At 39.1% G+C, this 72,089-nt stretch overlaps 4 protein-coding genes across 6 annotated transcripts in view; 1 reads left to right on the top strand and 3 right to left on the bottom strand.

The window, feature by feature from the left end:
• The window catches only part of LOC119732031 (retinol dehydrogenase 12-like), a 3,998-nt gene extending 1,047 nt beyond the window's left edge, over positions 1-2,951 (bottom strand). The window contains exons 1-5 of the mRNA XM_038205397.1: positions 2,787-2,951; positions 2,093-2,239; positions 1,460-1,651; positions 904-1,188; positions 286-505 (exon numbers count right to left, since the gene is read on the bottom strand). Of these exons, the coding sequence (XP_038061325.1) occupies positions 286-505; positions 904-1,188; positions 1,460-1,651; positions 2,093-2,239; positions 2,787-2,850 (908 nt within the window). The 5' untranslated portion in view covers positions 2,851-2,951. The remainder of the gene's footprint in view (positions 1-285; positions 506-903; positions 1,189-1,459; positions 1,652-2,092; positions 2,240-2,786) is intronic.
• Positions 2,952-5,578: 2,627 nt separating this feature from the next.
• Positions 5,579-12,744, bottom strand: LOC119732028 (core histone macro-H2A.1-like). The gene is made up of 8 exons (XM_038205396.1): positions 12,413-12,744; positions 11,787-11,976; positions 10,970-11,135; positions 10,812-10,862; positions 9,684-9,774; positions 9,404-9,493; positions 8,787-8,961; positions 5,579-8,212 (listed from the first exon to the last, which is right to left on the bottom strand). Exons 1-8 carry the CDS (start codon positions 12,582-12,584, stop codon positions 8,041-8,043), a joined length of 1,107 nt encoding a protein of 368 aa, XP_038061324.1. The 5' UTR covers positions 12,585-12,744; the 3' UTR covers positions 5,579-8,040.
• Positions 12,745-15,171: 2,427 nt separating this feature from the next.
• LOC119732241 (bolA-like protein 1) lies at positions 15,172-23,384 on the top strand. 2 transcript variants are annotated; one of them, XR_005271528.1, is made up of 5 exons: positions 15,172-15,314; positions 17,986-18,122; positions 19,422-19,607; positions 20,365-20,519; positions 22,588-23,384. XR_005271528.1 is itself a non-coding variant. In XM_038205681.1 (4 exons), the coding sequence occupies exons 1-4, from the start codon at positions 15,305-15,307 to the stop codon at positions 20,467-20,469; spliced, it is 438 nt and encodes a 145-aa protein (XP_038061609.1). In that variant the 5' UTR covers positions 15,172-15,304; the 3' UTR covers positions 20,470-20,646. The 2 variants fall into 2 exon arrangements, 1 of the variants encoding a protein (XP_038061609.1); XM_038205681.1 differs by lacking the exon at positions 22,588-23,384 and having other exon boundaries at positions 20,365-20,646.
• A 5,006-nt stretch (positions 23,385-28,390) lies between these two features.
• LOC119731527 (ras-GEF domain-containing family member 1B-like) lies at positions 28,391-71,157 on the bottom strand. 2 transcript variants are annotated; one of them, XM_038204699.1, is made up of 12 exons: positions 70,158-71,157; positions 44,500-44,589; positions 36,997-37,163; positions 36,728-36,869; positions 36,020-36,184; positions 35,382-35,453; positions 34,712-34,910; positions 33,704-33,783; positions 33,179-33,373; positions 32,264-32,387; positions 31,911-31,983; positions 28,391-31,215 (listed from the first exon to the last, which is right to left on the bottom strand). In XM_038204699.1, exons 1-12 carry the CDS (start codon positions 70,272-70,274, stop codon positions 31,188-31,190), a joined length of 1,452 nt encoding a protein of 483 aa, XP_038060627.1. In that variant the 5' UTR covers positions 70,275-71,157; the 3' UTR covers positions 28,391-31,187. The 2 variants fall into 2 exon arrangements, with proteins under 2 accessions (XP_038060627.1, XP_038060628.1); XM_038204700.1 differs by lacking the exon at positions 70,158-71,157 and adding an exon at positions 45,112-45,301.
• Positions 71,158-72,089: the final 932 nt, after the last annotated feature.

The following is a 72,089-nucleotide window of genomic DNA, read 5'->3' as shown; positions in this document are numbered from 1 at the left end:
AAGTTTAGCACGCACATTATCCATTTGATGTCCACAAAATAATATCGAAGTAGTAATGTTCTGCAAAGTCGCAACTTTCAAGGCTCATGGACCATTGCACAACAGTGAGTCCTTTTGCGAGCTCGATACACGTGCATCCTCCGCAAGCCCGATGGATATCGTGGCAACGACCATAATCAAATAAGATAATCCAGGCTAAAAGCATACCGCGTGCCTCTGAATACTTTGAAAAATAAAGGCATTTTTTTCATAGTAGGCCTACTCTATCATCATCGTGTCACCAACCTGTAGTACTGGCCAGTAGTGTTCTTCAGTTCCTCAGACACGGCCAAGTGGATGGTGGTCTGCGCGCCCTGCACAGCCGTCTTACGGAAGAAATTACCGATGGGAGAGCACATGATCCTGAAGAAGATTCTCCATGGAAGACTCATGGCCTGCTGCGTGTGGCGCGTGAGCTCAGTCTCGATAGTTCCTGGATGCAAGGAGTTGGCTGTCACCTGAGTACCTATGAAGTCAATTAAGAGATCAAATATTGCGCAAATAAACAATCGTTAACTTTGGGGTTTGAATTTATATTTGAATGTCCAACCTCTCCCTGTTTTATGACCTCGATTTTGAAACTTACTTGAGTGCCAAATCTATACTGTAAATTATTTTGATCCATCATAGTTGGTTTGTTTTGAGCTATCTCAAAGGCCATCGGAAGATTTAAGTATATATTCTTAAAATCGACTGCCTAGAGACGTTTCTGTAGGTCAGTATTTGGCCGTGGGTGGACTTGGGGCTCAGCTTTAGGTACTGGATGGTCAAAGGGGAGAGGAGTAAAGTTTATCTCAACCCGTACATCTATGTCTTTAAAACCCTGCATTAATGAGGAAACAATACATCTGCACGCTACTTTACCTTTGAGACGTTTCGCTAGCTCAACGGTGAAGAGAACGTTGGCCAGTTTGCTTTGCCCGTAGGCCGCCACCGGGTCGTAGTTCTTCTCCAGGTTGATGTCATCCCAGAACATCTTGGCGTTATTGAAGTCGTGGGCGAGGGAGGATACGTTGACGATGCGAGCAGGGGCGGAGGATTTGATGATATCCAGCAGGAGATTGGTCAGAAGGAAGTGGCCCAGATGATTGACACCAAGCTGCATCTCGAACCCATCTTCTGTCTTCAGCGGTGGGCACATCATGATTCCTGTACACGGATTCATGACAAAGAAAGTGAATAAAGTCATGGTTTTTGATCAACAGACTCAGAGGGAATATAGAAAAACATAATGTAAATTTACGTGAAGGTTACATCAAAAACTGTCATTAGAATTTATTCTAATGAAACACAGAAGTTAACGTATACGTGTTGAAAAAAAATGTATAGCTCACTAACAGTTATGGAGGGTAATCATTTCTATTTCATTGCCTTTGACTTACTTTGTTGCATGTCAAAAGGCCATTGAAGTATTCTTTACCTGCATTGTTGATGAGTATATCCAGCTTTTTCACCTCTGCCTTGATCTTCTTGGCGCACTCTCTCACCGAGGCAAGAGAAGCCAGGTCTAGTTTCCGTACCGTCACCTTGTTGTTACCCGTGGCAGTACGAATCTCAGAGGCGGCTGCTTCGGCTTTGGGCAGATCACGGCAGGCTATGATCACACGAGCACCTGGAAAAGTCAAAACAAGACTAGGAATCGCGAATTTTGTATTTCAGCAAGACCTTAATTCATCTGCGGTAGCAGAAAAGCAGACAGCAGTTTTGACTACTGCAGGTTGCGACATAATATCATGCTGCTGGGGCTACCTTACTGTTATTTTTGCTATTGCTGCTGCTTGTGTTTCTTTGCATTGTGCATAATGTTGCTGATGGGGATACGATGGTGATACTTTGCAGTCGCAACTGCTACTGTTGCCGTTAGCTACTTATTGGCGAATCGCAATTTTCTTGTCCTGTTGCTGCTCTTGTTGCTACTGCTGTGTTTTGTCTTCTCCCTACGCGGCATGCCAATCAGCGTTGTTGCTACTGTTTTGTGCTTGCTAGTTGGTTGGCTTTCTTGCTTATTACTTGATTGTTTGATTGATGTCCTTAAACAGAAGAATATATCTACCTCGTCTGGCCATGTCCTTTGCTGTCTCCTTGCCAATGCCAGTGTTGGCTCCTGTGATGACAACCGTCTTGCCGTCCAGGCGAGCATTGCTGTAGCACCATCCACCTGCCACCCATCTCCGCACAAGCCACAAGACCACAACGACACCTGTAAAGACATTCAAACGAAGATCCACAGAAAGAAAGGTAGCAAGTCAATGGTCAAGACAAGTTTTGTCCAGTTAATTTCACCGCCAAGAAAGAATTATTATAGAGAAACTATAATGACAATCAATTGGCTTACGTATATGCCCATCCATCAACCAACCCAATAGACCATTATCATGTAGGGGCATCTTGATTTTTCCCATTCAAATCAACGTGACCAAAGCGAGGCTGGAAGGGGAAAATAGTCTGGTTCCTTTTTTTGCACAAAATAAATTATCATTCAGTACTGTTATTGGATAATTATTCTTACAGGTAACATGACTGAAATGGTGGCAGCCATGATAAAGGTCTATAGGAGAAAGAACATGACAAGCATAGATCTGCCTTGTCGAGCTGCAGGCCAGATCTGCATGAAAGCCTCATTTTAGGACGTTTTAGTCGGTCAGTTGTCAGTCACTGTCAGTGACTCAGTCAGTTAGTCAAAGGACAGTAGGCTGGTCATTGGGTCCGACATTCTAATGTACCATTAAAACAAACTATTAACTCACCGACAACCACCGACGCAGCAATTGCAGGGTCCACGCTCCAACCGAAGATATCCAGCTTGTTCATGGTTTGGTTAGGTTGTAACGCTATTACGCCACTCAGGAATATTCCTATCTGCCTAATCAGCTAGGTGTTTTATTCTGAGGTCAGTGGCTCCGTTCTCTTGAAGTCAAAGTAACCTATACATAGATGAGAAAATAAAGTAAACGTTCGGTTGAAACCAAGAGAAAATAGATTTTCATTCACCAATTTACACAAAACGCTCAACAATTATTGAAGCATAATTTCTATACTATTACTAATGGTGGTGGAATATACCTCCTGAAAATTAAACACATTTACGAATTGGTTTCTTCCCATAGCCATTAGACCGTCTTCTTCCTATTGGGGCAAGCAACAGCCTTTATAAAGTGCTGGTAAAACGTTCAATGAACGGGCGGGGCAAGAGCATTTCCTGAGCGTTTTAACGCTTGTGTTGAAATCTGTACTTTCGAAGAAGCATATTCGTTGAAATTTAGTGCTGTGGTGGTACGGTACAGATAAAATATACCTACCTTGAAAATATCACCAAATGTGTCGGTGCGTATTCAGAATTGAATGCATCAGCTGTATGTGTGCAACAGGAAAAATCTGCCTTTATATAGACTCCCCAGACAAAAAAAATGCGCTTGGTCATTCCGCGTGTCTGACCTATCAACCTTTAGACTCACATCGACGAATCGAAAGCGTCCAGACTCAATTATAACGATGGCAGTATGCTATCCGAATAAGTTCAATGTTAATCATTCATTACACTCAAGCACGCAAACGAAGATAATGTCTCGAACAAAGTGCGAAACTGGTGTCGGGGTAGACCTAAGGTTTACATAACCTGTGGCCTCTTTGCAGGGTCGGAAGCGGGCCCCGAACCCCACGCCGTAATTTTTTTGACCCGCTTTTTGGGGGGACCAAAAAAATTTTGGCCCCCCAAAAAATTGTGTTCTGGATCCGCCCTTGTGCGCCACTGCCTAGTGCTTGCAGCATTCGGTCGGCGCCAAGTTAAAGTTGCCTCTGAAAATTATCTCATGTGACTTGGCCTTTAGTAGACCCATGTGGATGCAAGGATGTCATTATCGCTTTACAGAAGCCGTATACACGTTAATGGTCGCAATGATTATTTTTTACAAATGACTGTAGATTCTCAGCATTGTCGGCTGACTGAAAAGCAGAAACAATCCAAACTTCGCATAATGAATAGACAGAGTTGAAAACATTAAAGGTGATGATGCCTGTGACGTGATGGTGAAGAACCTTTCTCAGGAACTGTCCAACAAGGTTCCATGACCTTTTGTTTGACGTGGAATAGAAGTAGATAGACTGCACCTAAAAGTCTATGACATTGCAAAAATGGCTGAGGCATGTATACATAACAAATGACTGAATGGCCAAATCATGATGCAGGACCAAGTCCGTGTGTGCGGGTCGGGGACCTTTTTTTCGGTCGGTGGAGTTTGAACTCAGTGAACTGAATGGCTTCTTACATTTGGCATTTTTGTGAGGTAGGCAGACCTTTTCAAGTAGATTTTGAACATGGTGGTGAAACTGCAAAATCACTATTACTCTCAAGGGTTGTTCACAGTCCGGCTTATCTTTGAAAAAAAAATAGCGATGCCATGAAAGAAGTTGACAACGAACTTGAAATGGTAGTAAATGTTTTTCTTCGTTGCCGACATTTTAAATTCTGAGCATTATTTTATTGGTCTACTGTTTATGACTCGTACTATTTTCATGTCCCTGTAAATATGATCTTCAGTTTTCTTTGTTGCTTGTTAATCCACGTATTGCACAATAATCGTATAAGAAATTTGCGTCTCAAATGTCCCTTCGCGGCCACCATAACATAGGCACATGGACGCAAAACTTTTCTCAAGAATTAAGACGTGAGAAATGCGCGGCACCACCCTACACCTCTCACCAAAAATCTGGGGTTTTGTTCACTAGCCAATCAGCGGCGTGCTTTCAAACTTGTTCAGCACTGTCGACATCTTCGTTTTTGAGTCGTGTACCTTGTGGTCATCGTTGTGTTTTACTTCGAATTTCTCTCTTATTATTAATTAACTCTGCCCTCTTTCCATTTAAAAAAAATCTTGTTGATATTCAATATGGTATCACTGTCAGGTGTCAAGACGAGTCCGAAAACAACAGTACATGTACACAAGGGCGGATCCAGAACACAATTTTTTTGGGGGGGGCCAACAAAAAATTTGGTCCCCCCAAAAAGTGGGTCAAAAAAATTACGGCGTGGGGTTCGGGGCCCGCTAGGGCCCCAAAAAATTTTTGGATTCAAGATGCTCTGTGGTGCGATCTGAGGCAATTTCTGACCACTTCAGCCAATGTTTTTTGAGGAAAAGATGGTGGTGTACTCATTGCTTGCCTTTATTGCGATGTCACATAAAAAAAAAAAAATTGGTTTCGTTTTTGGGGGGGGCCATGGCCCCCTTTGGCCCCCCCCCCCCCCCCGGATTCGCCCTTGCATGTACATGGTTAAGGTGAGTTAAACATACTGGTTTTCGTTCTAGCATGGGAGCTCCATGGTTCTAGTTCTTAGTAGGCCTACGGGGCCTAGGAACGACTTCCTAAAGCCTATCAAATTTTGATGTTCTATTTTCCATTTTGTCAATTTTTTGGGGGGGGGGATCAGATTTATGTGATATTTCCGTCAAAGGATATTCACCTCATAAATGTTCTTGCCATTTTGAAAATACACAATTTCCCGAGACAAACTATCACAAAATTGAGATGACAAGAAGAAAAGTCCATACGAAATTCTCATTCAGAACATAATTTTTTTTTTGTAATAGTAGCGTAATTGCCTACTAAAGAGCCAGTGGCTAGTAGTGAGCTCTAAACAATAAACAGTTTGTGACTAACAAAACATGGTAATATTTCAGCAAAATTTATAAAATCTAACAAACAAAAATTATAGCTTTTGTCTCCAAGCATTTGATACTGCTGCCTATATCACTGCGTTTAAAAACTATCTTTGCAAGCATAATAAAATTTCAATAAATCGAATTTCTCTCTTGTTTACTCTTGTAAATGTATCTTATTTACAAGAATGTCTAAAACACAATATGCTGTGTTATTGAAATATTTCCTGATCCACAAAACTGTAGTTGTCCTTTATTTAAAAATGGTTTACTTATTTTTAAACAATCTTTGTAATACCTCAAAGGGAAACATGATTTGTATTGGGACCAGAAGTTTGTCTTGCATCCACTTTGAATGACCTTTTCCAATATAGTAGAGGTCAAACTACATTGTATTTGGTTTTCCTTTTTTTTGTATAACAAACTACATTAATTCATCAGGTTTTCCAAAGTTACCTAACCTCCACAATACAGCGCAAGATTATAAATCGTATTAGGATAAAATTTATTAAAATATGAAAAATAATTTCCATGTTATGATTTCATTTTATTTTTGGTAAAATAGATTTTGTCACATGACAACAAAATATGATGCCATCCATGAATTAAGGAATTGTTTTAATAATAAAAGGGAATTATTTTACATGATCTGTGATTTTCTTCCCATTTTATTTCATCGAACAGGAGAATTTAATTTCTATCTCAAATCTACTGACTAATCTAATCTTGAAGCAAAAACAAAAAAATTCCAAGTAACATCTTATTGAAAATACACATCTTCGGAATCCACCACGAGAACAGACTCAAATATCACCATACACAATTCCCTACCTAGGTTGATTTCAAACCACCACATCCACAAGGTACTTACACAAAAAGTGTTGATAAAAAGGAGAAATTAAGTCCCAATGTTTTACTTGAGATTTATGTTTTTGTTATCAGGCCTATCTTATACCAGCTAGAAAACTGGTTAAAGAAGAGTTGCCAAGGTACTAGTTAGTACAAATATAAATTGGTAACCATAGGAATGAGTTGGCAAAGGTACAAGTTTAAATGTTTATGTTACGCCTAAACTATGGCATCATCCCAATTACAGTTAGGATCGTCCCAACTACAGTTTGGAATTTCCGTACTATTGTTGGGACTGTACAAACAGTAGCTGGGACAGTCAAAACTATAGTTGAGACACTTGATTTAGTTTGGGCGTAACAACTCCGATCAACTACATAATATGAAGAGAACGTTTTGCAATTGATGTGAGAATTCTTGTTGGCACACTTGAGCCTAATCACAGAACAGATCAGAGTGTGTGACAAACTGCCAAGTTGATTTTCTAGAAAAGTAGAATCTATTTACGCAGTGGCTTAAACCAGTTTGTGCAAAAATTCCACATTGATCTTTTATAATTATGTACAATGTGATAAAAATGGAAATTATTGAGAAAAGTACAATTCCCCTTGACTTCTCTGCCATTCCTTATTTCTCTGAAATAGTCAGAGCAATTTCAAACTCATTGGGTTACAATCACCGGATGCACAACCCAAAATTATCCAATAAGATTCCCAATTCGATTCAATTCACTAATTCTATCATGAAGTCCTACAAAGTGTGCTAAAAGACTACGACAGGCAACCAAACTAAGAAACTATATAAACTAATACAGAAGTATAATCACCACGGTCCTACAACGGTACAACCACAGACTATCGCAAGCATTTTTTTCACCCACGTCTGGCTTCCAAAGTCTAACCAAATCCTCTTGTCATTGTCATTGCAACTTCATGTCACGTTGGTAAATTTTCACAATCATGTATGTTTTAGGGGTCAGTAAATACATATTCAGAAATAATATCTGTAAATGTGGCCTATGATGTAAGTTCACCAACAAATTAGACGAAAGAATTTCATCAAACCAGGGATTGTTCGCACATTGCTTTTGTTCCACGGCTTGAGTTACGTTACAAATCAACTAAAGGGTTCCAACAGAAATCTAAAAATAAAATCCCATGACTTTCCACGACTTTCCATGATAGCTTTAAATTCCAGAATTTTTCCAGGATTTTTCCATGCCTGTGGGAACCCAGCAACGATAGTTGACCACTGGTACGTAATCACACTTTGTTGTAGGTCACATTTAAATTACATTGCTTCTTTTGGCAGTAACACACATGTGTGTACAGGGAGGGGCTTTCATTCTTTTCCATGTAAGTGGCAAACCGTAGCCAAGTAATTTAGATCCTGCCTAAGTCAATTGAATCAGAGGGTTTATACTCAGGAAATCAGAAGTAAAAACTAAACTCTTGTGACAGTTATGAGGTTAGGACCCCTACAATTAATTCTCCCCTTTTCAATTTTGGTCTACCTCCAACCTAGACAGCTCCCTGGTGTAGACGTCGATGCTGTCTTGGTCATAGAGAACAAAATACACCTGCTTGAGAGACGAGGACATTACGGTCACAAAGTACTTGCTGATGGTCTGCAGGATGGTCTCCGCTGCAGTCTGTTTGGGAAACCCATTCCTGAAGCAGAGAGCAAATTTTCATCATTAAGGATTGAAATTTGTAGGAAGTTACGGAGGATATATGGATGCATTTCACATGAGGTGAGATTTCCAATGATACCAAACTTGTTAAATTGAGACGGACTCGTATTCAAGACTTGAGACTTGAATGGGCATGCTCTAAAAGGGGTGAGACATGGATTAAAACTTGCTCTCAAAGAGTTCAGAGTTGAAGGAAGACTTTCTGTCAAAGACTTGCGACTTGAAATGAGACTTGTTCTAAAGACTTGAAATCCGAATCGAGTCTTGCTCTCACAGAGTTGGGACTTGAATTGAGACTTGTTCTCAAGACTTGCGATTTTAATTGAGACTTTCTCGCAAAGACTTAAGGCATGAACTGAGACTAGCTCTCAAATAATTGAGACTTGATTGAAGACTTTCAAAGACTTGAGACTCAAAATGAGAATTGCTCTCAATACTTGAGACTTGCTTAAAGTTTGATACAAAGGACTTGAGACCTGAAACAAGACTTGAGGCATGAAATGAGACTTGCTCTCAAATAGTTGAGACTTGAATGAAGATTTTCCACTCACCCCCCGCTGCCAATGGACGGCAGAGCAATAGATGTAAGGTTCTTTTCATCAGCAAGGGCTAAACAGTTCTTGACGCACTTCTCAAGGTTAGGAATGGCGTTAGCCCCGCCCCACGACGGGCTGTGACAGCTGATCACGAACTTGGCTGGAAAGTTATGGCCTGGGCAAATGGCAGCTACACAAAAAAGACAAACACTGGTTTGTTATTTCACATGCAATTGATAACATAAACGAATCTCGGTGCTTCTTTCACTGACTGCCACTTTGATATCTATTATGAAAAAAAATTGTAGAAGCTACATGTACAACTAAATTGTACATGTACAGCACTCAATCGGTCTTCGAACCTAACAGGTACCCATTTACACTCCTGAGTGGAGAGAGGCAATTGTAGTTAAGTGTCTTACCAAGGGCACAAACACCATATTCCTGGTAGGATTCGAACCCACACACCATCGTGCGTGAGTCAAACACCGTAACCACTGGACCAGTGGGCGTCCTATTCATATGGCTTCCTGTCTCCAGCAGGTATCATTTGTAGCCAATACATTAGCTCATACTGTACAAATATAGTGATTACTATCACACTCCTAGAAGATGTCTGATTTAAGACATACCTCCAGCAACTTCAAGGTTGCCCTGAGCTGCCTTGAGTTTATTCATCTCGTCCCTGAATTCCTTACCACCAGCGCTGTCCAGGGCATTACCTTGAGAAAATAGGACAAATATACGGCAAAATTTACTTTACTAGTCACAGAAATGCAAAAAGCGGAAAAGGAGCCAAATTTAATAGTTCTTCACAAATGAATTTGCCTTGCAATTAAAATACAAGTAATCTCCTTTTGGGGTTGTAATTTTGGAGTGAACAGATGGGAGAAGAATATCGTGATGACGTACCTACTTCCCCTCCCATGTAGAAACTTGAGTTGGTTGGATGGACCACAACGTCGGCCAAGATTTCAGCTATGTTAGACTGGACCACGGTCAACTGTCAGTTCAAAGTAAAATATAAACAAGCACTTAGGCCCCCCAAAAAAATAAGTCGGTCTCTGGTCAGCGCGCGCGTCGATTTTAAGCATGCGCATCGATCTTTTTTTTTTCCAAAATGTTCCGCGGTAGCTCCAACAGCGCCCTCTATTTCCCCACCTCCTCAATTTTTTTTACCAAAGAGCACCAAGGAATGGGAAATTGCACCAAGGCAAATGATCGAAAGCACCAAGGCAAATTATGGAGGACACCAATGTACATGAGGACACCAACAAAGCAAAATAGTACCCCACCTTGTCTGTACAATCCAAGCTTGAAGAAAAAAAAAAAAAAAAAGCCGCGTGGCCGCGTCAATTCTGGAACTTTGGTCTGACCAGAGACCGAATTTTTTTTTTTTGGCCTTACAGACATTTTTTTTGCAATATTCAATAATTATAAGGTTTTTGCCCTTCACCTTGTAATCTCATAAGCACTGTATACTCATTGCTGTCCAAGGAGTTGAGAGAGAATAATTACAAGCCTACAAGGGTGGGACTCAAGCCCATAACCTCCTGTCCAGTAGTGCAAACGTTTACCACTTGACCATTGAGCTTGTCAGGGGTGGCTGAATCAAATGTAGTAATGATAATAATGAAAATAATTTTAAATTTATATTGCGCAAATTCCAAAGAATATATGATCAAATGTGCATCACAATTATCATCCCTGTTCATCAGCAATGAGACCATTTTTTCCTGCAGCAGTTCGAGATCAGCGCAATTCGGTCTCTACCTTCACAGGTACCCATTTATACTCCTGGTTGGAGAAAGGCAATCGTAGTAAAATGCCTTGCCCACGAGTGCGAGCACCATGTTCCCCGTCAGGGTTGGAACCCATGTACCACGGCACACGAGTCGAACGCCGTAACCATTGGACCACAGCACCCGACATGCGGTAATTTTTTCCCAAATGTAGCAGCGGGTACTGCGGATCTGTGTGCAAATAGTACTGCACTCTGGGCAAGGTTATGTGACAGCAAAACATTGGTGATGCACTGACCTTCTGTCCAAGAAAGAGTCTTTTCTCCGACAGCACTGTCTTTCCTGAACCCTGTTAAAAAGGGGGAAAAACCAAATTAGTTCCAATATGTGAACAAAATGACCTGAAGACTTTTCCTGGATCCGATCACATGTGGCAGTGAAAGTGAGGAATCTTACTTTTCCTTTGCCCTTGGCCGGTGTCTTGCCTTTCTTGGCTGGCGTCTTAGCCTTGGGGGTGTTCTTCTTAGAGGTGGACGGAGCCTCTTTCTTCTGCGCCGCTGTCTTGTAGGTCGGTTTCTTGACAGGTGGAGGAGACGGGTGGGAGTCAAGTAGCATCTTATATCTGCAGTTAAAAGAGAAGACAGACCTCAAATTTTACTTTATTGCTTTCTTAGCAGGCTTCATTGATGAGACTAAAGAGGACTGACAATATAAATGACAAGCTGATTTATTGGTTGAAACATAATACTGCCTTGATTCAATTCCCTCTAATAAGGCAATAAATTGCATACTTAAAGAGTTACAAAATATTTTGGCTTGTATGCTATAATCGGTTTGGCAAGATGCCAATGTCCATGGCATCTCGTAGATCTGTGTACTTCAAAGTTTTGACAACTCAAATACATATTATTTAATTTGAGTCAGACTAACACAGAGAATATAAATAATTTGTTATGATTCCGTTCAACCAAAGTCATTGTGAACAAAAGTCTTCATGCAAAACGTTACCATAAATGGCTGCATTTTTCCCCAGATGACTATATTTGAAAAGATAATTTTTAAAAATGGATTCTACAAATACGTCATTTCCTAAAAAAAGATGCTGATATATTTATAAATGTGGTTATTGTAATTTTTACTGTACAGTTTTATATTTTTGTACCTAATTGGATTTGTAAATGTAATTGTATCATTTGGCTTTTTAATTGGTTTGAATGATTAATCAAACCACAGAAAAAATATTAAAATATGAAGTTCACAATCATTTTCTTACTTTGGTCCTTTTTTCTTGGCAAGCAACTCGGGATGAATCTTCGGCAGCACTCCTCCGTTTGCTATGGTCACATGACGCAGGAGCTGGTGGAGCTCCTCGTCGTTGGCAATGGCGAGCAGAATGTGACGAGGAGTGATGCGCCCTCGCTTGTTGTCATGGGCAGCATTGCCTGCAAGCTCCAATATTTCAGCTGAAATGTAAACAAGCTATGATTTTATTACATTTTTAAAGAAATTTAATTGTTTTTCTTCAATAAACTGACTACATAAAGACATTGTTTCTTCAGACAAAGTACATCCACTCATTTGCAGAATATTCCGACAAATGCTTAAAAATATTATTTTAGTAAGGTACTAGATTGGTAGTAAAATAATAGATAGGTATATTTTTTATAATTATCTGATTTTTTATGCCTCTCTTTATTAAAATTGACTATAGTATAGAATTAGAACCTGGGTCACAAAAAAAGACGTGAAATCTAATTCATTATTTTTTTATCATTGCAAATTATGTTCCTATATTTGATCTATCATATCTGTGGTGAAAGTAAATGGTGGTACTGCTTTCTCTCCAATTCCCAAAACAAGTAGTGAGTAAGGGCATAGGCTACATGTAGATTACCGTACCGGTGAGGTACTCGATCACTGCCGCCAAGTACACAGGGGCTCCGGCGCCGATCCGTTGGTGATGAGTGCCTAGACGGAGGTACCGGCCCATACGACTCACCGGGAAAAGCACCCCTGCCCGGGCCGATTTGGACACAGATTTACCCCTTTTCTTTCCCCCACGACCTGACATGATGATAAAGATGGATGCTGAGCTGTGAAATTGGCAATCTAAGTTGTGCTTGCTGCAGGAAATAGTGATAAAAAAAACACAAGTGATTCAGCTTTATAAAGCTGTAGTAAACTAGTACACAAGCTTGTTGGCTTGTTTGTACATGTTGCCCTTTAACTTGTATGGCACGCCTTATCATTCAAACCATTCTTTTTTCGTGATTTCTATTTCAACTACATGTACATGGGACGCCCTCATTATTTTCGCGGTACTTATCACGTTTATCCCGAATTGGCTTGTCTTTCGTGTTGTATAACCATTCCTTTTCAAATTGATATAAAACAAATCCGACAAAGGCCCCCATTTATTTCGTGTATATTCCTGTGAAAATAGGCATGCTAGGAGTATTGGAACGGAGGTGGACTCCCTGTCGCGGTAGACGGGAATTAAGTGGTTTTAATAATGATCTGAACTTTTTTATTCATATATAATGTTTGACCAAACCATCCCCTGAATAAAGTCTGATATTTTTCCTGTAGCATTCAAGTTGATTAAAGACTATATGCCTGCAGGATGATTTCTTAAGACCCTACCCCTTTCCCGAAAGGAGAACAAAAAATACGGAGATAAGTCTACTGATTGGCGATTGGGGCGCCATTCACTTTACACGGTGTGCCGTTTTATTTTTTATTTTATTTTAACGCGCTGTCCTTATTTTGATCCCCTAATAAAAGTTTTTACGATTTCGCGCTGGAAATATCGTCCTTCGACGTCATTTTTTGTTTGCAGCTTTAGAATGGAAACCAGACAATGGAACTTTCATGGACAATGGACAGAGCACTATTAAAAATGTACGGTTAAAATAAAGACAGTACCTTTTCAAATAAAATTGCAAGTTGCGGAAAACGTGAATATTTATTTAAAAATCACTCACAGTCCCGAGAAAAACATTTTTAATCGTCCCTTTTATACAACTCGGCAGAAAGTCTTTAATAGGCTGGTGAACTTGATAAAAAGAGTCCGACTATACTCAATTTATATCCCAGTCTTCCCACGGCCTAACCCCATCCTCAACCCCACACCCTCACACACGCAGGACAGTAAAGGTACATGAAAGCTCACAAAATAAGCAGTGTTTCCCATCATCACACTTACAGTGGCGTTTAGAGAGAGGGGGGACAGGGGGCACCTTGCCCCCACCCCCGGCGGATTTCTTTTGACAAATATTTTTTTCAGCAATTATTTCAATAAATGGTAAGAGCTAGAGAGTTCTGACATCAAGCCCCCAAAAAAGAAAACCCGTTCAAAAACCCGCATTACAATGCGCCGTGAAAATGGCCATGTCATTTGCAGTATGCATAATAATGGTCAGTTTTGAAGAGCGCCCCCATTTGGAAGATGGTTACCAGTCCCTCCCCCCCCCCCCCCGGAGGCCAAGTGTCCGGAGAAAAAAAATTCTACCGCGTCATTGTCCGAACTGTCCAGGTATCATTATGATCACGGGTATATCTCCATGGTTTGATTAAGTTGCAATTTCGAAATGTGTTCCGAGAACAAAATGTGGTGTTTTTTGTATGAATCTTTGTTACTTTCGCTAATTAAAGGGAAAATACAACATTTGCAAACATCAAAAAATAAAACTACCAAATCATTTTGAAATACCTTGCTGGACTGTTAGTGAATGACAGTGTAAAGCATCCTGTAAAATCATGGCACCTGGTATACTGTCATTTTCAAGAAAAGTGGTATTTTTGTATCAATTTCCAACACTGATCGGCCGATCAGCGTTGGAAAAAACTGGCTTTTTTTTCAAATACTGGCCCCAGTTGACCATCGCACTTGTTTGCAATCGATTACACACCTATGAACGGGTACAAGCCAGCTAGACTGGTTCCCTGACCTTACAATTCCCCAATATATGTAAACTGCTCTGTTTCTTCTTAAATGGAGTCAGGGAACCAGACTACAGGAAAATGATTGTTTTTCTTGGTTTTTATAGCATTTTCGAACCCAAAACCTCAAAAAAGTCAGTGTAACTATATTTGCTATATATTTCCAACCCCCCAATTCCATCCATTTCTGAAAATTACAGCAAAAGCAAATGATGTATATTCCCTTTAATCTGTTTATCTGTGATGAATGTAGTCATTATAATCGATTGGAATATTCATGTGCATAATAATAAGCTACAGACACTTGCATGATGTGGTTGTAAATGTTGTGCTATTGCTCCTTCTTAGTCGCTGTTGATTTTTTTAAACAAGAAGGATTTTGGATTAGATTTCTTTCTTTGTTCTTTATTTCCTGTGTTCAAATGGTAATGGAGGTTTTATACTTGGCCTTTTTTATTTATTTAATTTGGCAAAACACGATATTTACCTGACTGGGTAAACTGTAAGATCTCATTAATTTATGTTTTCACGACAATTTTTAACTTTAATTGGGAAATTTTTAAATTTTTTCTTTTATGAAATAAATTTAACTGTTTTAAAAATGTCACTTCGGAACTCCATACAATGTTGACTCGCTCGACCCCGCCCACAAGCTCAACGTCACGTTTTAGAAAAAGACTGGTGCCTCAGACGCCTCACGTAAGTTGTGTATATTGTAATACGGGAGACGGGGTGTGGAGAAATAGTATTAGCAGTTTAGCACGCACGAGGTAGCTGTGGATGCGTGCTGGAACTTGTCTGTAATTCCCCAGTTTTGGAGGGCCTTTTGGCCTTGAAAAATATCAACCTATGTTGCAAGGTAGGAAAGGAATTCTTCATATTTCATATATGTTGATTCAGCTATACTGCTAGCTCGCTATTTGTGTAAATAAAAGTCAACAAAGAAACCAAACTTTCGTGACAAATTTGTAACGAAGTGGCTATCGTTACGGCACTCGTTGTTTAGCGCCCTCTACGATATTTTTTTGATACGCACGCAGGTATATAATTATTTGTTTCCACATGTTTTATCGAGCAGTGCGCCAGCTCAGCCGATAGGGGGTAGGATTTTGCACCGTGAGGTTGCGGGTTCGAATCTCAGTTTTGCACTCGAATTTTTTTCCTTTTCTAACCTGAGGCTTTGGAGGATTTTTTTTAAAAGGGAAATAAAGTCCGAATTTCATAAAGTTCAAATTCACTTTTTTCCTTCTAATTTTATATTTTCTTGTCATGTTTTTTTTATAAAAGTTGCCAGGTTGCAGTCTACCGTAACGATAGAAAATGGGAAATGCGTTACGGCTGCCGTAACAATAGCCACTGCGAATTTGTAAATTGTTGGCGTATGACCTCTTGAGGGCGCACTGCAATGACGTCTTCTTTGCTTTGTTTAAAAAGGTGTCTCCCTCCCTCCCTCGCCTCCCATTGTCCCAACTTTTCTTGTTTTTAACTGCTCAACAAAATATTGGGGAGCAACTATAGAATGCAGGGCCACGCCGAAGCAAGGTTTTTTATTTTGCCTGGAGGCGTGGATGGAATAGGAGTAATAGATATGCAAACCTGCAAAAAAGTGCTAAGTACAGCGAAGGAATGCACTGCACTTGTCTTCAAAGCTTCTCATGAAGGATCGGAAGGGAGGGCGTGCTTGTAAATGTGTTGGGGGCACTGTCTGGAGCGGCGGAGGCGCGGAGTCTTGGAGTCGCAGAATCGCGGAGACGCGGGGCACTGGAGTGGCGGAGGCGCGGAGTCGCGGAGTCGCAGAGACGCGTACCGATAGAGGGCGCAATTCTCGGCGGAATCTTTTTGAGAACGAAGCATCCATATCCAATTTAAATGGGCGGGCCAATTAGGAAGGGGGGGGGGGAGGGCGACAGGGCACTGTCTGGAGTCGCGGAGGCGCGGAGTCGGGGAGTCGCAGAGTCACTTTAAATGGGCGGGCCAATTAGGAAGGGGGGGAGGGCGACGGGGCACTGTCTGGAGTCGCGGAGGCGCGGAGTCGGGGAGTCGCAGAGTCACTTTAATTGGGCGGGCCAATTAGGAAGGGGGGGGAGGGCGACGGGGCACTGTCTGGAGTCGCGGAGGCGCGGAGTCGGGGAGTCGCAGAGTCACTTTAAATGGGCGGGCCAATTAGGAAGGGGGGGGGAGGGCGACGGGGCACTGTCTGGAGTCGCGGAGGCGCGGAGTCGGGGAGTCGCAGAGTCACTTTAATTGGGCGGGCCAATTAGGAAGGGGGGGGAGGGCGACGGGGCACTGTCTGGAGTCGCGGAGGCGCGGAGTCGGGGAGTCGCAGAGTCACTTTAATTGGGCGGGCCAATTAGGAAGGGGGGGGGAGGGCGACGGGGCACTGTCTGGAGTCGCGGAGGCGCGGAGTCGCAGAGTCGCTTACCGATAGAGGGCGCAATTTTCTGCGGCTCCACGACTCCACGATCGATTTTCAGAGGTAGGTCGACTGCGGTTCCACGCCTCCACGCAGCCGTACGGAGGCGCGGATGTAGAGTAAAGTGGCCCTGCATTCTATAGTTGTACCAATATTGGACTATCACTTATATCAGAATTCACGGACATAAATAATGTTTGCATGCAAGTAAGCCGACTGGCAAACTGTCATGACTGTGCCACCTTATTCATGTCATTACATGACGTCACACTGTGTGGAAGAAATTAATGCATCGATAAGGGATTCCCCCTGTTTCCAAGCTTCTCATTGGTTAAAAACAGTCACATGATGTATGGTAATACGACACCATTTTCCAATTCCCTATAATCAATACTGCCGATTCCTTTTTCCTGCATCAAATTGGTTACTTCTATACTGTGTTTATATTGACATATTTCTCATCGCATAGGCCTACTCGTATTTCGTAAGGTGTTTTTTTAAGGGGGGGGGTGGTTGCCAAATTGCCGTAATTTGGTGAGTATAGTTCATCTTTTTTTAATTGTTGTTCTTTTTAGGAATGTCTTCATGCAATGCAGGATTTTGTGGGTGAAGTTGAAGGACTCTTACGATTTGGGGTATAGCTCGACAAACCCCACTTCTGTATACACAGCGGCACGACCAATGTGCAGAAATACTGCAGTCGTAAAATGCAAGTGAATGAGTGCACACACGCACGTGTGTGTGATGACAGTGCTCACTAACAATTCATAACTGTACCCCAATCAGTTGGTCTTGCCATGACACATGCTCACAACACGACCGATATATGCTACACCGTCAGTGGGCGACGTTTGTAAGTGTTCCAGTCATTGCAAAACGTGTGTGGCATATAACCTGACTAATACCTTAAACAATTCACAAATTTTGTACTCTGAGAAAAAAAATTCAAATTTTGTAATAAAAAAATCACGAGGAGAAGGCATTGTCGTCTTCAATTTCACCTTAAGTCAGCATAATGAATAACATATAAACAGTAACTCACTCATGTTCGTGGAGTATTTGGAGCAAAATACTTGCCTTTATTATGATGAGTCTCATTTCTTTTAAATGCAATCAGTTACAAAGACCATCAGTCAAGCATCGTTGTGGAGACAAGTGAGACTAATCAAAGGCGTGGTCATCCGTCACGTTACCATGGCAACAGATCGGCCAGTCGAGACCAGCATCAGACAAAAGCTGACAAAGACATTTGAGGTTTGAAAATGGAAAAGACATCGTGGAAAGGGGGCCCATGGGGGCACTTTTTAGAATCACTTTTCAATATTCAAATTTTTCTGTGAATTTTCTTTTGTCTGTCAATTCCAAGTTCATACCAGAGTATTAGGTGCAAAATTTCACCGGCAAAATGAAGTGGTACAATTAATTTTAAACATATCAAGGTTGACCCCAGCTGTCATATGCAGTGTAAAAATCCTTTACTAATAGCCCTCCTGCTGTTTAAAAGCTCACAGATGGTCAACATTTCCTTCCACTTCCCCAGGCATACTTTTAACAAACCAATGGGTCACTTGACCAATATTGACACAAGTAATAGCATGGCTCAGAATGCATGTTTCCATAGGAGGTTTTTTTTAAATACACTGATGAACATAGATTGGATTTCATGTGGTGAAACAAAATCCCAATAAAAGTTTAGGAAAAATTTGCATAAAATGCAGTGTGACCAATAGAATGAGCTCCTATGTATGGGACCCATCTCGTACTGTACTGGTTCGTGCATGTATGGTCGGAAGTACACACGACTGATTTGTTTTTATCTTGAGTATCCACAAACGGATGATATCGTATTAGGTGTACAGTATGGGAGCAATGGCACTTAAAGGGAATGTACATCATTGGCTTTTGCTGTAATTTTCAGAAATGAACTGTTTGAGGGGTTAGTATAATAGATCAAATTTTGTTACACTGACATGTTTTAAGTTTTTTCTTCGAAAATGCTGGAAAAACCAAGAAAAACAAAAAACGTTCAAGTAGTCTGGTTCCCTGACTCCACTAAAGATAAAATGGATCAATTTCCAGATGCCGGAAAATTGTAAGGTAAGGGAACAAGTCTAGCTGGCCTGCGCCCATTCATGAATATATAACCAATAGCAAACAAAATTTGAACTGAATAAAAAATGGTAAATTTTGAGCAGTAGTTGCACAATAGTTGGGTTTTTCCAACGGTGGTCGGCCGACCACCGCTGGAAACAGATACCAAAATGCCATTTTCTTGAAAATGACTTCACACCAGGTGCCATAATTTTACAGGATGCTTTAGACTGTCATTTACCAACATCCTAGTAAGGTATTTCGTAAAAACTTGGTAGTTTTATTTTTCGATGTTTGCAAATGTTGTATATTTCCTTTAAAGTGTCTGTGTAGCTCTCTTTTTGATAATGATCAGGCGTTACTTGTGATCAGAGTCCATACCCAACCCTTCAAACTGCTAGATTTGCAAACTGAAGCATTTTCACAAAAGCCTTTAAATTTAAACTGTCTATTCATGCGCAGCCTGTGCATCTTGACGTCATCAATGAGAGTTCCATGCACAATGTTCCCCGAGGCTCCGAGACGCACTTCAAGGTGGTGGTCATCTCGGAGAGGTTTGACAAGGAGAGTTTGATCAAGAGGCATCGTCTTGTCAACGACACTTTGAAGGAGGAGTTGGAAGGACCTGTCCATGCTCTATCAATTCAGGTAAGGGCGATTGCAGCATTGGGAAAGGAAGCCTAATGTCCATGACAGAGCCAATTAACCATGATATCTAATTAATGATTCAGAGAAATGATCCACAACTCCTAGTCTGTAATCTCCTTGACCATTACTAGATAATGGGTGTATAAAATATGAAAACATTTATCAACATTTACATGATGTTTGTTTTAAGATTTTAATTGGCTCATTATTAATTGTCAACAAGTGCAGGCAGGCGCACACATATCTTGATCAGCGGCCAGTTTGAGCGGGCTCATGTAAAACTTGATCGGCGCATTTTTTTCAACATTTTTTCAATCAAGTCCAAGCTGAAATAATCAAATACTATTTATTAGAAAATGCACAGCATTAATGCCTTCTTAAGATTTGACCTTTAAAAGTTAAAACGAAAAAGTTCTAAATCCGGTCTGCAGATATAATGGGCAGGCATCAGTTAGCCTTTGTGAGTTGGCTAAATGTTTAAACAGTATTTGAAATATTTGCTAAACGTTTACAAAATTAAACTCTAACAGAACTCAACCCATCAAACCCCAATGGCATGTTTTGGTGGAATCTGTCAGGATAGGTACAGTACCCCTGAACTGACAGTCTTTTACATAGGTTTGGCACACCTCCAGAATCAAAGTAAGAAATATGTGTGTGTAATTTCCCATATGGTGTTGGAATTTGCCAGGATGGGTATGGTTCCTAGGAGTTCCCATGAGACGATATACAATTCTTTTCACATTTGTCATTACAGGCCAAGACCCCTGCCCAGTGGAGTCAGAATGCCAGCGTCAGCAAGTCACCACCTTGTCTGGGTGGAATGGCCCATGAACAAGCGCAAAAGAACCAAGGAAGGTGACATCCACAAACAGAGTGGCCACGGAACAAGCACAAAGCAGGCCAGTTAAGGTGACATCTACTGGCAGTGGAGTGGCCACTGAACAAGCATAAACTGTGGAGTGACCCTGGAACAAGCACAAAAAGACCAGGGCTCAATTTCATGGCACTGCTAACCACAGAATGCTGCGCTTACGATCACAACTCTTACTTACCAGGGTGTACGCATGAGCATAAGCCTTTACTAACCTGTGAAATGCGCTTACCATAAGCACAGAATATTTGTGGCCATAGACTTTCTACACATTTGAAGTTCATGGTAAACTCATTACCTTCCTAAGGTTACAGGGTTACTTGCTTAGCACGTAAGCAGAGCCATGAAATCGGGCCCAGGTAAGAGCAAGTTGGGGCGAGGACCATTAGTCGACTAGCCCTAACCTTGCTAAACGAAACAGAATGCACCAGTGGTACAAAATTGTTGCATTTAGCAGTCTCCTGATCCGATGCATTGCACCCCTGCATTCCATTGCATTTGGCAGGGTAGGCTCTTGGTACCAAGGCTGGCATGTATTAGTTCACTTTATTCTGTTGCATTTGGCAGGGTGCCTAGAGAATACCCCGTGGGGGGTTAGGGTTACTAACTGATTTGTGCTGTAACTTACGCCTATGCACTATTACCAACGCGCGAATGCCTGCAGTCATAAGTCCTGGTTCCCTGTTGTGCTTTATGATGCGCGCGGCTATTGGTAACCAGCTATGGAACCATGCCCCAGGCTCCAGTTCCATGTAGTCAAGTATTGTAGTCCAACCACCCTTCGTTAGAAGTAAAGTTAGTTGAACCAATAACTACAGTTTGCGTTCTAACTTGCTCTTTGGGTTCATTCAAAATTTATCTTTGATTTTAAGTTTTAAGTTTTAAGTTTTTATTACTTTTTTTTTTTGACCCACCACCCACCCCAATTTTTGATCTTAAAAATTGACTTGCTATTCAATACAAGTACAACATAAACATGCCAAACACAATACAGTAAACTCCGGCTAAATCGACATCGTACAACTTGTCAAATCGCTCAGGTCGGCTGTCTGACTAAAGTCCCAATTGTCTGTAATGCATTTCCATTTATTTTTTTTATTTCTAAGTCGGCTTTTACAAGTCGCCATTTCGCTCAAGTCGTCGTGTTACTCTCGGTCCCCTTTCCATAAAAAGCATTACAAAATCCTTTGTGTAAGTTGGCATTCAATAAATCACGCATTGGCATCGACTTCCTATACTGCGGTTGGCAAAGTGTCAAGTGAAAAGTGGTTTCGCACGGCCTGTGATCGCGGCATGCATCGGTGTTTAAAAAGGGAGTCCTACTGCATACCACTACGCGGCGCTATAGGATCTTTGCTGCATACATCGCATATGCATCGTGAGCATATTTGGAAAAAAAGTCACAAAATGAGCAACATACTCTAGGGAAAGAACCTCAAAATCTAATGAAAATGTGGTAACCATGAAGATGAACAGTTTTCGAACTGAAACGTCCATCTGGAATCCCAATCGTTCAAATCCCAGGGGTGAGTTGAACCAGCTTCTGAGCTGTAAGGCCAGTTCATACTTCATCCGAATGCAAATGCAAAGCGAAATGTGCTGCAAAATTTGCCGGAATTGAAGTGTACATGTACTCAACTTTTGAGAATTCTCAGCGCGAATACTTCCCGGGAATACTTGACGTCAAAAATGTTGGGGTTGCGATAGCTTTCGGGCTGAGTATGAACCAGTTTTCAGCTATCGATTATCAAAATTTGCTTTTTTTTATGGAAAATATACTTCAAATACGTCAGATAAACCGTCCTCTTAATAAAAACTTTAAGAAACAGACTGTACTCTTAAGAAGACATACGGGAGACAGTGTAGGAGAGGGAGACATGTCTCCCTCATGTGAGAACTTCTTTTTGGAGGCAAAATGTTACCGTTACCGCAAATAGGCTAGATCGATTTCTCTTCCAAAACATAAATATACTAAAAATTTGTCAGGGTAGGAAAAAGGTAAAATGGTGGTTAATAGGGGTTGTGAAAGTTTGAACATTTTTGTGCACAAGTAATTTCTCCCTGAGGTACCATTCTGTAAATATTTATTTCTTGTTTTCCATTCAGGGATCGAGGTGATAAAAGACGTTGTCACTCCAACTTTCAAGACTTGCTGTCGTCAACGCCGCTTTGCAAGTAAGAGTGATATCTTCGAGAGTCAACTGTCTTCAAGAGATCATGCTGTTGGATATCACTGCAATTATAAATTTGTTACTCGAGAAGTTTTATGTAGGTTGAACTTGTTTTTCTTAAGCCTACTCCTTAGGCGTGTATACATCATAGAGCTATATTAAATTACTAGAGCACTGGCTCGATGTACAAAGTGATGCCTGCTGGGCGCGTCCATGTTTGTGCACAAATCAATGGGAAACTCAAAATTTTGTACGGCTATTTGCATATCTGCATTTGTGTTCTAAACAGGTGCATTACCAAAGCTGATTCACCCAAACTTGAAACACACGATCAGCAAATGAGCACATTTCATTTTGCTCTGCGCAAACAGCGCAAATGCTGCTGCAAGTGATTTTTACCGTTATGCTTTTGAACCGTCATGACGCTCTTAAGTTGTTTGCGTAATGTTCTACTCGCACGTTGCATTGTGAGTACACTTTCAAATTTCACTCAATTTTATTTCGTCATGTTCTACAAATACACACATGAACTCAAAATGTCTGTGTGCAGGACGGCTTCAGAGTAACTCCTGGCGTAAGAATGAGGAGTAAGCGCTCTAGTAATTCAATATAGCTCTATGATATACATACACATGTAAAAACATCTCACTGCCAAATGTTTAGTGAACTGTTTTTGTGTTGCTCAAAATGTCATTTTGAAAACCTTAAAAAATATCAGCTCTTTAATACAGTGACGATAGTTTGTGAAGATTCACCAAGTTTGGCAAACTTCTTCCGCTAAAACATTGGATAACAAAGCATGTCTGTTATAAGCTGTGGTCCAATGGTTACGGTGTTTGACTCGTGTGCCGTTGTACATGGGTTGGAATCCTGACCTTGGGAACACCAAACAAAATTACTGGGGGGGGGGGGGGGACTGGACCTCTGTTTATGCCAGAGGGTGCTGTTTTTATCTTTCATATTTATTCACATTTCATAAGGGTGCAACCAAAAATTTCCATAGACACTAGTGCTAAATGCGCATATGGGTACTTCAAAATTCATTTAAAATACTCGGAACTCTCACAGGTATTTAAGCTGCACAGAAAAAATGATGATCAACATGTCATCTTTATTTTCTGTTCATTTTTGGGTGGGTCGACCATTGACTTTTCAAGATATTCTCACCCAAAGAAGACGACCCCTATTTTCCTCAAAGCAGAAAAGTAGCCATCTTGAAAAACACTCCCTCCACAACATGGCAAAATAGCGCCTCTTTCGAGCCCAAAAGCATCCAAAATGCTCAGAATTGGAAGTCCTAAGTCCTGGCAAGAGGTTCATTACCATATCTCTTCAATTCCTCAAATTTATGGCTCTCAAAACTCTCTAAATATAGAATTTTTGGGGGGTATAACTTTTATTCATGAGCTCGGCATATAGATTTTTGGCCTGTTTACAAGCATGCACCCTGGGTTGGGGGGGGGGGGAGGGGGCTGCACCTCATTTGGTGCTAGAGGGCGCTGCATTTTTTCTTTCCAATTTATTCACATTTCCTTAAGCCAAAGGGGGGGGGCGGGGAATGCACCTCATTTGATGCTAGAGGGCGCTGTATATTTTCTTTCAAATTTATTCACATTTCATAAAGCCATAGGGTGGGGGACAGCTGGACCTCATTTGGTGATAGAGGGCGCTGTTTTTCCTTTCCCAGTTCTTTACATTTCAATTAATGGATAAGAATCGAGTAAAGATTAGTCAACTTCACTCTTCTGTTTCATTAAAAAAAAAAAAGGTTTTTATAAAAAAGACGGCTGAAAACGGGAAATGTTTCTTAAATTTGTGAAATTTATGATGTATACATGTGTATCGATCGCCTGTAACAATTTATCTTGTATTAAAATTTGTTTTAATATAGCTGCGACGGAGTTTTGGAATATCGTATGACGTTTTGTCGGACGAACATTGTTATTTATTGTTTGCTCATTGTCATAATAGTATTTTGTGAGATAAAGGGAGTAATTCTATGCGAAGTTTTTTGAAGAAATAAAGATTTGCATAACGGTATGATTTTGTTACCATTGTGTTTGTGTTGAATTTACTAAATGTGTGTCTTTAAATACCATTATTATGCAAATAAATAATACACGATAAATAAATATATATAGAGAGAGATAAATATGAAATGGAAGTCAATGAAGACAAAAGTTTGACTTTTGCAATAGAGGTAATGCGTTCATATTGGTGATTTAAGATCCAAACTATCGGAACAAAAGGAATAGAAAAATTAAAAAGAATAAATTTTATTTGGGGGCGGCGGTGTGTCCAAAACCGGTAACCCACTAAGAGAAAGAGTAAAATATAATGAAAAATTAATAAAACAAATCATTAACCAATATTATTGAATTGCAATTATCAGGAGGGATATATGATGAGGAAGAGATGTAATTTCACAAATTATTAAGGCCTTCATATTTATTTCAAAATTAGAAAACTTAAGAACAAACGAGATTGACATAATGGGATTGGATTTTGTTTCTAATTAAATTAAGAGATCGAGAAAAAAATATAGAAAGACCATCGCCGGGTTTCAAACGTATTCCGTTTCCATCTGTTCAATGAAAAAGAGAATGTTATCTCCACAAAAAGGAAATTCCCCAAAAATAATTGCTCCATTTTTATCTTAATGTTTTTTACAGCCGCGTGGAATAATAAAAAAAAAGGAGTTGGCGTTCAACATATTCAACGAATTGGTTTGAAAAGTTGTTTTGATGATAAAGCAGAAAATGTGGCGGTTGTGTGAAATATTTCACCACTATTAAACGTTTTCTCAGCATTTTTGTAAATTACAATATATTACTAAAAAAGAAAACTCATTCATAACAGGGCAAATTTAATTACAAACTCAACAAATTATGAATTATGTGATATTGCAATAAAATATAAGGCATTAGTGATAAAATTCGACATGCCAGAACACGTCAATAACAATCAAATAATATTTTAACCAAATTTCCCTTAGTTCTTTCCGTTTTTTCAACCCTACAACCTCATTTTGTACCCTCCTACACCTCCCACACAGCCCCTCCCCCAACTTGGCTGCTAATTCCAGATAATCTACTTATTACTCTAGCTAAACCTCTTAGTCAGACGGCCGAGCGGTCTAAGACACGTAGCGGTATTCGAACCCGTGCCCGGGCGCTCCAAAGGCGTAGCCTTTGGAGCGCCCGGGCACGGGTTCGAATACCGCACATGTTTTGACTTAATATAAATTAATGTAAAAAAGTGCCGTGAAATATTTATTTTGGTGTTCAAAACTACTAACCTACCAAGGATTGAAGTAAATATCATAACAACTATTGAAACTGAATAAATTAAACTTATTAAAAACCAATTTTATTGGATTGCAACTAGTGGGGAGATAGGAGGAGGAGTAATTAAATAAGAGATGTAACATTTTTGAGGCGTTTGGTTAAATTGAAGCGTTTTGGTGTTCAAAACCATGAAACCACCAACAAGAAGAGTAAATAGCATTACCAAAATTTAAAATGAATAAATGAAACAGTGATTACAAAAACAATGTTATTGAATTGCAATTAGCAGGGAGATTTCAGGAGGAATAATAAGAGATGTAACATTTTTGAGGCGTTTGGTTAAATTGAATTGAGGCGTTTTGTTAAAGTGCTCGAAATATTATATTGTCTAAATTAGAAAATAAGTATTATATTGTTGTCTAAATTAGAAAACAATAACAAACGAGATCGACATCACGGGCGTAAGATCACATTAAGTAAGATGTTCTTTTATATATCTATTTAATAGTCAGATCAAAGAAGAACATAATTATAAACACTTCATACATGTATTCCTTGAAATGGAACTTAGAAATGCCGTCATCGTTTTTTGTATCTGACAAAATCATATTGAAATTGGAGGATTCAGTACTGTTATGGTTAATTTCAGGCTGTATAGAATTATTAATTTGAACTTGTAAAGGTAAATGTAAAGAGAGATGACTGTCCTTTTGTTTTTTGTTAATGAACAACGTGAAAATGAATGATGTTTTGTGAATAAACTATTTTCTGTGTGAATGTTGATAAATTCTGGTTCATATGTTATTTGTTGTGTTTCCCATTTGAAATGAAATATAGGGTAAACATGGTTTGCTACCCCTCCCCTAATAAAAAAGGAGGAATGACAGTAAATGTGTTAAAAAAGGGGAATTTTAATTTAGTGTTTTGTTAAGTCAAAAACTGCCGTTTTCAATAAGAATATAGGGCGCCCTCTGTTGACGGATGGATTTTTACGCGAATATCGCCTCTAGCGGACCATAAACGGTGTTTTTAGACCATAAACAGTGTTTAGCGCCCTCTATCGACAGAATGTGCAAATTCAATGACTATACCGTGGTACAAGTCCAAATTTGCCGTTTTCAATAAGAATATAGGGCGCCCTCTATTGACGGATGGATTTATACGCGAATATCGCCTCTAGCGGACCATAAACGGTGTTTTTAGACCATGAACCGTGTTTAGCGCCCTCTATCGACAGAATATGCAAATTCAGTGACTTTACGGTGATACAAGTCAAAATGTACCGTTTTCAATAGGAATATAGGGCGCCCTCTATTGACAGATGCATTTTTACGCGAATATCGCCTCTAGCCATAGAGTTCCTCTAGCGGACCATAAATGGTGTTTTTTAGACCATAAACAGTGTTTAGCGCCCTCTATCGACATAACGTGCCAATTCAATGACTATACCGTGGTACAAGTCCAAATTTGCCGTTTTCAATAGGAATATGGGGCGCCCTCTATTGACGGATAGATTTTTACGCGAATATCGCCTCTAGCGGACAATAAACGGTGTTTTTAGACCATAAACCGTGTTTAGCGCCCTCTATCGACAGAATATGCAAATTCAATGACTTTACCGTGGTACAAGTCCAAATTTTCCTTTTTCAAAAGGAATATAGGGCGCCCTCTATTGACAGATGCATTTTTACATGATTATCGCCTCTGGCGGGCCATAAATGGTGTTTTTAGACCATAAACAGTGTTAAGCGCCCTCTAACGACGATATATGTACAGTCTTGAGTTGTATTGCTAAAATACTCAGTATAGAGCGCCCTCTATCGACAATCATTACAAATTCAATGACTATACCGTGGTACAAGTCAAAATTTGCTGATGTCAATAGGAATATAGGGTGCCCTCTATTAATGGATAAATTTCAAGCGTTTCCAATAGTTATATTTGGCGCCCTCTAATGACGGATGGAATTTACGCGGAATTCCGCCGCAGCGGACCATAAACGGTGGTTTTAGACCAAAACAGTGTGAAAAAAAAGCACCCTCTGCTGTCGATACATGTACAGTGGTAAAAATCAAAATGTGCCATTTTCAAATCGAATGTTTAGCGCCCTCTATTGATGACGGATTTTACGCGTTTTCGAAAGGAATATTTTGCGCCCTCTATTGATGGATAGATTTTGGCGAAATTCAGCCTCAAACCATTAAACGGTGTTTTTTAGACCATAAATAGCCTTTAGTGTCCTCTGTTGGCGATATGTACATTTCTATAGCCTAACTATTGAATATAGAGCGCCCTATCAACCCACAAAATTATTATGGCTTACGCACATTCCAGGAAAACCCCTAACAATTACCTCAGTGTTTACAAACTAGATATCAAAACAATTGTGCTTTTTTGAGGAATCCTTGTATCATAAACAGAAATAAACTAAAAACAAACACAAAGAAAACATACATTTCTCTAATTCTTGTGGCATTTGGTTTATTGCCATCTGTCAAACAGAGTTTCTTTTCCTTTATACATAAACTGTACAACTTTCTTGAAATGTACGAGAAGCAGAAAGCACTTTACAAGTTATGGGCTGAAGTATTATCTTTGCTGAATAACATTTTTGAAAGAAATTAAAGTTATTGATTGTACATGTTACTCCTGTCAAATTCGTATGTTGAAATTACACATCAATTTTGTGAGAATGCCTGCATATGTTGCGGGATACCTGTTGAGTTTATTATTTGTAAAAATAACTCAATGTTCGAAACAGAAGTGACTTCATGAATGCATGGGAGACATCAGTATTGCAGTCTTATTTCGACATGACCACAGTGTCTTGATTTCAGATGTCGCTAAAGTAAATGAAAATTTGCATTACACTCATCTGTATGAAACCAAATTCTATCTGGACTGAACTAACATACATGTTTTGTACTTTCAAACTATGTCCGGCATGATTCTCTGACAAATCCTGATTCATATATTTAGTTAGACTCATGATATTTCCAGTGGGGTGTTAAGTGTTTTTGTTTCATTTTACCCAAAAATTGTATCACATTTTTCAATAATCTAAGGCAAGATTACAAGCAATTTCATTTCTCATCTCGCTACTTTCTTGACATAATTTTTTACAAACAAAAAAAGAGCTCTTTGTATTTACAATAAGTTACACAACTTTTAATACTGAATATCACACAGTCCAATGGCTAGATGTGATCATAGTAAGAATCAGCAGGTTGCATTTACTGAATACATACAAAAATTCATTGATTTTAAGTTGATTGATTGTTACTTTTAAATATTCTCATGATCACAAAAATATTAGAATAATGTTCACTAACTCCATGATTATTTTGATTCTTTCACCATTTTTTGTTCAAGCAATAGAGGTGATGATTAGTCAAACAGTTGAACAATCAAAAGTCTTGAATTGTTTTATTTTCATTTGAAGTTTGTTTCATTTTGGTATGCAACCTGTACAATTCTTTTGATGATCAACTATCATTACTAAAAGCATCAATTTCACCAATATACGACGGCACAAGAACTAATGTTGAATATTTTTCCATTCATTCAAGAATCCCATTACATCATAAGACATCTAATGCTGTGAGTCCGTTCAGCTTTATGGGAATCAGTCGTACAAAATTTCATAATTATTAAGTTCAACATTAAAATTGACTGGAGCAGTGCATGAACCTGTGACCTCCGCATTGCCGTTCCGGTGCTCTACCAACTGAGCTATCCAGCCCTATGTTGGTGGTTCCCCATTTTGCCAATGTCTTTGTTCAAGGGGCACTAATCAGGAGCCATATAAGATTTCAGTAGGAAAATGATTCCTTAAATATATATACCTCTACTTCACACATTAAAAATTCGGAAATCGTTTACGTAGCTGGGTTTGTACTGTTTTTGGTTCAAATGAGTATCAAAGGGACAGCTCTCTGTGCTAAGATGGCACCTTTTTGCCCCAATTCTTGCCCCCCAAAATTAACAATTTGCATTGATACGATTTTATAATTTGCAAACTGGTTCACAAGACGTGTGACTCATCTTTCTGAATCTGAATAAGTTTTTAAGATAAAAGTAATTTGCTTCATTTTTATCTTAAAAAAATAAAAGTCCGACAGAAAATGTTACTAAGATTTTAACAGTGTTTCCCAGTAAAAGTACACTGCCAAAATAAAATAAAAAGTGAAAGATGCTTGAAGTCTGGAATATACCTTGAAAGAAACAATTTTCCTTTTAATAAAACTACTAAAAAAAATTGAAGATGCAACTGTTACAAACCAGCAAGAATACATCTGTCAACAGCAACAGAAAAATAAATCAGAAAATATGTATATAAAAAAAGAAACTGTCCAAAACGTGTCGTTTTTGAATCAAAATAAAAGTCCTCTGGTCTAGACTCTGAATACATCATCTCTTATATACAAAAGACAAATTTTACTTTTTTCTTAATTTATACATCTTGAAATTCTTCAGCTTGAAATTCTTCAGCTTGTGTACAGCCTCAATAGTGTTACTCAAATGAAGACCATGTCTGAATTACAGGGCTACGGCTAGCAATCACACACAAACCTATGGAGGCAGCTGAAGCCACTTCACATAGTCGCATGTGTTACCCAGCCACAGCCAGGTAATGTGGATACAGGCTTACAATATCTAGGTCAATAATATGCCATTTGTGAGTAGCAAAGAAAAACAAAAAAATTGCCAAAAAGTTGACTGGGGAGGAAGTGACACTTTAATATCATCTCTAGGTGACTGTGTCATCAGTCTAGCGCCCTCTGTTGACCATATTTCAGGAGAGCTGAGACAAGGCAGTCATCAGGATTCAATCTGAGAGTGACTGATGCAGTGTCCTCTTACCGACAGCGTTAAGCTCTGCTTTCAAGAAGTCTCTTTGGAATGGGCGAGGAACCAATCGACGAACATCTCCAAATCCTTCCTTCAATTTGTTTTTAATGCTGAAGCTGGCCCATGAAGATGTGCAGATAAAGTAGTAGGATTGTTTTTTTCCCGAGCGGATTTTCCTTCCCAAGACTTGACAGATTTCCAAAAAATTGGAACCGGCTCCGCGATGGTCACGAGATTCGGCAATTCTTGCATGATGGACTTTTGGCTTCAATTTTGGAGAACCATCTGGCGTTGTACATCACGAGACGGAGTGCTTTGGGCATTGTTCAAACAGACTGTTTGTCGCTCAGTGCACCAAGTGTTCAATCAACTGTTTGGTCCAACTAGCAACTTGAATCTACTTGTTGGCCGCGTTGCACTGTAACCTGCAAACAAAAATTATTTGATTAAACGTTTGTTTTAAGCAGTCTATGTAATATACACACAGCTACTAAGTGCACTCTGTTTTCCTTGAGTTAACCCGAGTACCGACTAACGCCCTTTTTCATGAGGTTTCTCAGCTGGAAAAATGAATGGACTCGGGGCACAAGTCAACACCCTCAAAAGTTACAAAGGATAGACCACTGGGAGGGGCATTCGAACACAACACTGACAGCTCCCGACGATCACGCAAAGACGTTATGGGTGTGTGCAGATTTAGGATTCAATAAGTTGTGCGTTCTTGGCACCATACGCACAAGAACCAGCAAGATTGTTTAGGGTGTAAATCAAGGATTTTCTATTGTTCCTCTTCCCTTTTCCTTTGCTTATACTCTAACTTTTTTTTGCAGCTCTCATTGGTTTTGTACACGTTTTGTACACGGTTTTGTCCTCGATTTGGTTCCTGTCCTCAATTCATCGATGATGTTGCACGTGTGTGTCCGCGATTCACACCATAAACAAACGTCAGTAGGCACATTCAATGTGCCCCTCCCTGAAGCTCTCAAAGTGGTCACATAACGCCATCTACCGTTGGTGCGCAGAGTCCATTAGCAAATTTGGTGCCAATAAATATACAGATTATTATAAAGACATGAATGTAGATGAAGTTGACTGTGAACAGAAAACCTGGCTGACTTACTTGAGTGTCTTGTACTGATCTCTCTCGTAGTTTGTTTCGGGTCCTTCGCTCTCATACGATGCTAAGTAAAGTGCTGTAAAAAACAAAACGGATTATTAATTATTTGTCAAAATATAGCAATAACATACATCTATGAGAAAAACTTTGAAAAAACAATCAGGGCTGGTTCATACTCAGAATCGGTGAAAATGTAAATTTGTAAAGTCGTGGCCATTTTAACGAGCAACAGTTGAACACATTTCTAAGTTCTGCAAATTTTGTGCACATGTTTCCAGGTGTCATAATTCCTTCACAGTTGCATTTGCCTCAAGTATGCTCATGGCTTTTAAGAGTGGATTTGTGTCGATACTTACAATTTTCAGAGAATACTGGTGCTGTGAGTAAGTAGTTGAGACCCTGCCTGTCTCGTGGGTAGGGACATTCCACCTGCTTCCATGTCATGAACTCCGTCACCTGCTTCGCCGTCTGCCAAAATTTCTGCCGAGAAAGAAATCCCAAAATAGAATGATTAATCCACATCACTGGCTTTTTTGGCTTGTCTTATAGAGAACGCTGCAGTGATTTGGACATCTGGGGCAGATTTTCGTTCTGCTGATGGACAAAATGACGGTTTGCAGAAAAAATGGGTCAACAGTAGTGCAACAGTTGTGCTGACTGTATTCACGGCATAAATGCACTCGCAGACACATGGAGATATCCATTGTTTACTTAATTATTTTAATAAAATTCCCTCGTGGTCGGACAGAGGCTCTGTTGGCAGAAACTTGCTTGCTTGGCAGCGCCATGTGATCGGGCCCTGATCGGGACATGTCACATGACTCATGTCACATGCTGATGTCACATGGCCATAGCCTGATTGGCTTTATGACAGAATTTCTGCCAGGGGGAAAATGGCACTCGGCCAAATATCTGGTCAATAACACCAGCACTTGGGGGAGAAATTAGGGCAACTGTTCAACTACAAAATTTTGGCAAGAGCACGAATAAGGACGAACGGCTGTCACTGAAAGGAAAAATGTGATTGATGCGTATCATCCGATGTTCAAATGTAATACACCTGTAGCCTTGAGCATTTCACGTGAGTCACATCACCATATTCATATTTTCTTCATGTGACTGATTCACGCAAAGGGGGCGGACATTGACACGTGCCTTGGCACTTTACAAAATTGAAGAAATCAAACTCACATTTTGAAAATGTGCAGGTCTAACTCACAAGTTTTATGCCCAGCGTCAGTGATTTTTTGGGTTGTTTTTTTTGGACTTACCTGGAAATTGATGTAGCCGTTTGCAAGCTTGTTCATGCAGCCCTCGTTCAGAAAGTAGAGGTCCTTGACAAACAGGCTAAAGAAGGGAATGACGATCTTATCGCAGGCCCCGTCCTGGGCCCCCAACGCCCTCTGCATGGCCGCCCGCAGTGACTGACGGTACGTGGTGAAGTTACCCGTTGGGTCCATTTGGTGCTGGAAAACATGAGTGGAACACAACATTATTTTCCGAGTCTTACAAAACTAAGAAGTATTAGACACAATCTTTATGCATTTATTTTACATTTACTCAGACTGTGGAGTCATTCTGAACAACTGTGACACTTTTTTGATGACCGTAAAGTATGGTCACTCCCAATTGTTTAAACTTCAAATTTAATACAAATCTGCAGAATAATTTGGTTCGGCATGGCACTTGAAGGTGTCACAAATCTCAAACTGGGCCCGAGGGATCTTCATGACTTATTATGATGTCGATTTTCGGTTGAATAATGGAAAACAGACTTTTTCTCTTTTTTTTCTTACCTCCAGAATCTCAAATTTGTCCATGTTGACTTTGCCCCAAGTCTTCTTCAGTCTTGTGACTGGACTCAGGTTCAGGCCAGCTGTAAGAAAGAAAGAACAGAGAACGTTTCTGTCAATGATGGGTATTTCAAAGAGAAACACTCAATCTTCTTCCAGGTACAGATCGATCCCAGATTTAATCTAACTGAACGATTAAACAAAATCATGAATCCTCAACAAATAATGCAGGTAAAAACAGCAGTTACACGATCTTGTAACTCCACCTGTGTCAGTCATCTCAGGAAAGGACTGTTCTGCATTTCCTCGAGGAAGATGTAGCCACGCCCCACCGTTTCCGCACCATTGTCCCATCCTACCCCTAACAATTCCCATCTCTCATGACAATTCTGACAAGTGTTTTCCATTTTACAATAAAAATATAGACCCGCAAAGTGTAGTACATCCGTGATTCAAATCATAACCCTATCAGTCCTGCATCCAATATTTCACACGAGGGACATCCACGGCCGACGGGAAATTTTAGGTCACTGACATTTTCACCTTCCGAGGCAAATTGTAACCTTTGGAGAAAGTAGGCCTACTCTACAGTATTGTTGGCTCATTGCAAAACATCTTCTTTTTTTCAAGATTTGGGTTTGATTTCAAGGCTCTGCTTAAAATAGAATATTTGCTCAATATTACACTTATCGAGAAAACAGTGAAAAACCACTGACAATGTTTTGATCACGAATCACGATTTCGTCAATAGTACTCTTTATTTCCAAAAATCAATTAATTAAACGATCGTTTGAAATCATCTACACTTCTTGATTTCTTCTAAATGACAGCAAGCCAGACGGAATAATTTCACTGGTTGTTTAATACCAGTATTATCTTTAATCCAAGTAAGCTTTTGGAATAATTCGGTAGGTTACTTTTAGGTGATCTGTAGAACAATGATGAACAGGACAGATTCACTCTTAGCAGAGCCATGAAAATTTGCCATACTCCACAAACTTCGCCACTTACACATGATGGCCATGAGAGAGTTGAAGTTGCCGATGTTGTAGCACTCCCTCGCCACGTCGATGAAGTACTCAATGAGTTTGGCTCGGTGCTTCTTCTTGATGTGCATGCAGACCTCCGTCGCAACAAGATAACTCAGACGGTTGAACCATTCCACGTAGGCTTCTAGATTCTTGGTTCTCTTCAGGTCTAATAACCGAACCTGTACATAATAGAAACAAAGACAGATGTGTTTATTTAACTCGTCATAGCTTGTTTGTTTTTCCTTTTTGCAAATGGGATCTGTATGCAAACAAGAAAGGGCGTTTTACGCATCTGGCGCGGAGTACGCACGACTATTTTATTCTGAATGTACACAAAGCCATAGCATCTTCGCGTGAGCGTCAGGCGTCATCCACAATGCGTACAAATGTTTCTCCCAGTGGTCTCCCCAAACTCTCCCTTTCTTACCATTGAGGGGGTACTTGTGCACGGAACCCATAAGTAAATTAGAAACAGGCACACTATACAGCTGAATAGTGAAACGCTCCATTACGTCTCATGTTCGACTCAAACTCAGGTTGTCTTCATATCAATTAAAAACCTATTGGACTTAACATTCGCGACAGAAATTCAGGATGTTACGGGTTCGAATCCTGCCAAGGTATCCAATGGAATCACAGTTGATGCTTACCGTGGTATCGTTCTTCTCTTCCTTAATGAATGATTGCACAAACTCCTCGGGTCCAATGTTTGCTAACCGCTCCTTCAAGGGAAAAAAAGAAAAAAAGTTTAGGCATCAACATTTCCAACTTTAAGAAGTCAAACACCCACAAGAAAACAAGGAAACAAATTCTTTCATCTCGCAAAAATGCTTTCATCTCACGTAAATTGAGAGCAAATTCAAATTGGGAAACTCAGTTTTTATTTTAGTCCGCCATTAATAGAACAATCCCAATTTCATAACATTTCCTTTTAAATAAAGTCCTTGTCAGTTCTCCAGGAAAGATACAACACAAATTCTTGGCAAAATTAAATATGATGTTACATATTTCCTCGGTCCCAAGAAACCATGACAGAAAATCGCAACGCAACAGTTGTGGGAAGTGCCAGACCAATTCGTATTGAGGATGTTGGTGGAGGCAATAGGCTACGTCTTATAACACTACGGGACACTATTCATAGTGGACAGCGCTGGACAATATCTGACACTAGATGGCGCTGTTTACGGTGGCTTCTATTGCCAACAGTAACAAGAATATTCTGACATGAAGGACAAAGTTTCCAACAAGTCTGACTATCAAAATTGTTAAATGTCCCCTATTTCCTTACCAGCTCTATGTGTGTGAGCTGCTGCGCTAAGACGTAAGCACTCGGGCAGACGTCAATGATGTTGGTCTGGAATGCTGCTGGGTTTGTCCGCAATGAATGCATCCGCTCCGTGGCGGCTGAGTTGACTCTCGACAAGACGTCCTCGTACTTCTCTAACGTAGCCAGCTGTTGCAACAAAGATGGTTCAAGATGTTACTTGAAGTGCTTCAAATGTTACTATGACCTGCTGGAAAGTGTCATTTTCTGTATTGGTATTTTATCATTTTACTGTGAGACTGATAGTAGCAAGACAGGATTTAACAAAACAATTTATCTTCTCAGTCCGTTTTTTTTAATTTAGGTGGGTAAAAGCAGTATGACTTCAAAACTTGCTTTTTGTGTATTATGACTCATGTTTGTGTGTGAGCAAGTGGCATTTAGTCATCCCAAAATCAGGCATGCAACTGGGAATCAAGAAAAAACAAGGAAACTCCAAAATTCAAACCACACAAGACTTTGTACAGTATTTTTGCAATTTGTAATATCATTCATGAGAAGTAAAAAAACGAGGAAATCAGCGGATCCGAGGAAAAGTTGCATGCATGCAAAATCTGGTTGCCCCTTCTCTCTTCAAAAATTCACCATAGAGATTTTCTGAATAACACAAGGAACCAAGTCAAGACACTGGTAGCAATTTCACACTGATCCTCGAAACTCTTTAACCCATACCTTTCTGATTAATGCCTGCATGAGCTGGCCAACAGTCTTCCTCAGGCTCTGATCCACCGCAACGCACTTCTGCGTGATGTCCCTCAGATGTCTCATCATGCGCTCGTCTCTGAAGTCATAAGGAAATGTCTCTGTCCACTCACTGGAGAAGGGAAAAAAAAATCAAGAGATATCCGGTCAGCGGATGAGAATTTAGGACCAGACCACGTTTAGCATTATGAGACTGTTTCATGTTCAGATAAAAATCTATACTCGTCATTCTTACTCACATGAGCAATTGCAGGAGTTTGAGGCTGAATTTCTTGGAGGATTCCCTGTCCATCTCGGGGCTGCCCAGCTTCTGCTGCCGGATGCAGACCTGGCAGACATCGTGGAGGAGCTGGTGGGGCTTGATGAAGAGGCGGGAGTTGAGGAGAAAGGCAAACAGGTACGTTCTCTATAAAGACGAGAAGAAAATTGCATTGTTCATATATGGATTTGAGAAACTGAAAAGCATTATAGAGCTCGGTATCTGAATTTGGGGGTTTTTTTGGGGGGGGGGGAGTTGTTTATATTCTCAGAAAATTAATTGAAGTTCCATGGAAAAATCTGGCGATGCACAGTCAACTGTCAGCCTATAGTTCGAGTATTAAAAAGTCTAAACTGTAAATTTAACACCAAACTTTACCGATTCACAAATGTAAAGAGCCTTATCTTTTCAAAATCCAAAACCTGAATTTTGATGACCAAGGCCTTGGGGAAATCACTCCAAACTAATCTTGAAAATTCCTCAAATTTAAAGCCAAGAATTTTCTAGTCTTCAATTCTCAATTCAGAGGTCATGGTTAGGATGAAATCCAATTTGGCTGCCACTTTATTTCAAGCCCTGCCTCTCAACAACCCATTAACTCTGAAATATAAACAAACCCGGAGGTTACAGAGTTTGGAAAACCGCAAAAGACGTCAAGGAATTAGGGAAGAAATATTTCAGACCTTGCCCGGATCAGGTTCATGGCTAAGGCACAGTGTGGCCTCTGTCTGACCGCAGGAACACATAATTAAAGAATCTTGACTCTTCTTTAAGGCATGCAAACCACGAGACAGGATAAATCTGGACATCTCCAGTCATACTGGAGTGAGTTAAAACCGCAGTTTGTTTCTGCTCACAATCACGGGGTTAGGTGATGTCACTTTTTTTAAGCATCTTCGAATAAGAGGAGATCAAGTCATAGAGCAAAGTTCCTTGCTCTATGAATCAAGTGAACCTGCTGTTAACTATTCCCTTCATGTAGCAAGGTACATGACACAGCCAAAATGTTCAGTACTGGGTTACAGTTGAAGTTCAGCTGTACTTAATATAGAAGACCCCCATGAATAACTGACGGGTTGAGGTTTATATCCTCTTTTACTTTTTACTACCCAGGGCAAAATCTCCCAGGGCCATATCCCCCAAGGCCATATCCCCCCTCCAACATCCCCCACCCCCACCCAAAACACACCCCCAACCAATCAACCAAACCACCAAACATGACCACATCAGCATTTTATTCCTAGCTCTGCTCCACTCATAATCCAGTAATCCAGTCACAAGCTTCATCAGCATAATGACTTGGCGTCAGTCCGTCCCTCTATTTTTGTCTTCCCAAAGACACAAACTCGCTAAATCCCTTTTCATCCCATAAAAAGATTTGCAAGGGATTCTGCTAACGCTTGATAGCAGATGAGCCGTTCACGTCAGCTGCCGCATCTATTTTTTTTTTATCCCACTAATATTCATGAAAAATAACTTGGAAATTACACAGGGAATCGTTCATCCTACTGTCTCCAAAATGATTAAAGCATCCGGTACATACATGTATGTCATAATTAAACTAACAGGGTCTTGTACATGTCTTAAGCATCCTGTAGAGGGGTGTAGTTAGTCCATGGTCAGTAAGTGACCATCTACTTAATTGGTGCAGTCAGTTTTGAGCTGAAGACGAAGATCCGCTAAGCCAGCATAATTTCCTGTTAGATAAGCTAATAAAAACTACCTTTGCTGCCTTAGTGTAAACAGAAAAATAGAAAACTGAAAATCATTGTTGATGGTTAATCTTCTTCATTTACTGGCATTAAGGCTTGGGGCGTGGCAGTAAGGAGACAGAGGATTAAATATCAGGAAGATGGAAGATATCCTGTTGTGTAGATCCTAGAGAGCAAACATCTGCTGATGGCGTTCTGGTCCACCTGTTCAGAGATTCTCCACCAACTGGCAGTTATTATGCCACACACAAACTCCAGATTCTGTTGTCAACACATGGTGCAAATTTAAGCAAAATTTCATCACAAAGACTCCTTCTTCATAAAAAGAAATCTAAACTTTGATATTATAATCCAAACAAAAAATGTTCAGACCCAGACATCTCCAAGACCTCAGGTGAAGGTCAAGAGCATGAGATGACACAAAAGTCTTAAACAAAGCCAGCTTTGTTCCATTTCATCCTTCTAAAAAAAAGACCACCCTGTGAGACAAAACATGAAACAGCAGACAGGAAGTAACAGGAGTACAGATTTAATGATCCCAGTTAACCACAGAGGACCTTGAAGATAAGAGGTTGAGATATATGAGCACCCTAAAACCGCCAAGGAAGAACATGGTTATTCATTGGTAGTAATGTTGGTTTAGGTCCTGGTGGTCTGGTAATCTTATACCATGAGTCAAGGAGTAATGGAGCATGGAGTAAGGAACAAAATGCAGGCCTCTTGGGCCTCTCAAATGAATTTGAAACACAAAAACATTATAGCCATGCTGTTTTATAGCTCCATGCTTGAACCATAGAGCATAGAGCAAGAACTGTTTTTCTCTATGCTTGAACAATTCTATAAATTTAGGGTCCAAATTGTGACATTCTTCCTGTCCCTTACCTTGGTACTTTGTAATATGCCATTCAAATATCATTAAAAATGATATCGACTTCAAATGATTTGAACATTGTATTTGTTGGTTACTTAGTTTGCTATTCTTAATCACTCTTGGAGGACGACCGCATAATTACTCTTGGAGAGTGCATCAGAATATTAAAATCTTAGATGTTAGACAGGGACAGGAAAAAAGTGGACCCATTATTTATAGAATGACCCACAAAAATTAACCACAAACCAAAAAAAAGAGTGAACTACAATCCTGCATTTTCACGGTAGTGAACGATTGAACTAAACGCAGCAGATTTTATTAAAAAGTGTTAGACTTAAAAATCAGATGAGGGGGTAAAACTAAAAAGGAAGTTTGTGCAAGTAGAGTCTGAAGGGTGTGTGACTGAGCAATGGAGGAAGTCCTTCATGATAAAAGTGGCAAAAAAGGAGACAAAAATTACTAATGCCCTGAGGCGGGTTGGAAGGACAGCTATGAACTTGAAGTGGTGTCATGGACAGCTCACGCATCAAAGTCAATGCCTGCCCCTCACAATTACCCCAAACAAGGGTGGGGTTCCCTCAAGCAACTGGTTTGGGGCTGAGAGTTTTTCTTGTCCAAAAAATTAGCCTGTAATTGTTATTAATTGGATGATTCCTTAAAAGTAACACTTGGTCATGGTGTGCGTCATCCTCCTGGGGCCTGGGGCACACCTGTCTGAGGAGAAAAAAGTTTCCTACGCCCCTGACAGCATTAATCTGAGTCAAAGGACGTGATGCTGCGTCGCTTCTCTCGAAAGTTTTCCCAAAACAATTCCCAAGCAGAAGTAAAGTTTCAATGTAGATGGAAATTAAATCCATTCAAAACTCTAGCTTAAAGGGGCTTTTGCTTCTTCCAAAAGTTGGCAAATCAGCCAAAAATGTTGTGGTCTTGTCCATGGGCATGCTTATCTACGTTAAGCGCAGATTTTCAATGTCTTGCTTTCAGTTGAACCTAAGAGGATTTTATTAAGAATAATTTTTTAGTTTAAATCCGAGCTTCTAGATTCTATTAGAAGTCAAACGTTAGTTCGGAGTTTCTCAAAGCACTCTGATTCCCTTCCTACATGTAATTCTCTGTACCTCTGACATCCACCCCCCCCCCCCCAAAAAAAAAAACCCACCTGAACACTGCAAAACAGTGATCTCAATAACATTTCAGGTCATTCACATCTGCAAAATCTTGACCCATTCGCAAGCTTTTGCTCCAGCCAGCATCTGTCTTTAAGAAGGATACAGCTGGTAAAGTTCAAGGATTCTACCGATTCCGCTTCCAAGTTTCCCCCACCCACATGTTTAATCCCCGCCTCGAGGTCTTAAAGAGTGAGATCACGCCAACATAACATCTACTTGGGGTCCAATCAATCTTGCTCAACTTCACCATTTCTGACTTTTCAAAACAGAGTCCGCCCCTCCATTCCAGAAGACTGCGCAGGTAATTCGATTTCCTTCTCAAATAATTTTTGTGACACGTTGGGAACACGGTTTACATTAGAATTATACGGCTTCAGGTTATCAGGTTAATGACTCGTTCACTACATTTTTTTTTTTTACCAAGAGCAAAATCATGATTGATGCAGAAAACATTTGACGATAGTCAGGGGTTTAATAAAACGTTCACTTGAAATCAAGCTATAATTAAGCGATGCAATTTTTAAAAAAGGGATGCACTTTTCCCAAACCTTTATGCCATATTTTCTACGTCTATGTACATGTACACAAAGGTAAATAATACATGTACACGTATTTTCCAACTTCTAAGAACAAATGGCCATTCACATTCAACTGCACGTTAAGACCCCAGAGTTTCAGAACAAAAGTGATGAAGAAACTTGTATGAACCATCTTAACCCCAGAAAGTTCTTTTCTATCCTCTACTACGCAATTCTCCACGAACAGTGTCTATTATCAAATTTGGATCAGCACGGATCCAAAAATAAATCTTGGGCAGGAGCCAGGGGGGACTTGAACCATCTGGGAGCAATTCTGCTGAAACTATCTAATGTTTGCCGAGAGGAAGGGTGGCAGAGACAGCGAGAGTGAATGCAGTGATTCACCCAGGAGAGGGAAAGAGAGAGAAGAATCGAACCGATCGGATGTCCGCATTATCTTATCCTCATCATCGGCGCATCATCCTGTGTTTATCGCCGACGCTCTGTCTTGGAGACAGCCGGGGCTAATTTCATGACGATTTTTTGCTGAGCACAAAAATCTGCTTAGCACAGAAAATATTTGCTTAGCGAAAACAGGTTTCCAGCCAAAATGTCATGTGATGTATATTGCTTTTAACTGGTTCCCCGTTGATTTTTTGCTTACAGCATAAATTTACCAAGCGATGTTTTTCTGCTTAGAAGCTTTTGTGTAAAACTTAGCCAGGGTCATGCCTGCTGCTTACATATAGTTGAAATCTTTTGGAAATGTGCCGAGGATTCAGAGCGCAATAGGCTGGTGCCAATAACCTGCCAGTGGCAATCAACCATGTGACATTGTGATGCGGTCTCTGGAGACCAGACATAGATGCCTTCTGCATTTTATTACACAGTTAGTTCATCCGTATTTATCAATGCACTGCAGGGTTTCCGAAAGTACCCGGACTTCATACGTACATGTATGTATTAAAAGTCAAATTTGGAACAAAGAATTTAAAACACATTTTTCTGCCTTCTAGTTCTACAGTAAGCAAATTGACAACAGGTTGCTTGTCTGGTCTAAATGCTATTTTATAACACTAGTCACTGCGCATGTGGCCCATACAAATTCACTTAATGCCCAATCATGCACATGTGTGGCTGATTTTGAGACCATTAAAAACGACTTCTGTCAAAAGAAGAAAAAAACCTATGAACCATCAAAACTTATTGGCTACAGGATTCAAAATCCAAAGAGGTTTCCCCTGGATAAAACTGCAATCCCTAGGGGGTAATGGCGTGGCTTGAGGGTGCTAAGGGGTGTTAATGGGTGGGCCAGTAAATTCCCTGACAATGCAGGAACACCAGACCTAGGAAGGAAATAGGGATCTTTTTAAGTCAGGGTCTAGGATGAGCCCATCCTCAGAGCAAGGCTACATGTATTATGCTTCATCATCTAAACAAGACTGAAAACGTGTATGACCATGGAGAAATAATGGTCAGTTGGTGGCGAGTATAAAAATTTAACCTCTCAATGACATTCTCAAAGTTTACTCCTAGAAAACTTTGTTCTCCTATCCGACAGACTGAACTCAAATACTCTTCAAGTGCTTGTTTGGGGTTAAACTTTAGTTAGCAATGAACAACTTAAGGCTGAATTTCATTTGAAAATACAAGTTCTTGTTAGTATTTAAATTTTGGGTTTCAACAATATCATGGAGCTATAAAAAGAAAAGAACAGATCCCAACAGTTATGGTAATGTTGCCTTAACGATTTCTTTCAAAGTAAAATGGAATATAGCAACAGTAATTATGTCAGAATTTATTAAATTGATTTAGATATGAATCATATGTCAAAGTTTGATTGTTGCCTGGGGAACACTATTTAACAGCCGGAACCACCTACATGTACCGGTACACTGGTTACAAAACATTATGGGGACATTGGAGCATTGTTCCCAACTGAACAACGAAAACCACAAGAAGACGTACCAGTATGTAACATCTGCTGTATGATCCATATTTGAAGTTCGACACAAAACCACAGTTTCCCATTGTCAGGTCTGATCATGTTTGTGGCTTTTGTTATCAATCTTACATGTATGTACACGTCACATGTTCCTGTGCTCAAATGCCCCGTGTGTGAATACATTTGTATGTATGCAAAAACAATGTTTGAACTTGAGACTAATTAGTTCTACAATCATACTCTACGTATGTTCTGGTTTTATACTTTCTAGTGGAACAATGAAGTCTGTTCTTCAATACTTTATCCCGAGGTAAACTTAGCACAGGTCAGTCTCAGCATGCCAAAGTTGTATCTATGTGGCAACTGGCAAGGCTGGACATTTAAATTTGTAAGCTACAATTTATTTTTGTACAAGGCAATAAATTAAATATTGCTTAGCTGCATTGTTTAAGCCAAAATTAGCAATCGTAAGCAGTTTACATACAAACATCACAACCTGCAGGCTGATGACATGGTAAGCATTGAGCTAAGGAGACACCCATCTGCTTACTAATCTCAAAACCTTTGGGCTAAAACTGAACGCAACGCAAACATCCGACAGTGTCCCGGAACTTTCTCAACCTCCACTTCATTCACAAACCGGCTTGTCAACAGGAAAACCTGCGAGCATGATCTACTCGGGAAATGCATCAGCGTATCACCGCTGATAAAAATAGATTTTTTTTTTTCCCCCACAGCAGTTTGCGTGTCCTACTGGCTATTTCAGATTCCTGGGGAAACTGTTGATGGCCAAGACAATATCCTGTAACGCGGTCATTTATCAAGATCTTTACCGTCTATCAAAAAAATCTGGCCTTGAAGCTCGAAGGACTACTTTACAACTTTTACAACTTTGAGCAAAAGTTAAAACTGATTGCAGACATGAGAGTTGTAAACAATTGTGATTTCATGTCAATAAAGATTTACATGTAGTGTACACTACAGGAAACAATACAACGATTATAACACTCAAATTTGGGAGTAATTTATAATTGATTCTTTGTGATAGAGATGTTTCATTTTCATTTTAATAGTCATTAGATTTTCTTTATTAGTTTCTTTTTGTTTTCGAGTGCATAAAACTGTTCAAGTTTCACCTTCATACAAGATAAAATGTCTCACAAGTCAGAGGCTGAAAATTTCTCCTCATTCACAAAATCAACCATCTCCTTTTAATAAATAACAGTTTTAAAAATTATTTTTAAAGGAAAACAGAAATGGCTACTCACATCTGGGTAATAGTCCACGGTGGGTACCATGTGCTGCACAAAAGCCTCTAATGTGCCGGAGTTAAGATTGCCGTCTTGGTAGACCAAGGCCTGCAGAAGAAGAAAGAGGTGAAACAAAAACCATGATGTATTGTACTTGTAGACTGAACATGCTGAAATTAAAAGTCACAACACGGCAAAAGGATTGGGGCAATATTTTTTTTGAGTTGATCAAACAAACATGAAAACATCAGAAACAATGGAATCATGGTCTCAACAAAAAAACCTGTAAAGAAAATGACAAAAAAATCTACAGTTGAGTCTCCTTGTCAAACATGCCAATGCAATCCTATAGGGCATAACCAGACACATGCCACATGGCTGAATTATTTACTTTGAAAAAAAATGCTGTCACTCGGTTGTTACATGTGATAAACCAAACGTTCATGAACAAAAACACCAAATCCAATATCCAACTTCAAAGAAAGTACATGAATCCAACAACAAAGTTTCAAACGTTGACATTCCTCTCTCTCTGTGAACAGTTTCCATACTAAGAATCCAAGAAAGAATTTTGAAGTTGCCACAAACAAAAAAAATAAAGAAAACACACTGCAGGACTGTCGTGCCTACCTTCTTCAGCTTGTTTTTGTATCCCATTTTCAGCAACAGACGACCAACAAAAGCAGTTATCTGAAAACTCCAACGACAACGGTTCCCCCTTTCCACTCACACAAAAACTACGAGCACAACTAAATATCTGAAAAGTCCCCAGCGGGCTTGTCTCTGTTCTGCACGCGGTGAAAACAAATGAGCAAGTGTGCAGTGTAGGAGGCTATATAACAGTATCTGTATATCCTGAATGGAGAACACGTACGTCAGCCCACAGAGTTGAAAGCCATAACTTCCTGCACTGACCCTGCAGGTTACATCTCATTATAATACTAATAGTCACCTGCAACTCTTTTACAAGTCACTGGCCAAGGTGACTGGGCCACAGTGACGTAGTTTGGCTGGGATCTCCGACAGTTGGATGGATTTTTTGGAGGGACGACCAATCCAAGGATGTTTATGACTTGAACTCCTGTTTTCTTTTCTTTTTTCTCTTTAAGTATTTGGCCAGGGAAGTAACAAAAACACATGGGAGGAAATCTGCGTGGGTTTTTTATTGATTCGGCTCGGAACTAATGTGCCAATCAAAGAAGAGAAAACGGCCGGATTGCATGCATCTGCACGGAAGAGCTGAGCTGGAAAGAGTTGGGGAAGTTAACCCGTTTCCCAAATTCTGTTTACGTCGCCTGTTTGACATTTAGGACGTCATGAATAGCGGTTCTGGATCTGTTTTTGGCCAAGTGGTGATGCAAAGGGTAAATCCACAGGAAACCCAGACGACTTGAGTGCATGCAAATTTCGTGGTGTTGTTGCACTGCCTGTTGACCGACACGAAAATAGGATGAAAGGTGACCCAAACTTTCGACCAATGAAATTAGAGAATGCAAGTCACATGTCTAGTTTTGTCTACCAACATCCGAGAAACATAGAAAGAAGAATGTCCTTAAGCTATAACAGAATTCAGCACCACAGAATTAACCAAATGTATTCGTCCCCACCCCTCTGACATGAGACACCTCCCTACAATGACGCACTTCCCTAATCAAGAAACATGTCACCCCCACGCAAACATTCCCTTGGCCGAGACCCTGAACAGTCATGAAGTCAATAGGGGGTGGGAGTAGGGGAGGGGGCTGGATGCTAGCTGAGAGAGGGGAAACCCTAATCCTGATCAACTATCTTCCTGAATGTGCCAACGGCTCTAATCTCTGAGATGTCATGGAAGGAGGGAGGGCGGGGCAATGAAATTGGAAATAAGGGGGTGGCATTGATTACTTTCTTCCGAAGGTCGTGACAGCTCCTGTGCAGGGGGCTTTAGACCCTTGCTGCTAGGCTGAGGCTGTTGACAGGTACCTCGCTAAATTGGTTTAGGAAGTTGCGTCTAGGGAGGAAATTGTCTTCTTGGCAGGAATGATGACGGCAAAACGTGGGGTGCTCCAGGCTCCCACTTTTTGACATCATTCCTAGTGGCGTGATCTTGAAAAATTGCGGGGTTTTTTTTCAAAACTTTTAAGTTTTTACCTTAATTTTGTCCGTGCAACTTTGTTTTGTAAAGTTTGAGTCAAGCACAAGTCAATTTGCAAACACATAATATTTGAAATATTTGTGTGAGTACTGTTCATTGTAAATGGTCCCTGTTCTGACCAATACAAATTAATATCAGGAAACATCATAAGACCTGTTGTTGTGTGTTTTTCCCATTCAGTAATTGGCAGGTGCAACCCAGTTATTGCTTGGTTATCCTCATTGGGCAGATAATTTACAAGTATTATATAACAAAGTCAGGACAATTTGTACCTGGATTTAGGCAATTAAACTCAGCTGTTTACAAAGTACAAGCCTTACAACAGATGGGTCAAATTTTTGCATGAGTTCTCTCTTTAAAACTAGGAAGACAAGACACCAAGCAGGTGGAAAGGACGCCATTGGGTTGTTGCCTGCTGGAGATTCTACTTCCAACTTTTAAGATTTATGTTGCTTAAAACATTTCTGATGAATAAATCACAATGAATATGTTAACAGTTATGTAGCACCAAAGTTTGCTTGTCATCAGTAAAAATGTCTGGTCGTAAACAGTTTGGTTTATCACAATCCAAGACCTCCACACAAAACTTCAAAAACATTATTTATAGATGAGCAAATTAAAGAATGTCAAACAGAATGTTCCATGACACTTAATGCACATAGCAGTAGTAGTAGGCCCACCATCGAAAGTTTATAGGCCTACACATTGTGGGCTTTGTGAGGCTGGAAATCAGGTTTAATAAACCGGAAGGGCAAGGTGTGAGACAAGATGAAATCTGCCGTAACCACTGAACTCCTAACGCTTCCGTTAAGAATCCACAGCTCGGCAGACCGCACAAGTAAGTGCATGTTGACGTCACTTAAAGATGTTTTTGAGACAAGAAGTGAATGTTAATTGTTAGCTAAAGGGAACTCGAAGTCTGCTATACTCTTTTACAGCATAATATTTGGATAATTTGAAAACATCCTTGTTCCGTTGTTTGGATAGATGGAGTATCACAAGCCAATGTCAGCTACATGTATGACTGATGATGGCTTTCACGGTACAATTTTGTAGATGTAAACAATTCGGCTTCAAGCAACAAGGAACAAGCAAATTTCTTGACATTTCATACAAAATGCTCTGGCCGAAAACAAAATCCACCTGCATACCAAAAAATCGTTAACAACATAATACCTCAAATAAACAACAACCCGACAAAAATGCAAAAATAACATCTCTATGTATGCAGATGATACCACTCTTTTTATGTCAGACTCTAAATCAATCAACAACGCTCTTGACGTTGTTAAAGAATTTGGACGAATAGCAGGTCCAAAGCTGAACCTTCAAAAAACAACAGGACTTGTTATTGGCGATATTAATCTGGACCAGAATCTCCAAGAAACTATAAATTGGCAGCAAAGACCAAGCAAAACACTAGGCGTTTACTTTGGAAAGAACATGTATGAATGCTATGAATTAATCTGGGAAGAAAAAATAACTAATTGTGCAAATTTAATTAACCAGTGGAAAAGACGCAACCTGACACTACCAGGTAAAGTAACCATTGTAAACAACTTGGCAATACCAATATTTACCTTTCTAGCATCAGTTATTCCAACCCCACAAAAACAAATTACAAAAATAGAAAATATGATTTTTCCTTTCATCTGGCAAGGGAAAATAGATAAGATTTCTAGAAAAACTTTGATTCGTGGTTTAGATGAAGGAGGTCTAAATCTAATTGACTTTGAATCACACAATGCAGCGCTAAAATGCAACTGGATCATTAAATTGATTAACAAAAAAGCTGGTAAATGGACAAGCTTATGTGACTACTTCCTTAATCTATGTTGCCCTGATTTAGCTGTCCTAAATATGAACCTTAAAAATACAAAATGTTTTTCAAATCTTCCAGGTAAATTACCGCAATTTTACAAAGAGATAATACTCTGCTGGCAGAAACTGAACAAACAAAAGAAAATGCAAGCAGATTTATCCCGAACTGAGATAAAGACACAAGTACTTTGGGGTAATCAACACATAAAGTATAACGACAAACCTTTGTTCTTCAGAAATTGGATCAAATCCAATATCATTTATGTAAATGACATTTTGAATGAAAAGGGCGAACTCTCCATCAGGTATGTGAGTGGTAAACTAATTAGCAAACAGAACTGGCTAGTTGAAATGTATATACTAAAGAAGGCCCTACCCAAAGTATGGTTAACAAAACTCTTAAATAAAGATAACATTCCAACTGAAAGGCATGTTCATATCAGTGAAAAACTCGGTAAGTTGGAAAATATAAACACAAAAAAAATGTATAAGATTTTACTCGAGTATAAAAGTAAAACACCTGTCGCACAAGAGCGTTGGAACGAAATACTGCAGACTGAAGGACTCAATTGGAATTCAGTGTGGAAACAAAAAGTTATGAATGTAAAAGAAGCCAAATTAAGGAATTTTAACTTCAAGTTAATACATCGCATTATGCCAACCAAATACTTACTGTATAAATGGAAAATCAAAGATAGCCCACTATGCAGCCTGTGTAATACCGTAGATGATTATGAACACGTATTTATTTTTTGTGCACACACAGTTAAATTTTGGAATCAATTTATTAAGTATTATCAATCAGTAACAAAGCATTGTTATAACTTTCCATCAATGTCAGATTTAATACTAAACCCGGACTTTGACCTTGAAACAAATTTGATTACTACAATAGCGATGTTTTCTATATTAAAAGTTAGACTGACAGCATACCAAAACAATACATGGAATAGCACTTTTTATATTTTTTTACGCGAACTCGTTTTTAGAGCTAAATTACAAAAGACAAATAAGAAGTTTTGGAATTGTTTCTTGTAAAATTCAACACTCCGCCAAACACTTAAATGACATTGTACCCTGGTCAGGCTTCCCCAACAACCTGGACATCGACCGCGGAGTGCAACCAGAGCGTAAAATATCTAACTACACATGTATTATTTTGTTAAAAGTTATGTTAATTGCGTTTTCCTGTTGGATACATTTTAAAGCCACTTTTGGAATGGAATGTACGTGTCGTTATATGAAGGTTTAGTTAAATGTCATTTTTATTATAGAATAATACAGGTTTGATTATCGCAAAGAATGTCAACTGTTTTCAAATGAACTCAAAGTTATATTTATAAATATATAGATATACATTGTTTTGTTAAAATCATTGTGTTTTGATGGAATGTAAGTGCCCCTTTCTTAAAGCTATTAGATCATATTTAATAGAGAATAATACAGGTGTGTATTTTGTTGTAATGTAAAGCGGAATAAAAAATAAAAAAAAAAAATAAAAAAAAAATGTTCCATGACACTTCACGCACCTAGTAGTAGTAGGCCCACCATCGAAAGTTATAGGCCTACATGTACATGTACACATTGTGGGCTTTGTGAGGCTGGAAATCAGGTTTAATAAACCGGAAGGGCAAGGTGTGAGACAAGATGAAATCTGCCGTAACCACTGAACTCCTAACGCTTCCGTTAAGAATCCACAGCTCGGCCGACCGCACAAGTAAGTGCATGTTGACGTCACTTAAAGATGTTTTTGAGACAAGAAGTGAATGTTAATTGTTAGCTAAAGGGAACTCGAAGTCTGCTATACTCTTTTACAGCATAATATTTGGATAATTTGAAAACATCCTTGTTCCGTTGTTTGGATAGATGGAGTATCACAAGCCAATGTCAGCTACATGTATGACTGATGTTGACTTTCACAGTACAATTTTGTAGATGTCAACAATTCCACTTCAAGCAACAAGGAACTTAACTTAAGCAAATTCCTTGACATTTCATACAAAATGCCCTGGCCGAAAACAAAATCCACCTGTTTACCAAAAAATCGTTAACAACATAATACCTCAAATAAACAACGAACCAAAAAAATGCAAAAATATCATGAAAACTACCAATTTTATGTTTTACATGTTAGAAAAATAAGAGGCAACTTTTGGCTGTAAAAGAATTTCGAAAGCAAAAACTGAAAACCGGCAAATAAAAGTCCTATAAATAGACAGAAATTAACAGAAAAACAACCAGGCACCTGTGGGGGAGTGTTATTAGATTCTTGGGCCAGGGGCAGATTATGTTTGGATCAGAGGAGATAATGAATCTGAGGCCTTCGATACAACTTCAACAACAAGCAAGCCGTCATTCCTAGCCTTGGGAAGACATTCAAAAACATCTGGACGAATTGTAAGGATGACCTACAAATAAGACAAGCTCGGATGTTCGTGGGACGGTTTAAAGACAACTTGTTTACAGGATTTATACCCTAAAAAAATCTTTTGTAACAATCTAAACTAGAATACAAACTTTCAAAGAATGTTTGTCTGACGAGATTTTTGATAACAATGCAGGGATTACTTTAAAGATGGAAGGTCAAGTGTATTGTACAGTCAAGTGTTGGTCTCCAGATCTTTGTTCCTGTATGAGTGACTAAACCTGAAACTAATCCATTCAACAACGATATTCAAGTGGAGAAATCATGGGGAATTCAAAAGGTGATTGTGATTTTATATATAGTGCCCGAATCTGCCGTGCCAAAAGTAACTGAAGAAAGTGCATAATGTATAAAGTAGTGCCAGTTTATTGTTAGCATTCGGTTTTGAAACGATATTGGTTTGCGTTGAGTACACATACAGCATAAACATGTTTTTTTTTCTTCAGATGTTCAGACCTAATCCTACATGTAGACTAATAAATATCAGCTCTAAAGGTTGATGCATAGCCCACTGACAGCCCAGGATTATAAGGATTAGGAAGGGCGTGTGTTATTATTGCCTGAATCTGGCCTAATCCCTAATCCTCATAGTCTAATCCCTGTCTGATCTCCATGTTGGGTGATGATATGTGCATGAACATGTACTTGTTGGCCACACTCCTGTCTACAGAATGTTAATCACGAGTATTATTAGACCAGAGAAACTTCCCCATGAATGCATACAGTATGTACATGTATGTAAACGTAGTATAGCACACTAAGATATACCGGTACAAAGAAATTCATTTCAAAAAGAGTAATAAGAAAACAATAAATACGACTCACCTTAGAAATTGTTGTTTTCATTTTGGCATATGCACAATGCTGTAGAATCTCAATAACACTACTAGTAATATTACAGTTTAACCAAGTCTTCAAGATTGAGGTTCTGCGATGTGAGTCCAATAGCACTGAATTCTCGTAGCTTAATAATTCTCATTTCAGAGCTGGCTTCGTTTTTATAGGGTTCTGTGGCACATGCCACATGTGCAATTAAGGAAATGTAAAGTAAGCCTTTTTGTTTCACTTGCGCTACGTGTTGCCACATCAGGAAGTATTCTAAAAATACTAAAGGAACTTTCTATTTTACAAATGATCCCTTTATTTTTTATTTTGTTGGTATAAATTGTTAGTGAAACCTGATCAAAATGGAAAGTGCTCTAGAAACCAAAATATCAGGATGACGAGTCCAAAATTACTCTGATTGCGGTGACGTGAAGTCGTGAAATTACATATTAGGAAAAACCAAATACGGTTAACAAAATGAAATAATCTTGCTAACAAAAATGCCAAACATGGTGAACAAAATCATTTGAAACGTGTAATTTTCTTTGCCTGTATGAAAGGCTGTATTATTCAAACAGTGCAACATACATGTAGTTCTGCTTTTGTTTTGAGCTTTCGTTCTGAAGTTACAAAAATGAGAAGGGAAACCATCAAGTAACTAACTGCACAGGTTACCCACAACCAACAACAAAATTGACCTGAAAATTTACGACCTTGAAAAGCAGACCAAAGAATGACTGCAGACAAAAAAATCTACAACTACCTTTAATCCATGAAAAAAAATCCATACAATTACAAATATTTGTTCACCGATACTGTTATCGTTGAATGCACATATATGCCCCGCATTGTGCACCCAGAGGTAAACACCCAAAACACCTCAAAAACTTTCACAATGGGCTCAGGAAAAGTTTTTGTGATCGTTGCACGCGAGCGGTGAAAGAGATGTGAAGGAGAAGGTGTGCGCGCAAAAGCAAAATGGGGGGAAACTCCACGACAATGGTTGTCAGAGTTACCGGACAAGGTTGGGCAAAATGGTGACGGCTTTGGTTTCGAATGGGAGAAATCATGCATAATGACAGCACAAATAAAATAGAACTTTTTCACTTTTTCAAACTTCAGTCTGTCACCCATGGCCTTCAAAACACGTTGAAAGAGGTTTGAATAAATAAAAATTCTAGAGATCCAAAGAGTGATATTTCACAACCATGATTAATTAAGGGTGTGCATTTACACTTCTTTACTTGTCACAGATGTCAAGTGCGCTGGGTCAAACCACAAAAAGTTGTAAAAACATGTATTTGGGGATGTCGGAGAATGAAGTACACTGAAGAGAACGAAACCAAAACCAACTACATGATTTGTAAGACTTGTTGTTCAGAATCACGCAAGGCTCCAAAAAAACTTTGTTTTGAACATGTGACCCATGACTCAGATTTTGAGTACTGAAAAAAATTAGAATTGACTCAGGACTCCAGACTTAAAATCTGTGACTCTATAACTGACACTTCATGTTTGACAACTCCAACACAACTCTCATGCAGATATTACGTAAAGGGGAGTAAATTTTTTTTTTTTCTCACAGGAATGTCACATCTGTAAAACTGGTCAAGTTAATGTTTGCCTCTTGAAAAATGATTTCCCAAGGTTGAGTAGAATAAAAGTAAAGATGCTCTTGTTCAAGTACATACATGTAATATACTTGATCTGATCTAGATGAAGATAAATGTACACGTATGTAGTCTGTGCCCATCCAGATTAAAGACAGTATTATTAATATTAACCAGTACAGTGTACAGACAATGCTGCATTTGTTGTGGCATCCAACTGCTTGACCTCACAGGGTCAAGCTGGAGGGTCCTTGGTCAAGCTTGACTGAGACAGTGAACGTCCCATGGGGTACCCAGCCAAATTTCATGTTTCTGCTAAGGGAAGCATGTCACTGAGCGAGGTCAAGTGATTATAGTCACATCATGCTCCATGGATGGAGCTCAATGATTGCACAAAACAAAATTTGGCTATGCTAAACCCGTTGTGTAAAATGTGTACATGTTTGACAAATGACTTGGCAGTTTAGAGAGACTGTCTGAAAAAAATGGACCCAGAAATTCCGTACAAAAATTTTCTGGCAAATTTTAAAGTTTACCACTTTTTTAGTTTTGCTTAATTTTCTTTTTCTCTTTTTTTGTGTGTGACAATTTTCTTTTGACAATGTTCTAGTACCCAAGACCTAGAGTTCAATGACCAATTCCAATTCTGATTATAAAATCCCAGTTGTGATATGTCGGTCAGCATATGTACAGTGGACAGTCTTTTCAGATAACCCTTGCATCAATCTGACATTATTCCTACCAGCTGCCCCAAGCCGGAAGCAGATTTACACGATTCAGTATTTCATGAAAAGCTCAATATCTCTCTTTGTATCAAAACACCAAAAACATCTGATCATGGCTGTTAAAGACAGAGAAAAGACCCCAGTGGATTTTATCTGAAGTCAGTGACTCCCCCCTGGGACAGGCCAGACATGTTCAGCTCGCCAATTCTTAGGAGTGACCTGGCGAGATTACCCCTTTCATAAAGTGATAAAGTGTGCTGATTGGAATACAGATTTATCGTTCTTCTCAATCTTATTCAAATCTCTCAGCAGAATTTTGTGATTGCAACCGTGGGAAGTAAATATCAGTGACTTGGGCTTTCCAATGCTTCCATTGTGTGTTTTGTAAAAGTCTATAATTGGCAATTTTGGGACGATTTTCAAATTGTAATGTGTCTTGCACTCAGGAAAACTTTAGAAGAAAGAGGTCTTTCAGTTGCATAAATTGTTAAAAGGTAGTAAATAACAACTACGTAATGAGGAAAAAAGTTCTGTTTCCTTGTTTTTCTAAAATGTTGTGTCAAATCATGGTCATCCTTACGCTTACTGTTACAGCATATAAAATACTAACTCAGAGGTGTCAGCATTACAATCGAAAACAAAATTATAAACATGACACTGTGGCAGGTGATGTAGCATGTGATGTAACATGACACCAAAGCAGTTCCGTGGGGAATGCCCCAAGTTCAACCTGAAGACCTAATGGTGAAATAAACAAGGAAGTTATGTTGTTATCTTCTGGGATCATTTTCATTGGAATTTCCAAATGTGCGTAATACGTGTACATTATGTTGAAAGAGGAGTTAAATATAATTGTTCTTAACATGTATGTACATGTAAACCTACTTCTCACCAAATGAGAGCACAATCCAATGCATGTCTTTCAATACATGAAGTATCCGGTTCGTAAGTGTGACATCATTTCAACTTACATGTACATGTAAACCACGCCCACTGCACACAAAGTAACATTGAAACCATTGGAACCGATAGTTGTACAATATAGTGTGTTTAGCCAATTGGTGCTAGTAATCAGAGATGTGTGTGCGTGTATGACACAGCCACTTACGAACCGGATACAAAACGCTATAGAACTTAAGTCCATTCCTCAATTTTCTAACAAGTCAGTTACAAGTCCAACGGAAGTCATAACCATTGCTTGGTCATATTCATCCCCTGCTTCTAATGACCTTATACGTACTTTTAATTGACCAGTGATTTGACTTGTTATCTCGTTCCCAACTGTCCGTTTGTCAATTGGTTGAGATATTGTTACATTTTAACAATTTAAATAAACCATATGAAGATAAGTTAATAAATGCAACAAACGTCAATAAAGGTGCCTCCAATTCTTACATACAATGTACTACAATGTGGCAAAGTTATAGCGCCCTCTGTTGGTCACGCCTCTGGCAATCACAGCTCATTCATAAACCCATTGTCCAACCTTTCCATAATCTAATTTCCACATGACAAAACTACGCAAACAAAAGTGCAACATCATTGGAAAGGATGCAGCCTGTCCACACCCACAAATTCCTTTTAATTGCCCTTGTTTGTCAACGGGCAATAGCCTGCCAGAGTAATAACTTAAGTGATAGAAATCGGTGCTAATTGAGGGCTCAAGACACTCACAGGATGGGAGCAAGCTAACATTAAGTGGCAGATAAGATTCATAAATGGTCAATTTATCCAGGAAATGCTAGAGCATTATACCTAATCTGGAAAACAAAGTCTCGAGTGGAAAATACTAGTGTGCAAATGCCATGACCAATTTCCAACTGGAAATGCTCTAAACCTGTAGCATACAGGAATACATCGCTCATTTCTGCTGCCACTCAATTTGGTGTAACAATGGATTGTGAATTTATACAAATTCTATTTAAATGCCCTATACATGTCCTTACCCTCTTTGTGAAGACTGCATACAAGTACTGCAAATGGCCCAAAGCAGATCACGAATACAGACCTCGAAAGACTAAAATGCATCTTGAGAAATATGGATATTTTTGTCCTTCTATTTTACAGACATACACATCATTGTCACATGGGTTGCTTCCCCATAGTGTCCTGGTCTCCCACTGATTTGTCCACAAATCAGAACCTTGTGGAGGAAAATGGATTCCTAGAAAGATCATTACTCTCCCAAATTTCATAGCTTTAAAGTTCACAGTCAATGGGGGAAGCCCTGGGGAGTAAGTCATTGGAGCATTGGAGCATGGGAACATTTCTGGTACAGGTACGGTACCAGTCTGGGCTAGAGACAGCCTGGTACAAGGCCATGAAACCGCAGATCATACTGAGTGAGAATTAACGACCATCGATGGAAGTGGCCACCTTTCCACAAAGTCAGGAATTAGCAGAAACTTGAGAAAGGAATCAGTGATAGATAGATTAATGATAACATTTCCAAAGTTTATCAGTGGGTGCGCCACAAAGTTACAGTGTTACAAAGAATTACGCAGAACAGACTTGCAGAACACTACGTCACTTTTTGGCACACCAACTTTGTGGCAAGGCAACTTAATACAAAATACGTCACTTTGTTGTGCAACCGATAACTTTGTTTCTGATATATTCACATCACAATCATGAATTGAAAAAAAATTGGACAAATCTCATTTTTTTGTAAAATTGTATTTGTCAATAAAAAAAACACATATTATTCACTAAATAAAATGGTCAGAAAGTAAATCCGCTTTCAAATTCAAAACTAGTAATCCGTCTGAAGAGGAATTTTGAACCTTTTTAAACTCTTATTGTAAACGGCTACTACACAAATGCAGCTGTAGGCACAAAAGTCAACAGAAAACTTCTCCTATTCAACATACAGGAGCATGCCACAGAGCAAGGAATACAGGCCACACAAACCGGCAGGGATTTGGCGACTTGGGATTTTTGCTATTCAAGAAAGAATTTCTTTCATGATTTCAATTTTAAGGATCACCAGACTTGCTTCAGGCACCACTAGGAGGAAGCAGCAAAGTACAGAGGCTGCCCTCTCGTACTTCAACTCAACCTTAGATCAGTCACTACCAAAGCTTTTCATTGCGAGGGTTTTCCCACCCAAACAACTGGAACCCATTTCAGTTGTGCTCAATCTCACAAGCGGTCGTAGGTTTTAATAAATTAAATGCTATGTGGTGTTTGTACCTTGTAAAATTTGCATGGGATTACTGTTTTAACAATAACATGTGCACATGAACGCGTACTTTACAAGATCTACAGTATACGGTAACTACAAGGGCTGAATTCCACTCAAAATATTACATATACCGGTGTAAAAAAATTCTGTCACAGCACTTTTTGCAATAAGGAAAAAACAAACCCCAACAGTCCTGAATCCTCCAATTTTAATATGATTTTGCACACCCCCTAGGAAGTTAGGGATTTTTATATGAACAAATTTTTATTTTCTCATTTTCACTATTAGAGGGTTTACTGTTGATGGATACATAAAAATGGCTCATACAGCACCCTAACGACTAGATTCCATGAGTTTTAGATGTTTGATTTCAATTTTCTGGGTGTTTTTTTTCCAGACACTCCAATCACTGTCACAGAAGCTCGAGTCCCCATAGGCCCTTGATCTCCCACTGATTTCATTACTAATCAATCCCAAAAAACTGATAACAATTAATAATTCTTCCCTGAATAATCAGTTCCGGTTTACTCCCAACTTTCATTACTTTAAAGTTCACTGTGAACGGGGACGCCCTGGGGAGTACGTCATTGGAGCAAGGGAACATTCCTGGTACCTGTACCAGTCTGGGCTAGAAGCAGCCTGGTGTAGCCTCAAGGCCAGGAAACCACAGATCATACTTAGGAGTGAGAAGTAACGACCATTGATGGAAGTGGCAGGTTTCCTGGATTTCTTTAAGTTCAGGAATTAATAACATAAACTTGAGAAAGGAATCAGTGATACTGATAGATAGATTAATGATAACAAGTTATGTTTCACTGGTGTACCACAAAGTTATGGTGTTACCGGTACAAACATGTACATGCAGACGAATTGCGCATCAACTTATGAGTACTACATGGCATGGCAACTACCGTACGTAAATACGCGATACCTGTAAGTTACTTTGTGGTGAGAAACTTCATACGCATGACATCATATTTATTGGAGGACTAACAATACTGATAAATTTAGTGTTTCAAATGAAATTTGCATTGCAAACATGACTTACTAAAAAAATAAAAATTGCAACAAATCTTCATTCATAAATTGTATTAAAATGTTTACTTGTCTAGGGGTGTGCAAAATCATATTAAAATTGGAGGATTCAGGACTGTTAGGGTTAAAAAGATCCAGATTTTCCTATATCATTCACTGAATTTAAACTATCAGAAAATGAGTCTACTTTCAATTTCAAAACTCAACCTCAAAGTGCAATTCAATTCTGCACTTGATTTGATCTGATGGAGGCAGAATGTCGAACATTGTTCAAGTCTTATTGTCAACGGGTACTTAACAACGGTTGCTTTCGGCATAAAAGTAAACCAAAATGTCTCCTATTCAACAGGACCATACCACAAAGAAAGAAATACAGACCACAATAGCTAAAACCGGCAGGGAATTGGTGACTTGGGATTTGTCTTATTCAAGAAAGAATTTCTTTCATGATTTCAATTTTAGGGATCACCAGAGTTGCTTGGGGCACAGGAGGAAGTAGCAGAGTACAGAGGCTGCCCTCTCAATACTTCAACTCAACCTCAGATCAGTCAATGCCAACATTCTTCATTCAGAGTTTTTGTCCCCAACCACAAATGTGCACCCATTTCTGTTGTGCAACAAAACCACACTGAAGCTTATGGGCTTTCATGAAAAAATGCTACATGTATATTAGCATTTGTGCCTTGTGAAATTTGCAAGGTTTTTAAATTTCTGGTTTTTTTAATACATGCAGACTGTACACATGTACATCTACATGTACATACATGTGCTTTTCTTGATCTGTGATTAGTGAAATATATTTCTTTTCAAGATCTTTATAGATCCCATGCAAGGTATTTAACTGAACTACAAACTGTAAGTATACATGTATCGTGCTAATTAAATGTCCAAAACATTTATTAAATGTCTTAATAATTTGCATGTCTCCACAAAAGCACACTGTAAACATACTTTCATTCCTTAAAATTCAACAATGTAAAAAAAAAACAGAAAGAAATCACCTTCTGGACGGATTTTCCTGCCTTTTGTCCAAACTACCAAAGCATAAACCTTCGAGTTGGATTATGAAACAAGCCTTGAGCACAGAATCAGCATCACAAAAGGAAAACAGAGATTTCTTTAGGGACAGTTATGTATGGTTTCAGTGACAAAAAGATGCATCCTTGACAACTGTTACTAGGAAAGTTTTGGAGGGAAATTTAGGAAATACGGACCAGTGGATCTCTGGTGGCCTCTTATTCAGAGATTGGTAAAATTGTTGTTTACGAAAGTTTGACAGCCTTCATAATTTCTATGAGTAAACAACAACAAAGCAGACAAATCTGAGTAAACATCAGTGATTGAAAAGGGCCTACACTACAGGAACAGATGTTGAACAGCTTTTGGAAAACTTCCAAGAAATCTGGGGAAAACAACTTGTACATCCATTGTCTGTTTCTGTGACTGATTTATGCACTGTGGTGCTGGTCAGACTGAATGAGTTTAATACACAGTCAGTAAACAACAACAAAGCCGATGAATTGAAGAAAACAGTCTATGGAAATCTCATCAATGATTGAAAAGGTCTGCAGGATTCAACAGATGTAAAATACATTGTAGCTTTTGGTAAACTTCCAAGAAATCTGGGAACAGATAAACTTGTGCTCTATCGTCATTTCTTTGTAATGTACAGTCGCACTGCTACGTTTCTTTTTAAATGAGTATTAATGACAATTAGGCCAAGTTAGACAGCAATACAGATCAATACAATATTCATCTTTATTTACATTGATACACAAATTGCCTTCCATTTAAACATTTTTTCACAGAATTTATTCATTTGTACTTTGATTTTTATATTGCCCGTTGCAACAAAAACTTTGGAGAACACGAAAAAATCTACCTATATAAATAATAAAAAATGATTTTCAAATCATCCACCAATTTCAGTTGAAACCTTCAAACAATTAATAAAAAGTAATAAATATAACTGTCTCCGTGCTTTTAATGTGGCAAACCCATTTGCTTCCAACCCAGGCTGACCTGTGATAAAATTTCATTAAATTCTGCTGAGTGATTGAGCGAGTGGGATAGCCTACTCAACAGTGTGTTCCGGGTGTAGTTAAAATCTGGGTTTTGTGGAATATGGAACTGATAAGCTGGCTTCTAGTTATTGATGGTTATTGAGATTGGAGAGGAAAGCGAGGCTGTGTCTAAACAGGCTGCCAATGCCACGGTTACATGTAGACATTTTTGTACATGTAAAATGTCAGTAGATCCAGTCAAGTGTTTTGGACGGCCCGAGGCTCGACTAAATTGTTAAGGCAAACTGGGACAACTTGTATGGTGAAGTTTATGGATTGTAGATCAGCAGTGTTCAGTGATGATATACTGCACTGTATTCTGGGAAAGTTTGTAATACAAATGGAGATTTTGTGCAGCACACAATGTCCCACCATGGTCCCACACGTCACACTGCATGTAAATGTATGTCTTCACTGCACTATTCCGATATGGTGGCTATCGGTAAAACTTACATGTAAGGGTACACATGTTCCGCTATCTGTGGAAAACCAGAGAGATTTTAAGCTGATGTATAAGCTTGTATTGCAGACAGATGCGTCTTTAAACTGATGTAGTGGTTAACCATTGGGGGGGGGGGGGGTTGTCATATCAATATACAACATATTTTTGGCAGATCGACTGTAAAAATCAGCCAGCTGGCAAACAGTGACAACTGAGAATGCTAAACTTCCAAGCTACGTAGGCATTTTTTAAAAAGAAACTCATTAGGCTCTTTGAATGATGTGAGAACAAGCCTTGAACAGCCAATCAAAAGCCTCAGCTTCCCTTAACCTTTGACCTATCCACTTAAAACGCATGAGCGCTTTTCCCCTTTTTGAGCTGCCGACCTGTGATCATACCGCCATCTGTTAATATTGGCCTGATGCTGATCTGCTTAAAGCGTTCTGTCAGGGATGGCCTTTCCAATGACACACTCCCTGGGACCCAATTAAAGAACCAGCGACCGAATCCTTTGGCATGTCATTACAATCTGTTGTATCACAGGGTTAGGGTACTATATGGAAACACAGTGACTTGAGTGCTTTCTCTGCAATATGGCAAAATGATATGGTTATAAAATTATGACACATCGACCGGAATTCTACACCGAGTAGACCCAAAAGTATAAAATGGTGCAAAATGCAAATTTGCAAATGAATAAAACTGCTGCAAACTGCTTACTGACTGGGTTGAAAGGAAATATTTGAATCAAAAAAATAATGTTTCCATCCTGACAGGGCCTTTGAAAAAAAGCAAAATTACAAATTTTTAAAAATAATTTTGAAGCCGCTGTCTTGGCTGACAGAAACGTGTACATTGTATACAAGTATGTTGGAGTTCCTAACCTTTTAGTAAAGAGAAACAGTCAACCGAATCTGAGGTTTCATTCCGATCACATTTTTTGAAGACGACAAAAGTTAAGTGGAGAGTTACATCAAAACTATCAATTACAACTCTTAACAAACTTCTTTTCTTATTATTTGCATTCAGATGTAACTATTGCTATTAGAAAAGAGAAAAAGTAAAAAAAAATTATAAAAAATTAGGTTCCACATTTTTCAAATGTTAATTTAATTTCCAAATACATGTAAACCATCATGAAAATTTCTCTTTTTACATGTACTAAACCATGGTACCGGGGTATTTTATCTTCAAAAGTTTTTTCAAACAAAAGCAAAGTCAGCTCATATAAAACCAAGATCCATTTAACTCTACGTAAACCCATGATTATTCACCCATGATTATTCCTCCATGGTAAAACTTAAGTAACTGCTTAAAAACCAATTGAACAATACCACCCTCACTTCCTGCAAGTGTTAGCATGCATACGTAATATAACACACCAAATCAATAATTTTAACACTGCTCCAATTCTCCCACCTGCCTCTATTGTTGAGGAGTATTCACTGGGCCAATAAACCACCTCCTTTGCACCATCCCTGGCATCCACCAGACAAATCTACCTGTGTGTCTGGCAACAAACTCAAGCCACTTCACAACAAACAAAGAACCCAGCTCCGTTACCCAAAAGACCCTCCACTTTATTTACTGTAACAACAATGGGTCTTTAAAGACGGCAATTAAATAAAAAAGAAACCCTTTTGATGGTGTGTCACTGAAGTGACAGAAATCTTATACTCCAGAGAGAAATCGAAGCCGTAACTTATTAGAAATCAATCCGTGGAGACGGTGAAAGAACACAGCTGACGATAAAGTTCAATTGTTGAGGTGTGCTATGCTACAGGTTTCTTTTTCTTTCAGTTGGCGCCTTGCAGACAAGCACGCACTATAGGCAATGGTTTGTTGATTCAAGGCTAACAATGTTGGTCTCTATCACATGACCATGCATATTTCATGAGTCGCAAGGGATACAATAGTGTCTGTGGGAACAGATTTTTGCTTGTTGATCCTAAATCTCAATCCCGCCAAGGAAACTTGCTCAACTTTACAACAATCCCCTACAGAAACTAGCTTCAGTAATATAATTTCTAATCTTTAATATGCTGAAATATTGCTTCGAAAAGCAGTCCACTTTATTGTTGTCTTTGATTGAAACCCACAATACTTGCAAACTATGTAAGAAATAATTTCATGGTGACTTGCTATTATGACATAAATAATCTTACCCAGCTTATTAATCATGTACACCATTTGAACACATGTAGCCTCCAACCTCTGCGTAATTCATTTCACATTAATTAAAATTTCTTATCACGTTATCTAAGCAATGTAAATGTAATATGCAAGAGGTGATTGCAGAATTCTTTTCATTTCAAGGGTCAGTTCTTAATTGGAATGCTGTTTGAAGAAAAGCTACACCTTGTTGTTGTAAGATAAATTGCTTTTTTACTTTTCAAAAGTGAAAAAAGTATAACCTTCTCATACTTTTCATCAACTGGACAGCAAATTTATAAGTATCTGCAACACAAGCTCCTATCCAATCAATCCTGTTTATAAACTTAAATGAAGAAAGGCAACTTTTGAAGGAAAGCCTTGGTAAGATTTGTGTTCTCTCCTGGGAAGGAAGACAAGGCGTAATGGATTCTCCTTTCAAGATCAGTTGCTGCATTTATTATTGGAGTCTTTTCTTCCCTCCACAAAGGAGGTAAGCCCTTCATTTTCCGTAAATTGGTCAAATTACCTTCAGCAGCAGACAGTGTGAACAAACAAAGTTAACCAGCACGAAAGCAGTGAGAAATTTAATGAGAAATGAATTTGGACATACTGAATAGCAAGCGTTACAGAGGATTATGCTTTGAAGGATTTCAATTAAGACCAGGATTAAGACCTGAATGAAACTGTTTTTCTTTGGGCTAGTCTCATGGACATGGAAAATGGCTCCACATTTTTTTGGTGGATAAGCCTCTATTTCGCATGTATTCTACAAGTATGAAGCACAGCTGAACCCTGTAAACATAACACATTTTTGGGATTGTTTTTATTGTGTTCACATATTTTTATGGACTATAAATTTGGAATATATGCACACAATTGCAAACATTTGACAATGTGGGTGGTTGGTATTTGGTAAATGTCCGAATCCAAGTTTCATTTCAACCATGAGTAAAGTTTTAAAATTTGTTGGATGAAAAGAACGATTTGCATGAAAGCAATTTCTTTCAATAATCCATCAATTCTAATGGAGCCAAACAGACCATGTGCATTACATTTTTAGGGGACCATTCTAATAACCATATTTCATCTGTAACGGATAGTGCACTAGTACAATGACCAAAGCCTCTTCATTCACATCTTCTTCTTCATCAACGAGCCAGCCATACATGACCGATACAAAACAGAGGAGGGCTTTCATCCAAACAGCAGGGATCAGTGCATGAGAGCATCCATCAAGCAGCGAGGAGGCCAGATGGCTCATACCAGAGTCCTGATTATTTGGCCGACATTTACATACATGTAGAAATCAACATACTACATCAGCAACTCGCCTCACAACCTACTCATATTAGACAAAAGTTGGGAGATGATTGGTACAATGCATGCGTGTGACACGCGTGTAATTTGGACAAGGCCGAAGTTTTTCGTTTCCTTGGATTCTGCAGGATTGAAAGTTTCCCAGACACAGAATGAGCAGTTCAAGTTCAGAGTGGTTGACTCAGAAACGTACATGTACTTGGCTCAATGCACAAAAACTGTCTACTCTCAGTGAGTGGAGTTACAAAAGTAATCCTGTTTTGAACTTGGCAGATTATGTGTATCAATGTAGAACTTGCACATCAGCTGTTCACGCTCACCGCAGGGCAACTCCCCAATTCCCACAAGACAAATCTTATTAGCTGCAACAAATCCCACCTCATTACCACTATTAAAGACCCATGTATCTCATATCAAGTCACCATTCAGAAATAGCTCTGCGGTTATTCAAAAAATCCTGCCAAAGTTCTTGATTTACTACGTTCAAGGTGATTATAAAAGTGCCCAAATGGGCTTCATGTTTCCTGTTTCCCTTGGGAAGGAATCGGGTAAAAGTATGTGAGAAAGGACATAATTTTTCTCATAATCCGAGATTTGTCAGAGAAAAACCACAAAGAACTTACTGGGAATTTGTCTGAAGCATAAGCCAATAGACCTGAACCTGTCTGTCTACAATGTATCAATCAAGTTACTGAAATATGGGCATTTCTGGGTAGGGCTTTGTTGATGGAAGACTATATTCGGTAAAAACTTGGTCCGGTTTTTTTTAATGAGGGATCAAGGTTGTTACTGACAGCTAAGATTTGTCACGGATCCACGAGCACTTTAAGAGAATTATGATATTTTTTCTTTCTGGAAAACTGAAAGAATTGACTTATCAATCTGCACGGTATTAATTTTTCTGATTAGCTCCGGAGACAATGATGATGGAAGACTGTAATCTGTGAACAAGTTTTGATGGAGATTGTTAAGTGAAGTTCAAGTTTTACTAACATGGATACTAAGGAATAATTAATATATGGGAGGATTTAGATATATATGTAGTGTTTTTTTTACGGTAAGCCATGTTAATACAGAGGAAGATTCAATAACAAAGCAATTTCGACGAAACAGCAAAAATTCAAGTGTTAAAACAACATTTAATCATTCCACCAAAGTAAAAACTTCAAAACTACATCCACTAAGACACACAGTACAATTCAACAACAAATTGAAGTAGACATCGTTTCTCAGAAAACCCATTGTACTGTCTGTATTTCAACAAAAAGCTTTGTGATTTTTTTACGTTGATTTGAAACCACAAACTCCACAAGGCCAATTTTATTTACTTAATTTTCATAGTCAACACAAAATTTATGAACTCTGCCCATGCCCACAAGTTTCATTTTGATTTAATCTTAAAGCTGAACAAAGAAATTGACTAGAACCGGGTTTGAACCTGTGACCTCTGGATTACCATTTCGGTGCTCTACCAACTGAGCTATCCAGACCGATTCTAGCGGTTTCCAATTTTCTCAATGTCTTAGTTCAAGGGCGCTAGTCAGAAGCCATAAACCCATGTGCCATACAGCCAGGGATCACGCCCAAAATCAAGATGCTATAGCAACATTAACAATGTTGCAAACCTGGGAAATGGGGATCACTCAGGAAACTTTCATCTTGATTTAATTTGATTTCATTTGATTACCCAACGTTACAAACGTCAGAAACTTAAACTTGGTTGTATCACCCTTTCATTCACTATGTTTGAAAAAAGAGAGCCCCCTTCAACCTTTCTTCCAGTTCCTGCCCCAAAAAACCTCACCAGTCAACACACAGCAGTCTGCCAAATTTATCCCAAATTTATAACGGAAGCGCCCCGGGGCAACTTCAACACACCCATGGACAGGGTCTGGCCGCTGGGCACAGCTGACCCGTTGAATGAAAAGCCAGATTACAGGCGCGGGTCCCGAAGAAAGAAGTCCGGGTTTGAAAGACAAGCTCGTAATATTTTATGGTTCTTGGAGTGTTTCTTGTTAAAGAGAGGTACGCCTGAATTTTGGTCCTGAGCTCAGAGTCTGAAGATGCTGCTTTGAGCTGTTTCTTAGTTCACCGATACTTGTGCCATAAATTTTCAAATGACTGTATCAATTCACCTGGGTGCCCAAGTTGTGCAATTTGGAAAAGGCAGGCAAATAAAAAATAAAGAAAATTAAAAGAATTGTTAAAATTATGTGAGAGTTTTGTTGCGAAGCATCGCTTTTAGAAAATCACCCTTTTAAAGTCAGTAAAGTATTTTTAATGAAATTCATATCATGACACATTGACTCTGTTGGGGACCCTTAATTCGGTAAATGTAGGGTGGTCCTAGACTGACCAAGCACATGTTGCAGATTTTCCAACGGTAACCCAGATCCCTAAAATGACACAAACGCTGTCGACTTTTCCCCCTTTAAATTGCCTCAAACCCCCGGGTGTTAAGCCGCAGCCCAGGAATCGGAAATAACTCAATTTGTGAAGTTCAAGCGGTCTTCACCTTGACACTTTGTTGGTAGGGGGTGAGGGCCAATGCACGGGGCCGGGGCTGTGTAATGGCTACAGGAACAGGGCCTACATAATTGCACGATGCTCCTAAAGAGAGAAATTAACATCGCTTAGGTAAGTCGTGTGGTAAGGGGGGGGGGGAAAATGAGCTGTGACCCATTCAGAGCAATACACCTAGCTTAAGACTTTGGCTGGTACATTTTGTACCTGTTTTGCTTTGAGCAAATATCACGGTTGCAGTTATGTATTTGTAGCTATCCTCGGCACAGAAATTAACACGTGAGTCAATTTGTGCAAATTGCTTCGCATTGAAGTCAACAGCCAAACTACCGGCACCATCCCATTTCATACTTGTGACGGGTTCGTTGCTGAAGCCTGAAGTTTGCTCGGGAACATAATGTGCAGTACAATATTTTCTAATACGGGAGATTCTTGAAATTTGGCACTGTTCCTTAGTTCAACCATAGAGCAAGGACCCAGCTCTGAAATGTCTTCAGAGCCCTGAGAAATGAAGGGAAGCAAAAGCCTTCCTGGACACCAAATCAACAAGCCACGGGCCTGTCAGAGATAACGGATCTGGGTCGCATTATGAAAACCCAGACAGTTGTGCTCCAATTTTTTTTTTTCTCTCTGAGCCCACTTGACCTATGACATTAAAAGGAAGCGGTGGTGCTATATCCCCAGACTGGGTACATGTAAATATTCAAAGTAAATCTTCCAAATAAAATAAACACGCTTTTTAAAAAGTTTTGAAGATATGATACATCTTAAGAGGGGGAGATATAGCAGCGATATTTCTTCCAAATAAGGTACAGGTCAATTCGTTCCAGATCCAACACACACCATTTGTTGAGGTTTAGAGAGAGAAAAAAATATGGGCATGGGAAAGAGCTTACAGAATTCAGGGAGCGATTTCCGAAGACAGACAAGTGATACTGGGGGGAAGGGTGGCGGTGATGATTCCAGCAGACAGCGCGAGCACGGCCGACCAGATGTGCATGGCACGCTAAGATGAGGCAGACAGGAAGTTGGATGATATCATCTCTGTCTGTCGGACGGTTCTTCTCCCACAGCATTGTGAATAGCAATCGCTGCTGTGAAGAAGTGTCGGTTCTGAAACTTGGTTCTGAAAGAATTGGTTGTGGGAGTTTCTGTTTTCTAGAAGTTTCAGTTAGTATATTTTGTCCATCTTCAAAAGAATGCCAATGCTTTCTTCCTTAATCAGAATCAATCTAAAATATTACTATTAGAAAGTGTTTCAAAAGGTTTAGGCCTAAGTTTTTACTTCAGTTATACTGCAAGGAAGCTTCAAATCAACAAATATTGAAACCGATATGTACATAAACAGTATCAAAGTCACAGAAACAAAAGCATGACGCACGAAAACTGTACTAATTTTTACTCTGTCCATGTTTTTCGTCTCCCTTTTCCTCTACCTATGATATTTTCTCCTTTTTTACAAGGTTGCATGATCTAAAAATATACAGTTGAAGGAGTTGAAGAAAAACAAAGCTCCATGCAGGTTCATTCTACATCCAAACTGGAAAAACAAATTTGGAAAGTGAAAATCTAATTTCCACAGGTATTTTTCGTCTAGAGCTAGTCACGCAACCAGGAAAATGAAAATAAACGCACTCAGGTTTTTAAATATACTTCATGCATAGAATAACAATACATGCACAGAGCATTTATGTTTATCCCCTCCAAAGTACACGTGTAGGCATGTTCTAAACAATTTTTTTTCACTTAAAAACATGCAAATATTAATTTACATGGTACTTTATCTAAAAGAATTCTGTGAATTTACAAATCATTTCCCAATATTATTCCCAATATTCCCTGGACTACTAAATAAATGTAAAAATTCTAAAAATTCAGAAACATGCAAAAATCTGAATACATGACCCCAAATTTTTAGACCACACCCAGTTTAATTCAGTGAACTTTTTGTTCTTTAATAATACATCTTATTTCATGGAATTTTCAAATTAAGATGAACAATCACAAATTCATCTTAAGTACCAGGAAACTCTTTCACTCAACTCATTTATTTCCTCATGAAAATGCCTTGGCACATACAGCTAACACAACAGGCACACTTTGGTGAGTCAATGAACATACATGTATGCGGCCCCTCCGTCTACACCCCTAAGTTTGGTGACCCCTCTATTCAGGCTATTGTATCCCCTTTTAAAGCTGGGCTGAATAGGCCATGATGAAACAGCATGGAAAACAGGTTCAATGGGGAATTCAGTTTTGAGTGTGTAACTGGTAAAACCCCTTTTCACGTCTGCTTGTTGTGCAATACATGAGGTTGCTCAGAAGCAAAATAAGGAAATAAACGATCAGTCATATAAGTTCTATACATGGCTCTCATACTTGAGCAATCAAAAGTAATGTAGATTATGCAACACATGTATTGATACATGTGTTGCATAATGTAGTTCATTGAAGAACAAAAAATATCGTCCAAAAATTGATGACAGGAAATTAGACCAAAACGTAATATAAAAACCTTTCTGTAAATGTAATCTTTTTGAATTTTTGAAATGAAAATTTAAAAGGTATCTCTGAAAATCCTGATTAATAACAACGGTAGCACTAGCAAGATACAGTGTATTTTTCACGTGTTGACTGCAAAAACACAATGTCCTAATAAAATTATATCACACAACAACATGTAGCAAGGTCGTATTTAATTAACTTCAGCCCCCAGTCAAATTATGAATCAATCAACGCTAAACAAACAATTCCAGGGGAGATTTGATCAAAGCTATGATGGCCAGGGTTTCATTTGTACAGTCAGAATGCTTGGAATGCCTTGTCAACTGCCAAGCAAACATATTCCTATTTTTACATGTTTGCCCAAATTAACTTGAGATTATTTTTAAGATAGTAGAAAATTATGTAAACAAACAAGAAACTGATTAACTGGTATAAAGGATTGAGAAATTAAAATGTGACTTCCTGCAATCAAATTTCATTTGTATTTCCCCGTACAGTCGATCATGCTGCAATGATACACCTGAAATATTACTTTGTTTCTTGCTCTATGCACAGAACAAGGAACAGTTCCTTGCGCCATAATATGAGATGGAGTAGCATGTATGTATTTTATGTTTTGGAGGACCCACTTTTTTTTTCCCAAGGCATTTTGGTTTCTCTGATTTCATGAATGTATATTTGTACAATACAATGTACCTCCCTATTTTTCAGTGAACCTTTATTTGTACCTCAAAGAAGCCATCTCCTCAAAGGCATTTTATGATGAAAACAAATTAAAGTAATTTGTACTATTATTTTAGGAATAAAACATGTTATCGAATTTTATTATAAGCAGGAAAAAAAATCAGTACTACAAACATGACAAAGATGTTTGTAACCGCTCTAGTAGATCTGCAGACTGCCAAATACTTACATTATCATAATTCTGATTGAGATCCAAGATGTACATTCCATACTTCTGCTTGTTTTGGTCCCACGGTTGTTGTCCTGGCTTCAGCGGACTCGGTGTCTTACTCACAAACTTCAGCATGATGACTCGCTTTGACTGTTTTACGACTTCCACAATTATCCAGACCAAACAGCCACCAGCAAGACAAAAATCTTTTTCCGGAGAGAGGAGTTGCTGGAATAAATCCCTTACTTCCTGGTAGAATCCTTGGTAATTCCTTGGACTTGAGGAGGGGTGGGTGGGAGGTATGTTTCCCCAAGTTCCTAGCTCGACATGATGGTTTCAGCGGATTGTTGCCTTCACCAGCACTGAAAGCGTGTACCAGAAGTTGTCCTACTTGACCCGACTAATCTGGAGGTCACTCGTCGGTCCTTAGCTCACAAGTATAAGCGTACACCGATGATGACAATTCAACAGTGACAGTATACCGGTACCTTGCTCTGTGGCACAGTACCTATAAACACTCTGACTTCCACACAGCATGCACAGTGATTGTGAAATCTCTCAAAAGTTTTCACTATTTCCTGTTAGTTACTGACTTTCAAAGACTCACTGGGAGCACAGACTACATGTGATTGATGGTCACATGTGAGCTGCATACTCTAGTCCAGGCTTTCAGAAAATCAGAATTGTATCTCAAGACTGTTATCTGATGAGGACCTGAACTCCATCACAGAAACATCTGTGTACTTGTACTTGACTGCTTATCTCTCAGATCTAATAATAGTACCAGAGGTACATCATGTCTGTTGATGACTTAGTCAGTTGTGGTCTGTGGTAGTAGTGTGTTCATCACAGTCACACTTCACATAAACTGGCCTCCAATCTTGTAACGCCCCGCTGGTGGTTTTCACAAAAGTTCCCACACTCTGTGGAATTTTCTAAGGCAAATACAGGAACAATAGGGTCTGCATACAAGGCCCGATATACCCCTTGCCCATGAATGAGGGGCTCTGGTATGCAAAACTGTCGCCTCTACCAGGGAGTGCACCCACAATGGAACAGTCCAAAAACACTTCCAGGGCCATTCAGACTAGTGGCAGACGGCAGTGGGAAGTGGCACGCTCTATTGTGAGTCAGAGGGGTGTGGCGGGCGTAGGGGTGAGGGTGAACCAAATTTATTTTTAAAAAAATTACAACTTTTGTGGTGGAGGGATTTAGTGTTGAATCATATCTGATCATAAATGGGACACAAAGCCTCCATTGTGACTTGTGAAATTCGTTCATAACTTTGGTGAATCATTGTTTATTTAGATTAAGTTCCAAAACACTGAATTCCACCGAGCATACAATGTGTTCTATTTCTTGTGGACTTGGCTAACACATGGCTAGATAAAAAACCTTTTGTTTCAATATTTGACAATGGTCTTTTATCATCCGGTGATCACTGATGAATGGGTCTGCGGTAATGTTTTCACTACTATGCCCCAATAACACATGTATTACAGAATTTACATAAGTCAAACAAACTAAGCACTGTGTTCAAGTCTAGACGATTTCTTGCAGCAGTACAAACAAAATTCTTCCAATTGATATCAAGATTTTCTCATGTAACTAGTTGCTTCCCACAATCTTGGGCAGTTTTGGATTTTGAAGGAGAAATGCTTCTGGATAGGACATCCAGAAAATTCGAATCGTCAGACATAGTGGATGAAGAAATAATATGAGTGTTATATTAGTATTATACCTGACTTTTTTTGGGGGGGGGTTCCATTTCCTAAATTCCTACCACCCATCATTGAGTCGCTGAGAGGTACGTAGTGCCATTACAAAGCTGCATTTTGTATGGTTTTTATTGATTTTCTAAACTTTGGTATGTACCTAAGGAAACACAGCTGGGTGGTGGGATTGTGTGACGATCAATAACGGATGTTCCAACAGGCTGGATTGAAAGGG

Source organism: Patiria miniata, unplaced genomic scaffold (genome assembly GCF_015706575.1).
Source record: "Patiria miniata isolate m_02_andy unplaced genomic scaffold, ASM1570657v1 HiC_scaffold_24, whole genome shotgun sequence".
Taxonomy (NCBI): Eukaryota; Metazoa; Echinodermata; class Asteroidea; order Valvatida; family Asterinidae; genus Patiria; species Patiria miniata.
Note: the sequence above shows the minus strand (reverse complement) of the source record. Positions and strands in the feature narration are given on the sequence as shown.

What these genes read in the sequence shown, in the direction of transcription:
- LOC119731527 (XM_038204699.1), bottom strand. Translation starts at nt 70,274, where the DNA reads ATGCTGAAGTTTGTGAGTAAGACACCGAGTCCGCTGAAGCCAGGACAA. An exon ending in AAACTCCTGCAATTGCTCAT is followed by an intron (nt 36,870 to 36,996) that starts GTGAGTAAGAAT and finishes TCCCTTCTCCAG; the next exon opens with TGAGTGGACAGAGACATTTC. An exon ending in TGCAGGCATTAATCAGAAAG is followed by an intron (nt 36,185 to 36,727) that starts GTATGGGTTAAA and finishes TTGTTGCAACAG; the next exon opens with CTGGCTACGTTAGAGAAGTA.
- LOC119732241 (XM_038205681.1), top strand. An exon ending in AGCTGACAAAGACATTTGAG is followed by an intron (nt 18,123 to 19,421) that starts GTTTGAAAATGG and finishes ATTCATGCGCAG; the next exon opens with CCTGTGCATCTTGACGTCAT. An exon ending in TCCATGCTCTATCAATTCAG is followed by an intron (nt 19,608 to 20,364) that starts GTAAGGGCGATT and finishes TTGTCATTACAG; the next exon opens with GCCAAGACCCCTGCCCAGTG.
- LOC119732028 (XM_038205396.1), bottom strand. Translation starts at nt 12,584, where the DNA reads ATGTCAGGTCGTGGGGGAAAGAAAAGGGGTAAATCTGTGTCCAAATCG. An exon ending in GCCAAGAAAAAAGGACCAAA is followed by an intron (nt 11,136 to 11,786) that starts GTAAGAAAATGA and finishes TTTTAACTGCAG; the next exon opens with ATATAAGATGCTACTTGACT. An exon ending in CCGTCCATTGGCAGCGGGGG is followed by an intron (nt 8,213 to 8,786) that starts GTGAGTGGAAAA and finishes TCTCTGCTTCAG; the next exon opens with GAATGGGTTTCCCAAACAGA.